At 49.7% G+C, this 70,644-nt stretch overlaps 3 protein-coding genes across 4 annotated transcripts; 2 read left to right on the top strand and 1 right to left on the bottom strand.

Annotated features, from left to right (window-relative positions):
* The first annotated feature begins 3,817 nt into the window (after nt 1–3,817).
* Nucleotides 3,818–9,566, top strand: Ficd (FIC domain protein adenylyltransferase). 2 transcript variants are annotated; one of them, XM_045133111.1, is made up of 3 exons: nt 3,818–3,897; nt 4,821–5,186; nt 6,651–9,566. In XM_045133111.1, exons 2-3 carry the CDS (start codon nt 4,886–4,888, stop codon nt 7,724–7,726), a joined length of 1,377 nt encoding a protein of 458 aa, XP_044989046.1. In that variant the 5' UTR covers nt 3,818–3,897; nt 4,821–4,885; the 3' UTR covers nt 7,727–9,566. The 2 variants fall into 2 exon arrangements, with proteins under 2 accessions (XP_044989046.1, XP_004664156.2); XM_004664099.2 differs by having other exon boundaries at nt 3,841–3,897; nt 4,831–5,186.
* A 2,922-nt stretch (nt 9,567–12,488) lies between these two features.
* Sart3 (spliceosome associated factor 3, U4/U6 recycling protein) lies at nt 12,489–50,721 on the bottom strand. Its single transcript, XM_004664100.2, is given in 20 exon segments — nt 12,489–13,400; nt 14,391–14,581; nt 15,765–15,917; nt 16,184–16,525; nt 16,527–16,639; nt 17,830–18,001; nt 19,174–19,250; nt 20,699–20,811; nt 22,546–22,655; nt 23,791–23,849; nt 23,977–24,054; nt 25,057–25,164; nt 26,157–26,295; nt 27,964–28,119; nt 32,225–32,349; nt 33,673–33,724; nt 35,557–35,741; nt 38,990–39,094; nt 41,143–41,269; nt 50,361–50,721. Coding segments are annotated over 20 exon segments (2,934 nt in total). The 5' UTR covers nt 50,712–50,721; the 3' UTR covers nt 12,489–13,222.
* A 1,393-nt stretch (nt 50,722–52,114) lies between these two features.
* Nucleotides 52,115–59,250, top strand: Iscu (iron-sulfur cluster assembly enzyme). The gene is made up of 5 exons (XM_004664101.3): nt 52,115–52,241; nt 53,855–53,968; nt 55,028–55,138; nt 57,333–57,411; nt 58,782–59,250. The coding sequence occupies exons 1-5, from the start codon at nt 52,128–52,130 to the stop codon at nt 58,865–58,867; spliced, it is 504 nt and encodes a 167-aa protein (XP_004664158.1). The 5' UTR covers nt 52,115–52,127; the 3' UTR covers nt 58,868–59,250.
* Nucleotides 59,251–70,644: the final 11,394 nt, after the last annotated feature.

Raw genomic sequence — 70,644 nt, forward strand, 5'->3', positions numbered from 1 at the left:
ACTCTGGAGCTTGTCTTGCTTCTGGGTTTCAAATGTTCTTGTGTGTCTACTGAGTGACCTATTCCATGCAGGGCAGGGAGGTGAGGGAAATGGGGGCCAGTTTGAAGATGTAAGCACGGAACCCACCAGACAACGGCAGAAGCTGATCTCTCATTTTACAATGTCCCTCCCTTGTCTTCATAACAGTATGCCTTGGCTAGAGAGGGTCACAGTGCCAGCCTGGGCCTACACACTGCATTTTGTTCTGAGACCTACCCAAGGTGCAATGGGATCTCTCCCAGGGGTTGAGCAACCTGCAACTCTGGCACGTACCCCCGTGGGTAAGGAATAAAGTAGTACAGAGTTACGGGTGGTAACCATGCAAAAGTGGAGACCTCAACACAGAGCTCCAGCACCCATATAAATATCAGCCATGGTGGTTTGTCCCTATAATCCCAGTGATCCGAAGGCAGAGGAAGGCAGACACCCCCCACAACCCCCCGGTCAAGCAGGCTAGCTAGACTAGACCAATTGGTGAGCCCGGGTTCAGTGAGAGAACTTGTCTCAAGAAATGACGTGGAGAGTGACTGAGGAAGACATCTGACATTGACCTATGTCCTCCACATGCATGAATATTTACATACACCTAAGTGTGGCCACATACATATATACATTAAAAAGAAAAAAGAAGGGCTGGAGGGATGGTTTAGCAGTTAAAGCACTTGCCTATGAAGCCAAAGGACCCATGTTCGATACCCCAGGACCCATGTAAACCAGATTCACAAGGTAGCACATGTGTCTGGAGTTCGTATGCAGTAGCTGGAGGCCCTGGCACACCCATTCTCTCTCTCTCTCTTTCTCAAATACATACATACATACATATATATATATATATATATATATATATATATATATATATAATTTTTTTTTTTTTTAAAGAAAGAGCTATAGAAATGGCTCAGCAGTTAAGGCACTTGCCTACAAAGCCTAACAACCCTGGTTCACTTCCCCAGATGCACAAGGTTGCACATGCATCTGGAGTACATTTGCAGCAGCTGGAGGCCCTGGAGCATCCATTCTTTCTATCTGTCTCTTCTTTCTCTCTGCTTGCAAATAAGTAAATAAATGGAAATATTTAAAAACAGAAGAGAAGTGATGACACAGTGTGTGTGTGTGTGTGTGTGTGTGTGTGTGTGTGTGTGTGTGTGTTTATAGCTGTGATGGCTGATACTAATACAGGAATTTGAGTGTCTTTGAGAGTCATCAAATGGAATCCACAGACCAAAGAGGGTAAAGTTTAGAAAGATTTTATTATTGTAGCTGGGCATCACGGCACACGTCTTTAATCCCAGCACTTGGGAGGCAGAGATAGGTGGATCACTGTGAGTTCAAGGCTGGTCTATGATTACAAAGTGCCTTCCAGATTAGCCTGGGCTAGAGTGAGAACCTACTTTGAAAAAATCAAAACAAGAAAAAGATTTTTATAATCAAGCTTAAGAGGAGGAAAGGCAGAGCACCTGCTGTTAAGAAGGAGGGCATTTCCAGAAATGGGAAAGCCCTCCTACTGACCTGACTGGGGTCTTTCATGGAAATTTGCTGGATGGGGGCTGAGCTGGTCATTCCAGTTGTCATACCAGATGTCCAGGTCCTGCAGGGTTTTCAGGAAAGAAAGTAATCCCACTGCATTCCTAGGAAAGGAAATTATCTTTTTAAGAAATATATTTATTTATTTATTTGCTTATTTATTTGAGAGAGAAAGGCAGATAGAGAAGAGAAAGCATAGCATGCCAGGGCCTCCAGCCACTGCAAAAATAAATAAATAAATAAACTCCAGACCCATGTACCACCTTGTGTATTTGGCTTACTTGAGTCTTCGGGATTGGAACCTAGGTCCTTAGTCTCCGTAGGCAAGCACTGTAACCGCTAAGCCATATCTCCAGACAGAGAGAATGGGCGCACCAAGGTGTCCAGCCACTGAAAACAGACTCCAGACACATGTGCCACTCTGTGTATTTGGCTTTATATGGGTATTGGGGAACTGAACCCAGGTCATCAGGCATTGTAGGTAAGCGTGTTCACCACTGAGCCATCTCTCCAGCCTCCGAAATTATCATTCTTGAAAGGGGAGGATCTTCCAGGAATCTTCTGACACTTCTGGCCTCTAGTAAGGTGGAGGCCACAAGGACTCCTATAGGGAAAGAAAAAGATAAGGAAGAATCAGGTTCCCCCTAACGGCTCAAAGACATGCCTCGCTTTTGCTTTCAGAAGGCCCTGAACCCTACATTGCCTCAATACTTATCAAGCATGCATTATATATGTCAAATGCACAAACACCAAAACCGTCCACACCTGGAGACTAAGACAAGAGAATTTTATGAATTTGAGACCAGGCTGAGCTGAATAGTGAGTTCCAGGTTAGCTTAAGCTAGTCTCAAAAATAAAATTAAGACTGTAGAGACAGCTCAGTGGTTAAAGGCACTCGCTTGCAAAACCTGAACGCCCCAGGTTTAATTCCCCAGTACCCAGGTAAAGCCAGATGCACAAAGTGGTGCATGTGTCTGGAGTTCCAGTAGCAGGAGGCCCTGGAGCATCCATTATCTATCTCTCCCTCTCTCTCTCTCTACTCTCTCTCTCTCTCTCTGCTTGTGAATATAAATTAACTAATTTATGTTGAAAGAAAAGAAAGAATGAATAAACATATCGCCCCCAGACTAATGCAAAATAACACAGATCTGCAAGATCAGATCACTGAACAGTAACTCAGTCTGCAAGTTGAGCTGGGACTTAACCCACCCAGGGCTGTGTGGCGCCAAGGGGGAGTTTATGCCACGAACTGGCAGATTTTAAAAGCAACAACCCTCCTGCAAATCCGGAACCTGAGGGCAAAAAGCAAGATAAGCTGTCTGTCCCATTCTCCAGGTGGAGTAACCTGCGACTGAGAGTAACTTGCCCCCGGGGTCACACAGTAAGGGCAAAGCCTCAGTCTGAACCAGGGTGTCTGGCTCTAGAATCTGCCCGCTGCCACCTTGATGCCTTGTATTTCTGGGGCACGTCCCTAGATGCTTGATTTCAGTATCTTCAGGTTAAGATGGAGGTTTGGGTGTCTGCGTCAAGGCAATTCCTCTCGCTGGAAACAAAAAGCCATACGGATCCTTGAGCAGGATGCAAACTTAAAAGGAGCAAAAGAAGAGACCCGAAATCGGGCGTGGTGGCGCACGCCTTTAATCCTAGCACTCTGGAGGCAGAGGTAGGAGGATCGCCGTGAGTTCGAGGCCACCCTGAGACTCCAGAGTGAATCCCAGGTCAGCCTGAGCTACAATGAGACCCTACCTCGAAAAGCAAAATAAAACGAAACAAAACAAAACAAAAACAAAAGATGAGAGCCGAGAGGACAAAAGAAGGTTCAGATCCAGCGGCATTAGTGAAGCAAAAGCAAGGGCTGTGAAGTCAAGCCTAACAGGGTGGGGAAGCGGGACGTCATCAACAGTTTTATTTTACAACCGAAGAAACTGAGGCACGCGAGGAGACCCGAGGGGAAAGCCGGCGCTCCAGGGAGATGGAGAAGGGAGTTTCGCGCCTGGCACTCAGGGATGCTACGAACACTTGCTCCTCCCACCTGTGCCCCAAGCTCCGCCCCCCGTCGTAGCTTATTGGCTGCTGCGGACACAAGACGCCACAAGCGACAACCAATGGGAGTGGCCCACGGCGCGGCTTTCCCGGGGAAGCCGATGCGGACGCGAAAACCCGGAAATGCCAGGGACGGACAAGTTGGGAGAGCCAATCGGCTGTGACGAGGGCTGGAGGCCGTCCAATGGCAGGCCTCCGAGGGCGGGGCCAAGAGACTGGCCGGTGAAGGACTACCCGGGAGCGGGAGCCGCGGGGTCTGCGAGCTCCTGGAGGGTCAAACGGCCGCGAGCGGTGAGGACGGGGCCGGGCCCCAGGGTCCTAGAGGCTGTGGCGGGCGCGCGAGCCCTGGGCGGGGGTTTGCAGAGAGCTGGCTCAGCACTGGGACCGTACAGCAGTGCCTTGGCTTCTCCGGGCCTCAGTTTCACTCCCCTTTCTGGAAAGTGAGAGATTCGCTCCTCTTAACAACATCCAACTCACAGTGCCCAGCACACCATAGTTGCCCAATAAATGCTCATAATTGGCACAATGGCACTTGCATACCTGGTCCCTCCACTCCCCTGCCAGCCCCCAAGCACATACCTCTGGTCAGGTGCAGGTCACCCACTCTGGCCCAGTGACTGGGTTCCCGTTGAGATGTTCAGTCACCTGACTTCTCAGTGAGATAGGTCAGGAAAGGAGGGCCAAAGAGGTGGACAACGCCGGACACTGACACAGCACCCGTATCATAAAAAAAAAAAAAAAATGAGGCCACCAGACGTTTGTACTTATCAGAGAACAGGCCTCAGAACTGCTGCTCAGACCAGCTGTTTTGTGTTGCGTCCCAAACGCTGGGTGTCCAGTGGTCAGAGATGTGTTGAAGTGTATCCCGGTGTACTTCAGAGCTGAAGGGTTCTGGCTGCCTCGTGCTTGCTTGGGTGACTTTAGACAAGGGACTTGCCCTCTGCGAGCCTCAGTTTCCCCATATGGAAAATGGAATGAAAGCATCAGCTCCTTGGGCTCCTGTTTAAGACTGTGGGGGGTTGATATGCGTGAGGTGTGGCCTTTCCATCCCCTGCCCTGGATGGGTTAGGGCTAAGAAGTCCTTCCAAGCTGACCCTCCCCTAGACCCTAATGAATTAGGAAGTGTGGGGAGAGTCCAAGCCCATCTCCCCATCAGAGATCACATGATATTGGAAATCCGTCCATTTCTCTGCCTCACCCTCTGCCGTTCTTAGTTGCTTGCAGATCCTTCTCTGCCTCCATAGCAGGACATGTGCTCAGTGCCTGGCCCAGAGTCCAGATGACGCTCCTACGGATGGTTTCCGTGATGGCGGTGGCTGAACCGAAATGGGTGTCGGTTTGGGGCCGATTCCTGTGGGTGACCCTGTTGAGTATGGCACTGGGGTCACTGCTGGCCCTGCTGCTGCCTCTGGGGGCCATCGAAGAACAGTGTCTGACTGTGCTGAAAGGTTTCTACCTGCTCAGAAACAAACTGGACAGGGTGCAGCACACTGTCACCAAGTGTACCAGCTCATCCACAGAGCTCAGTGTCACCTCCAAGGATGCAGGACTACTTGTGATCAGTACCAGGGCATCGCCAGGTAAGCCAGGCTGGCTGTCTCTCCTGACACTTGTCAGTTGAACAGATATATTTATAGAATACCTGCTGTGTCCTGTGTGTAGGGCACGAGAGTGTTAGGGTAAATAAAACACCCCCCAGGCTGGAGAGATGGTTTAGCCATTAAGCACTTGCCTGTGAAGCCTAAGGACCCCGGTTCAAGGCTCCATTCCCCAGAACCCACATAAGCCAGGATGCACAAGGTGGTGCATGCATCTGGAATTCATTTGCAGTGGCTAGAGGCCCTGATGTGCCCATATTCATATTCTCTCTCTCTCTCTCTCTGTCGCTCTCAAATAAATTTTAGAAAATTAAAAAATAACCCCCAAGCTCCCAGCCTAGTCAAGCTGACAGGTGACTGAGACAAGGTGTCATGGGCTGTGGCAGTGGGGAAGCACCAAGGTGAGGCTTACGCTGAGTCCCAGCTGTAAGTTCACCCGATCCAAGAAGTTTAGGAGAGAAAGAGTGCTCAGGACAGACAATGCACCTGGTGATGCTTGAGGACCTCAGAGGAGTTGGGTGTATATGCTGACCATGGGTGGCAAGATGGGGCAGGGAAAAAGGGCCCAGCCCAGAGTTGAGGACCTCCCATTCTGCCTCTACTTACCAGATGCCAGCAGCACATACCTCCTCCAGTGGTGACAGACATTGTCACCAAACATTGTCTCCAGACATGGCCAGATGTCCATCCCCCTATTGGGGGTAGGCCCACCAACCAGAATCATTATTCAACCAACCATCCACTACTGGAACTGTGGTTCTGGTAAGGGCATTTACCTAGCATGCCCAAGGCCCAGGGCTTCACCCCCAATACTGCCAGCAAACAAAACTGGGGATGGAGCCAGGTGTGGCGCACGCCTTTAATCCCAGCACTCGGGAGGCAGAGGTGGGAGGATTGCTGTGAGTTCGGGGCCACCTTGAGACTACATAGCGAATTCTAGGTCAGCCTGGACTAGAACGAGATCCTTGGGGGGGGGAGGAGAGCAGGGGACTGAGCATGGGAAGGCTCCAGAGACTAGCTGATTGGCTGCTACTAGTACCCGTAGGCCTGAAGGGGTGGGCACTGTGGGGCTGGAGGGGTGAGCTGGAAATGAGGTAGGAGGGGTCCCCTGACAGCAGCAGTGGCCACGGGGAAGGTGTGCACCCAGGACAGACCCATAGCCAGGATTGCACAGGAGCAGTAAACACCCAGACCTGTCCCAGCCAAAGGCAGGCAGCAGGAGTGCAGTTGGTGCCTCCCAGGGTGCACTGTGGCTCAGGACACATGGCAGTGACCAGTGCCCCACCTCTTGGGGCTGTGTGAGTGGTATCAGACATGTTGAATGGAACCAGCGTGACTGGAATGTGGACCAGCTGTGGTTTCTCGCAGAGACCTGCACAGGCTCAGTTCCCCTGAGCATCCCCTGTGGCCGACCCTCCTGACAAGGGCTCTCTGGCTCTCTTCCAGCGAACAAGCTGGAAGCTAAGGCAGCTCTGAACCAAGCCCTGGAGATGAAGCGCCAGGGCAAGCGGGAGAAGGCCCACAAGCTCTTCCTGCACGCCCTCAAGATGGATCCGGCCTTTGTGGATGCACTAACTGAGTTCGGCATCTTCTCTGAAGAGGACAAGGACATCATCCAGGCAGATTACCTATACACCAGGGCGCTGACCATCTCGCCCTTCCATGAGAAAGCGCTGGTTAGCCGGGACCGGACACTCCCGCTGGTGGAGGAGATCGACCAGCGCTACTTCAGCGTCATCGACAGCAAAGTGAAGAAGGTCATGTCCATCCCCAAGGGCAGCTCAGCTCTGCGCAGGGTCATGGAGGAGACCTACTACCATCACATCTACCACACTGTCGCCATCGAGGGCAACACCCTCACCCTGTCCGAGATCAGGCACATCCTGGAGACCCGCTACGCCGTGCCGGGGAAGAGCCTGGAGGAGCAAAACGAGGTGATCGGCCTGCATGCCGCCATGAAGTACATCAACACCACCCTGGTCTCCCGCATCGGGTCCGTCACCATCGGCGACATGCTGGAAATCCACAGGCGGGTGCTGGGGTACGTGGACCCGGTGGAGGCCGGCAGGTTCCGGACGACCCAGGTCCTGGTGGGCCACCACATCCCACCCCACCCCCGGGACGTGGAGAAGCAGATGGAGGAGTTCACGCAGTGGCTGAACTCTGAGGACGCCATGAGCCTGCACCCCGTGGAGTTCGCGGCCTTGGCCCACTACAAGCTGGTGTACATCCACCCTTTCGTGGACGGCAACGGGAGGACCTCCCGCCTGCTGATGAACCTCATCCTGATGCAGGCCGGCTACCCCCCCATCACCATCCGCAAGGAGCAGAGATCCGAGTACTACCACGTGCTGGAAGTCGCCAACGAGGGGGACGTGCGTCCTTTCATCCGCTTCATTGCAAAGTGCACCGAGACCACGCTGGACACCCTGCTCTTTGCCACCACCGAGTACGCGGTGGCGTTGCCAGAAGCCCAGCCCAACCACTCTGGGTTCAAGGAGACCCTTCCTGTGAGGCCCTGACCCCGCCAGCCCCCCCTGCTGACGCGGGAAGCCTGGAGGACCGGCTCAGAGAGTTGGCATTTCTTCAGACCCGAGTATCTCCGACAGCAAAGAGAGACTGCTAGACATTCTTTACCTCCAAGTTTTGTTTTTTTTTTTGTTTTTTTAGTTAAAAAGTGAGAAAAACTAAATTATTAAGCCTTGTCTCTAGGATAATTTATAGTTAAGCCAGTTATTATTTATTCTTTTGAGCAAGCTAGGAGTATCCTTTGGTGTCCCTATGGTGGTCACTCTGCAAGTGTTCATCCCAGCAATGCTCCTGTGTGACCAGAACCGAACCCACATTCTGGACAGAATTTGCACTAAGGTGAGGGAGAGAGGCCAGAGCAGTGGGACGGGGACGGGGCCACAGCTCTTTCTCTGAAATGGCTTCAAGGCCCTGTAACCCGCCGTTCCGAGAAATGGCCGTGAGCTGCGCCACCAGGAGACAGGTAGAGGCTTGTACTAGCTGAGCAGCCTTTTGAGTTTAGAAGCCAGCAGTGACATTTCCAGAAGCTGTCTTTTCACACTGGGGCAGTGTTTCTTGCTGAGGAGGGGCAGCCAGCCTGGCTCTGGTCGGTGTGTCCCTGTTCCTCTGGCATTTCATTTGCAGCAAGCCAGGCCAGAAATTTTAGTCTAAGAAGTTGCCAGGGTTTGTCAGCTCGCACCTCCCTCTCAATCTCCTGAAGGGGAAATGTTCACATGCTTGAAAAGCTGTAGAGGTGCAGCAGTAACCTTGCATGCACCGAGCCCTGGGACTCCTCCCCAGCACTGTGAAAATGAACACACCTAAGATGCTGGGCCACCCCGTTACAAGGAATTCACCCGAACATCCGTGACCGCAGCCAAGTTATGTACCTTTTGTCCTGTGGCTTTATCCACATACTGCCCCCCCTCCCCCATAAGCCATGATACTTCCCAGCATCCCCTTGGGGAAGTGAGAGATTGCCTCAGAGTGGCCTTATTTTTCTAGCAACTTGCAAAGTGGTACAACATCCTGTGAAATACAGCCAGGTTTCCCAGTTGTCACCTTCAGGAAATAGAAGAGACTTCTTTCAATCATTTAAGGTTCAAGTGCCAACCTGACTGCTGCTATTTAGAGTAAGAATGAGCTGGGCGTGGTGGCTCATGCCTTTAATCCCAGCACTCGGGAGGCAGAGGTGGGAGGACTGCCATGAGTTCGAGGCCACCCTGAGATTCCATAGTGAATTCCAGGTCAGCCTGGGCTACGGTGAGACCCTACCTCGAAAAACCAAAAAAAAAAAAAAATTCAGAACGACTGGAAATCACTGGGTTTTGTTCAAAGTGACAGAGCCACGGTGATATCCAACACTATGTACGCGCACTTTGTCACTGTTTGAATGACGGTGAGCTTACGCAAGGCATCAAATCTCCCAGAGTTAGGTGGTCCCTACTAGATGCAGCAAGAGCGTCTGAAGTTACTAGTTGGATTTTTCTGAGAAGTTAAGAAAAATTAGCCGGGTGTAGTGGTGCACACCTTTAATTTTAGCACTCGAGAAGCAGAGGTAGGAGGATTACTGAGTTCAAGGCCAGCTGGAAACTACATAGTGAATTCCAGGTCAGTCTAGGCTAGAGTGAGATCCTACCTTGGGGGGAAAAAAAAAAAAAGATTAGTGAAAAGCTGCAAGGGTGACATGTTTTCATAGAGGCTCAGCCACGAGCACCTCTGTCTTGGATTTACTCACCACGAAGCTGCACGCCGTGTCTTGCTCTGTCGTGTGGTGGGAATTTGCACTTTAGATATATGTGAAGGATGTTATTTAACAAATTACTGGTTCTAAATAAAGTATTTTATTACACAGCTGAGAGATGTTTTTGCTGCTTGTCCTGGGGCTGAATCGGGGCCTTCTGCTCTTTACCTTGTTCTGTGGGGACAGGTCCAAGACAGCCATGGCAACGGACCAAGCAAGAGCTAGAGGCACGCACTGTCTGCCAAGGATCCTAGGAATGCTTGTGCGGGGGGGGGGGGGTGTACATGCACACACGTGCGTGCTCATGTGTGTAAGTGCAGGCACACCTACCAGAGTGCCACAGGACAGCTTTGGGTGTCAGTCCTCGCCGTCCCCTCCTTGCAGGCAGTCTCTCACTCCGTGGCTCACCACTGCTGTGGTGAGGCCGGCTGGCCTGTGAGCTTCCAAGCACATCTCTGACCTCGTCTCCCTTCTAACCCTGGGTAGCCGAGACGAGTCACTAGCGCCGCGGTATTGTGTGGAACTCTCCAGAGCACACATCTTTCTGCTCACCCCAGACAGTAGACCGAAGTACTATTACACCAAAACCAGTTTTGGTGAGCAGTGAGCTCAGTGAGGTTGCTTACAGGAAGGATAGTCGTTCCTCTGTGAAGTCTTATCCCCGCATGAGTGACAGCCCCCATGGTGGCTTAGATGAGCACACTGTGCCTTAGGATCTTTTGCCCTCTCTACTCTTGCGGCTATGAGACTGCATGCGCCATTACAGCTGGCAGGGACCGCCTGATCAGGGGTGGGGTCTAGGAGAAACACGTCCCCTAGCATATGTTCGTGGAAATCCATTCTTGCAACAGTCGACATCCAGCATCTAAACCCATAAGTCCCACTGGAATATGGAAAGACTCACCCCTGTTGAAAGCATGAAACCAGGCGGGTAGCAGGCACCGGCAAGAAAACAGGGCCGCTCCTGGAAGGCAGCCCCACATAACGCTGCAGTGGGAGGAACTAATCCTGCCATGGCTCTGCCCAGCGCAGGCTGCAGAACAGCCAGTGCCACCACCACGTTAACCAGAGAGCAGTAATGCCTAGAAAAAGTGTTATTTTTTCCCCTGTAAAGGAGATGGATGGAAGACTTGAGAGAGGCTTATCACCAATAATCGTTTAAGGGAGGGAAAACTACTCATGATAGCTGCAATTTGGGTAGTGATGGCCTTTAAGGTACTACTACTGTTTCCAGGGTGATTAAAACTATAGCCTCTAATTCCCTCTTAGATACTGCTGGGATGAGCCCAAAGCTCTGCCATAGGCACACGGGAGCGTGTGGTACACTTGTTCCTTCACAGGTTTCCATTACAAAATGTTGAGCTGGGAATGGATTTCCACGAACATATGCTAGGGGACGTGTTTCTCCTAGACCCCACCCCTGATCAGGCGGTCCCTGCCAGCTGTAATGGCGCACAGTGGCATTTGCCTCACGAGCATCAGGACAGGTGTAGTCAACATTCATCATGGGGGGGGGGTGGAGAGGCTCATGCACCCCCCCCCCCCGCCCCTCCCGCAGGTGCTGCTGGCAGGTAAGGGTTGCTGCGAGCAGGGAAGGCATTTTCTCCAGTGGTATAGATACAAGCAAGTTGCCTACGTTCAGATAAATAATGCCCCGCCCCTTAGAAATCCATGCTCACACAAGAATTCCTAATTAAACCCAGTGGGTCACCACCACCAACAAAAAAGTGTCAACAACAAAAAAAGTAGAAGAGGCTCTAAGTGGAAAGGGACTCAGAGGGAATGGGGGAGGCAAATGTGTTATCTATACATGTACAAAATTGTCAAAAAAATAATTTTTGTAAGAAAAAAAGTCAGGCATAGCAGCATGCGCTTTTGATTGTAGCACTGGGGAGGTGGAGACAGATGGATCCTTAGGCCTTAATGACCAACCATTCTGCCTACTCTGTGAGGTCAAGGCCAGTGAGGCCGTCTTCCATTTATTCATTCATTCACGAGAATGAAAAGTGGATGACATTCCTGAGGACCACCACCCAAGATGTCTTCTGGACTCCATATACACATGTGCGCCCACACACATTTTTAAAAACGTTGAGCCCAGGAGATGGCTCGGCAGTTAAAAGGTGCTTGCTTGCAAAGTGTGTCAGCCAGGTTAGATTCTCTAGCACCCACAAAGAGCCAGATGCAAAGTGACCTGTGTGTGGAATGTGCCCCCCCCAATGTACATGTAAATAAATGCAAATTTTAAGCTGGAAAAACAGGGCTGGTGTGGTAGTTTGAATGGATGTCCCTCAGCAGATTCAGGAGCTTTATTCAAGCTTGTAACTTGCTATCACTGTGGGTGGATCCTGGGGTCCAGCCCTAAGGTGTGGGAAGGATCTGGAATTCCAGCCTAAAGGTACGCAGAGCAGGGGTGCTGGAGCGTGCTTGCTGACCGCGCTGGGGCTGGTGGTATTTCTCTGCGTAGACCTGTGGAAGGGGGCCAGCTTCGTCCACCATTATGGAACTTCCCCTGGATCTGTAAGCTTCAAGTAAATGCCATTCCTCCCGTAAAGTATGTCTGCTTTGGAAGTTCACTCCAGCAACGTGAAGCTGACTGCAACGGCCAAGGATGTACTCCGTGGTGGAGTGCTTGCCTAACGCATGATGGGCTCTACCCCAGCACTTAGAGGAGTAGGAAGCCTGCTTAATGTCTAGAAACTTACACTTACAGATGAGTTGGTTGCATCACAGAAAAAAAAGGATTTCCTGAACTTTTTCCCCAAAGTGCCTTTAAAAGGTAAGTTTCCCTGCTGAACTGCCAATTCTTTCAAAGCAATAAATACTGAAGGATGACAAGTTTTAAAAAAATATCTTAAAAGCTAGCGTCAAATTGCTAGAAAGTCAAGTTTACATCACTGCTGAAATCGTTTCAAACAAAATGACAATTGCATTGACTTACAAAAGTTCTATTTACATGCTACTGAATAAAGCAAGATACACTCATGTCAAAACATCCATTGTGAATGAACACACCCCCGTACACTGGAAAAGACATTTGTAAGAGAAGTTTGCTTTAATAAAGCTAAATGGGGGGGAGGGGTTGAACTTTGCACTGGGCATGGCATTTAACAAAACCAAAGGACTGAATTTCAGTGTTTTGACAAAGGGCACAATTTACTAGTCACTAGGCAAAGAAAATAGCCCATAGCAGGTGGCACATTGAGTTCCTATATGAAACAAATGTCTCAAATATCCTGCTTTTAGGAAACAGAAAACAATGGTTGATGAGTCATTCTTCCAATACATAATAGAAAACCATACAACCTCTCTGAACAAAAGCCATCAATGCTTTTTCTCCAATTTCCCATTCCATCCCTTTACTAAAATAGGCCACTCTGGTGCGCAACTAGCATCTCCACTTCATCTTTTAAAATTAAGAGTGCTGGACAGATGTATTGTGCAGAGTGAGGAAGGTGTATAAAAAGGGCCAGAGGTGGCAAAAGTGGTGAGACAGACAGGTCTCAAAACCCGCACCCTCAGTCTTCAAGATGCAGTAGCATCTTGTTGCCACCTGGGCCAGCCTATAGCGTGGTCGGCCTCCTCCTGCCCTCAATGTGAGGGAGTTATTTCTCCTCTGAACTTGGAACGTGCTTTGTCTACACAGAGTAGTCTCTGGGAGCCCAGGCGTGCACCCAGGCCTTCAGTCCTCAGGGGCTGTAGAGTGGCAGGTGGTCTGCCTGGCCAGCATTAAGTAAGGCATCTCCCATCTTCTCAAGAGTCCGGTTCACTTTCTCAGAAGCAACTTAGCAAAGTCGGCATTAGACATCTTGGGTGCCTCAGTGGCTGTGGAGGCGGCGACTGCTGGGCTCAGGGCAGGGCCGTTCTTGGCCTGAGGAGCGCCAGCATTCGGGCGCTGCAGGGCCCGGGGCAGCAGAGAGAGCTGGGTCCGTCCCTTCCCGCGCCTGGAAGAGCAGACACAGGACTCATGACCCTGACTCGGTGTGACTGTTATCCAAAGTTAAAGGACGAGGAGTGAGGAAGGAGTGGGGCTGTAGCTCAGTGGTAGAACTGAGCATAGGATGATAAGAGCATCTGCCCCTGATTCTGGCTAGTAGATAAAAACACTGAACAGGGGGAAATGGAAAACGGAATGTGAAAGGAAGGGGATGATCCCTCTGTGCAATGTACCATGACCCCTGTATCTATTTCTAAACATCTTCGTGATTACATAGCATAGAATGTTTCTTGCCTCAGTTCCCCCATGTGACCTCTGTAACCTTGTTTAACAGTATGTAATTTTGTGGTTTAACTCTGGATCCTGCTTTTACTATAAAAACATCATGTGCTTATTTCCAATAAAAGCTGACAATCCAAACAGGAAAAAAACAAATCACTCTGAACAAACTGCCTTGTTCACAATCTTGGCAATGAGCAACCTTGTGCCAACAGTCACACTTAGGGGTGATAAAAATGGCTGATGTAAGCCGGGCGTGGTGGCGCACGCCTTTAATCCCAGCACTCAGGAGGCAGAGGTTGGAGGATCGTCATGAGTTCAAGGCCACCCTGAGACTCCATAGTGAATTCCCGGCCAGCCTGGGCTAGAGTGAGACCCTACCTCGAAAAACCAAACAAAATGGCTGATGTCTCTCAGAATTTAGCGAAGGGCCTCGCTACTGTGTCACCTCGCTCCTCTCGAGCGCAGAGCACAGCCTTCACACACGGGCGAGCCACAGCTGGGGCGCGAGCACAGGTCATGCGGCTTGTTTACACACGATTAGCCAGCAAATGAGACTGCCAATGCCAGCAGCAGCCTAGGCCCACTTCCCAAGCTTGTACCCATTAGGGACTTTCTCGGCACACCCCAGCTTTTCTAACTCACTGCACCTCCAGAAACAAGCCCACCTCCCAGTACTGGCCTGGGCAGGTCTGCAGCCCAGCACGCGAACACTTACGCTCCATACATCTGCCGTGGCACCATGGGGCCTCCAAGGACTTTCTTCACTTCTGGTTTCTCCGGAACTTTCCTCTGAGGGGGGTTGCTGATTGCCACTTTGATGACGTTCTCTCTGATAGTCATACCATCCATCTTCATGACCGCCTGTGACGCCTGGGCCTCATTTTCGTACTCCACGTAGGCCAGGCCCTAGACAAGGCGGGAACCAGAGCCAGGTCAGATGCTGCTGCAACTCTCTCCCGTCAGGTGGCCAAGCAGACAGCAGCCACCTCTCCAGTGCCACCATCCTCCGCCTACAGGTTTACTCCCCAGTCCCACTGCGCTCCCCTGTGACTGTTCTGTCCGGAGCGCCAGAAAACCACTCTGGATTCAGAACACGTTGTGCCTGCCCCAAAGCAAAGGCTACTATGAATGCAGCAAGAAAACCAAGACAGTTGAATGGATACAACGGCAGCTTGGGAGGATTATCTCTGCTCCTTCAGCCCTCCATTCCCTCACATGCTCCAGCTTGCCAACATGCAGGAGGTTGGTTAAGAGGGAATCCAAACCACCGTGGGGCTGCAGAGGTGGTTCTGCAGTTAAAGGCACTTGGTTGCAAAGACTGACAGTCTGGATTCCATTCCCCAGCACCCACGTAAAAGCAGATGCTTGAAGTAGTGCATGCATCCGGAGTTCATCTGCAGTGGCAGGAGGCCCTGGTGCGCTGATACTCTCTCTGCTCTTTTTCAGTCTTTAAATAAATAAATACCACTATTCAAAACGTGTAATGGGCAATGGGTGAAGCTGCGCAGGGAGCTGGCCAGAGCATGGCAGAGACGGCTGCAGCACAGGCTGCCTGTGGTGCTCTCCACCAGACGTCCCCATAAACCCGGGCTTACAATGACTGGTCTCCAGCTGGCAGCAATTTGGTAGGCAGAGCCTTGCTGGAGGCGGTGGGCTGTTGGGGGTGGATTAGGGGTGTTATAGCCAGCTCCCCCTTGCCAGAGCTCAGCTCACTTTCACTGTTTTCCACCCGCTGTGGCAGAGGTGACGTCCAGCCTCTGCTCATGCCATGCTGTCCCCTCCGTCATGAAGCTTCCCCTCAGGATTGGAAGCCACACTAGAACCTAGTCCTTCCACCAGCTGCTTTTGGTCGGGCGCTTTGTCCCAGCAACAGGGAGGCACCTGCCACGTGCCTCTCCAGGCACTGCGCCTCTGACCACAAGGCAGCCAGCCCCACAGGTGCGGCTCACACTGGGCTTCTAAAGCCTCTGGCAATTGCTGCTCCAGAAGCTTTGTTCTTTCTTAGCACAATTAGCTACAAAAGGTTAATCTGGTTCCAAGGGGAAGTGGAGCCACGTGTGCTTACCACTCAGCAGGGCTCGACACTGACCTTGGGCTTGCCGGCCCGGTTGGTGACCAGTCTCAGGCCCTTCACAGTCCCGTGGGCCTTGCAGATGTCCTCAAGCTCTTCTTTAGAGCACGAGAAGGGCAGGCCCGAGATGAACAGCTTGTGCTTCTCCAGGGACGTGCTGTACCTGAACACCTGCGGGGAGAAGGCAGAGGCAGAGGGTGCGCGCCGGGGCCGGCAGGGCAGGATGAGAGGCGCCCCCCCCCCCCCAAGGTGGGCCACTCGCCACCCTCCCCAGCAGCCAGCGGCGCGCTTCCTGACCGGATTCCCACGGCCTGTCAGGCTGGCTTCCTCTCCGAGCTTCGCCCCTGCCAGACTCAAGGTGGGAGCACCGGACCCCCACCCATGACCCCCCCCCACGGCGAGACCCACAGGAAAAGCTCACTTTCCTTCACACGTACCTTAAAATCAGGGTTTTTGCTCTTATCCACACAGGGGGAGACAAACATCGGCCTCCCTTCCACACTCTTCCGGTCCAGCTCCAGGGCCTGCAGAGCCGACTTCTCCTCTTTAAACTCCACATAGCAGTAGCCTCGGAAGTCCCCCCGGTTACTGAAGATGGGTCGGATCTCTGCCACCTCCCCGCAGGCCTCAAAGAGGGGCCTGAGCTTCGCCTCCGGCTCCCCCATGCTGTAGGGGAGGTTGCTGACAAAGACGGTGAGGCTGTCCTTGCTGCTGTCGTGGGCCACCTTGGGCACGTCCCGCTTCAGGGAGGCCGCCTTCTCCTTCTGCTTCGAGGGGGGGGGCGACACCCACAGTTACGCTTTTCCCAGCGAGCCCGGTGTCGTCCTCCACGGCCAGAGCGGCTCCTGCGGGAGCAGCGCTGTTCTCCACCCTCCTGCGCTTGGAAGGCTGCTCTGCAGGGTTGAGAACGGGTGATGTGGGCTTTCTCTCAGCAAGCTCTGCGCGCAGGCATGCGCTTCCCACTCGAACTGTACCATGCGTGCGAAGGCACAAGCTCCAGGCTGCTGCTAAGTCTTCATGACCCTCCAGGGTGCCTAAGCCTTCTGGGCCCCAAATACATTTGAGTAAAGGGGCTATGTCAAAGAAAATAACAAATCACCCCTTTAATCCCAGCACTTGGGAGGCAGAGGTAGGAGGATCGCCATGAGTTTGAGGTCACCCTGAGACTACATAGTGAATTCCTGGTCAGGCTGAGCTAGAGTGAGACCCTACCTCGAAACCCCCCCCCAAAAAAAAATCCCTACTGCCCACTCCTAATCGAGTCCAAATTCTGGTCATCAGAGAGACCCAAGCCCCTCTCCAAAGATGCCCAGGTCAGCAAGGGGCATGGGATCTGGGCAGCCATGGAAACTTGCCCACAGCTGATGGATCACGTGCTCCATGAGCCTCTTGGAGCGCTGAGGAACAGGTCTGTTTTCTAAAACACTTACAGTACTGTTTGCTGTGCTCGAGAGATGCCGCCCTCACCAGACTCCAGCCGCTTCCAGAGCTGCTGGTGTCGCCTCACGTACACAGCCTTCCTATCGACTCACCGCAACTTCCAATGGAGCCTGAGCCCCCCTGCGGCATCCCCAAGTTCCTGGTCCAGGCCCTGCTGGCGTGACCCCGCACTAGCCTCCATCATTGACCCAGACTCAAGAAGATTGGACACAGGACAGCTACACACAGTATTCGGTCATTTTTGTTTGGTCTTGGTCGTTTCAAAGTGGTTGGGGTATCGCTCTAGCCCAGGCTGACCTGGAATTCACTGTAGTCTCAGGGTGGCTTTGAATTTACTGCAATCCTCCTACTTCTGCTTCCCAAGTGCTGGATTAAAGGCAGACACCACCCTGCCCAGCTTAATAATTCAGTTTTTTACTGGGCCTTTCTACCACGAAGAGCACTGCTAGGAGAAACGGGACAATGCGGGGTCTGAGGACTCAATGGCAAGAGCAGACAGGCGTGAGGCCTGACTTCCGTAAGGGAATGCTGCTGCAAGAGCGCTCTTGGGAGCAAGGTATACACCCCGAAAGAGCGACGGGCGTCGGGAAGGCAGACCACTCTTGAAGAGTTCAGGAAAGAACATTCCAGTCTGAAATGTTACCTTCTTCCTCCTCGCCCCACTCTTTCCCGTCCGCTTCTTCATCTGCCGGGTGTTTGTCAGCGCCTCTGGCCCTTTTCTTTTTTTTCAGAGCCTTCTTCTCGGCCCTCACCCTCTTGCGCTGTTCGGCCTTCTCTTCTTCCTGCTGCACAAGAGCTGCTTCCTTCTCCGCAGCCTAGGAGACAGACCAGAGCCCAGCACTGAAAGCCGTGATTGCAGTGGCCAGCTTGTGGAGACGGGAGACAGGGTGGGCACTCATCACCGCGGGAAAGAGCACGAAGACCAGTGGTGCAGGGGGAGGAGTTCAAGCCTGTCCCGGGCAGCATTCTCAATGTCTGGGCACCAAGAGCAAGAAAACCAGCCCAGGAACCCGGGGCCCATGCAAGCTGGGAACGCTCCTGCTCCACATGTGAGCCAACTGAGACGCCTCTTAATTCACTTTTATCTAGTTCAGTCATCTCTATATGGAAAAGTACTTATTGTTAGAAGCCAAAGCCTTAAATAAATCTAAAATGATGACACAAGCCAAGTTTAAATTGATTCAAATGTTCTAATAGGTTCTGATAAGAAATATCCATAGCAAGAGCTGAAGAGATGGCCCAGCAGTTAAAGGCAGCTGCTTGTAAAAGCTGATGGCCTGGGTTGAATCCCTCAGTGCCTGTCAAGTCAGGCAGGCATCCATTTGCAGTGGCAAGAGGCTCTGGCATGACTGTACACACACAACTAAAATTTTTAAATTTGTTTAAAAGAATCCTGGACTGAGAAGATGGTTCAGTGGTTAAAGGTACTTGCTTGCAAAGGCTACTGGCCCAAATTTGATTCCCACCTAAAGCCAGATGCACAAAGTGACATGTATCTGAAGTTCATGTGCAGCAGCAAGAGACCCTGACATACTCACACTCTCCAATAAATAAAAACATTTGGTCTGAAGAGATGGCTTAGCGGTTAAGGCACTGGCCTGCAAAGCCTAAGGACCCATGTTTGACTCTCCAGATCTGACATAAGCCAGACACACAAAGGTGAGGCAAGCATGCAAGGTCACACATGCACACAAGATGGCACACATGTCTACAGTTCAACTGCAGTGGCTGGAGGCCCTGGCACACCAATTCTCTCTCTCTCATTAAAAATAAAAGGGGGAGCCAAGCGTGGTGGCGCACACCTTTAATCCCAGCACCCGGGAGGCAGAGGTAGGAGGATTGCTTTGAGTTCAAGGCCACCCTGAGCTAGAGTGAGACCCTACCATGGAAAACCATAAAAAAAAAGAACGAAAGAAAAATTCCATAGCAGCCAGAGCCAAAAGAGAGCTGAGCATTTCCAAAGCCCGTAAGCAGGCATTGCCGTTACCTTCATCCTCTGCTCATGAACACGAGCTAACCGGGCTTCCGTTTTCTGAACAGCCACATCCCAGTCTTCCAGTGTACCTGGACAGGAAGAGAAGCAGAAGCATCACTCATTCAAGTCAGAAGGACACGAACACCATTTCCTTAGTTCCCCACACCCTCTGAAGAGGAAGCCCTTGTTACTACAGGAACTAGGGAATCGGCTCTCATTTTAACAAAATATAAGGGCTGAAGAGATGCCTCAGCAGTTAAAGCACTTGTCTGCAAAGCCTAAGTAAGGACTTATGTTCGACTCTCTGGGTCCCACATAAGTGTGATGCTAGAAGCGTGGCTAGAAGCCCTGGCGTGCCAATTCTCTCACTCTCCCACTAAAAAGGGGGGCGGCTGGAGAGATGGCTTAGTGGTTAAGCACTTGCCTGTGAAGCCTAAGGACCCCAGTTTGTGGCTCAATTCCCCAGGACCCACATTAAGCCAGATGCACAAGGTGGTGCATGCATCTGGGGTTCGTTTGCAGTGGCTGGAGGCCCTGGTGTGCCCATTTTCTCTCTCTCTCTCTGCCTCTTTTCTCTCTGTCTGCTGCTCTCAAATAAATAAAAATAAACAAAAAAATTTTAAAAAGGCAGCCAGGCATGGTGGTGCACGCCTTTAATCCCAGCACTTGGGAGGCAGAGGTAGGAGAATCACAGTGAGTTCAAGGCCACCCTGAGACTATATAGAAAATTCCAGCTCAGCTTGAGCTAGAGTGAGATCCTACCTCAAAAAAACAAAATATTTTTAAAAAGCAAAAAATGGGAGGGCTGTCTGTTGAGTTTGCCTCACACACACACAAAAAAATTCATAGAGACTTTTAGTTTAGAATTCAACTAGTCCTGGGCTGTGTTTATAGGGAAGGACCCTTCTCTTTCCAAAAAGACACTTGAAAACAAGAAGACAGCCTCTTCCAGGCTTTCAGTGGCAAAGATGATGGGGACATTTCAATGTGACAGTCACAGAACGTTTATATTGTGAGTGAGGAACTTGGACGGCTACTCTGGCGCTCACGGGCACACTGACGCCGTTCTCTCCTGCTTTACTCCTCGGCTGCAGGATCAAAGGCTCTAGAATCCAACACGGGCCCAAGAACAAGCTGAGCCACCTGCCTCTCAGAGCGCCTTCGTGGCAGACAGTGCTAGAACAGCGGTTCTCACTGGGGGTGCTCCTCACCTTCTGGACACTGGGCAAGGTCGGGGGCATGTCTGGTTAGGGTGGGGGGACATTACTGGCAGCCAATGGACAGAAGCTGGAGTGCAGCATGTGGGTCTACAGTAGGACAGCCCCCCACTAAGAACCACGAGAGGCTGCACACTGGCACTCCATCCACAGCTTGTTTTGAGTTGCTGTAGGAGGGCACTGCCACTGGCGAGTGCCACCTGACGGGGAATGGCCATGACTAGTCTGTCCTTACAGACTTGTCTGCCCAGATGCTCCCACTGGACACCACTGGCCAAAAGGCCATTATCCTCTAAGCCAGAAAGGGGTGTGGGTCCCACCTTCTGTCCTCTCCATGGTGAGCAACACTTCGCAGACGTGCTCAGGGTAGTCACTGGTACACTGGACGGCCCGATGCAGAGCTTTCCGGCAGTGCTGAGTGTCGCCATGCGCCCTGGGGCAGAGAAGAAGCAACTGCTGCCACCCGGCACAGGGGACGGCGTGGGGAGGGAGCAGCAGACCTCCGAGGCAGCGCTCTCGGGACCCGCGCTCCTGAGGGGGCCGAGCCCGGCTTTCTGCCGCGGCAGGCGTCGCCGCCTGCCACCCGCCTCTGCACGTTTCCTCAGGCAGGCAGGTGCCCCCGGCCAGCGCCTAATGCCAGGTCTTCTGCCTTCACAGCCCCTTGTGGGCAGAAGCACATTCGAGGGGCTTGTCCAGCACCTGATGCACCTTGATCAAGTTCCTGAAGGAATTCTTTGCAATCCTACCATAGGGGCCAACCACTAATCCAGGAGACGGTTAAATTTCATGACCACAGTCAGATCTTTCTGTCCTGAGATTAAGATATGCTAATCACACCAGGCAAACACATAAGTATTGTCAATGTAAGAAGCAGTGGCTCTCCAAGCATCATCCACACACTAGAGCCCTCTCTTCCCCAAGACATCTGTACGGGCGGCATGGCAGCAAGAGGCCTTCCCACACAGTGAAGCAGTGACGCCTTTTTCTTTTCCCCCTTTCTTTTTGGTTTTTTGAGATAGGGTCTCACTCTAGCCCAGGCTGACCTGGAATTCACTCTGTAGTCTCAGGGTGGCCTCGAACTCATGGTGATCCTCCTACCTCTGCCTCCCAAGTGCTGGGATTAAAGGCGCGCGCCACCGCGCCCGGCTTAGCAGTACACACCTTTGACAGTGAGTGACAAAAGGCGCACAGCACTCTGCAGACTGAAGGGCAGTGCAGCTGAAAGAAGTATGGACTGACCGGGGAGCTCAAAGACCTCGTCCCTGACGTGCTGTGCTCCTTTGACACGACACTAACACACCACAGCTACTCACACCTGCATACTGGGCAAACACCTCGGAAAGTTCCTAAGCGTGCACACCAAGAAAAACCACTGACGTCTTTTGTTGCAAGTGATAAAATCTAAGCTTCCAAGTTAAAATTAGCATTTTAAAAAATTTGCATCCACCACTGAGTTTGACACAATCCTACTTAAAAGTCCAGTGAGCATGAGTAATTTATTTGAGACGGGGTCTAGCCCAGGCTGACCACAAGCACCCTATAGCAGAGAATGGCCTTGGACTCCTGATCCCCCTGCCTCCGCCTTCTGAGTGGTAGGGTTACAAGTGGGCACCGCTAGGCTGGTTGCATGCGCTGCGGAGGATCGCGCCCAAGACTGTGCATGCTGGGCAAGCACTCCACCACCTAACGCCAACTGTGGTGCTGCCCAATGAAATGTGCCAACATGAAGAGTTGTGTGATTGAGGGAGGGAGGATGTTCCAAGCGAACAATGAACGCATCATGTCAGACTGACAGCAGCAAGCCACAGGTCTGACAGACACTCAGGTAACGGAACCAGGAAAGTTCACTGAACCGGGTCCAAGCCCACGTTCCAGCCACCTCTAAGGAACGCCCTGGCTGAGTTCTGCTGTATGACGGAGGGAGATTATCAGTCAGTCCTTTCTTGTCTAACCTCGCATCTGTGTGAGTCCAGACTCTCTTCACACTCTTCAATAAAAACTACATCACAGAGGAGTAGGTACCAGGCACAAAACCACTGGTTCTCTGGGTTTGCCCAGTTACAGGAGAGAAAAAGGAAGCAGCAGCCTGTTCTAAACAGCAAGCCTCAGCCAGGACAAGGACAGGAGGCACGCATGCCCCCTTCCCGGCCCCAGTCCAGATGGTTACCTTTCCAGGTTGTAATACTCGAGCCACATGTTGGCGTACTTGGCATTTCCTTTGGTCATGATGCTATCCCAGAGTTCTCGGGCTTTCTGCATATTATTGCACAGTCGAGCCTAAAATTCATTAGCAAGCTCAGTTAGGACAGGCCCGAAACCTTCTGGCATCAATATCCATCACCAACCTCCACAGACATACCTAAGACACCCACTGTCCCACAACCATCAGTATCACATAGATCGCAGATTGCCCTAGGCCTCTCGGACCAGCTCTTCTACCTTTCAACACTATCAAGCTCCCAAAGGCCTGCTTATGGGGATACAGTTGGGTGGCAGGGAGCTAACATGAGTGACACTGCCTCCACCTCTTGTGAACACAGAACAAGAGCCCTCGACACAACACAATGCTGTTTAACCTTGGCTTTTTTTTTTTTTTAACTTATTTATTAGAGAAAGTGAGAGTGGGTGCACCAGGGCCTCCAACAACTGCAAACCAACTCCAAACATATGCACCACCATGTGCATCTGGTTTACGTTGAATCGAACTTGGGTCTTTAGGCTTTGCAGACAAGCGCCTTAACCACCCACCATGCCACTTCTCCAGCCAGGATTTTATTATTTTTAATCAACCCTAACCATAAATGTTTAAGCTAGAACAGTGCGGAGGAAGAAAGCTGATGTAGTGCCAAATGCCAGCCCCACCATTTACAGAGTCCAGGACATGGGAAAGTAACATGTCCTGACCTCAGAGCTCAGTTTCCTCGTCCTCAAAAGTAAGGGGAGTCTACCCGGCAAATGTTATCTCCAGTGGTCTATTAGAATTTTACAGTTCTACCAGCTGACCAAGGGCAACTTCCACATCCCACTCAGTCTTTCCACTAACTGACCAAGGGTGGCTTCCGTGTCCCACTCAGCTTGGTGTCCCTGGCTCAGGAACAGCATTCGACGTTTTCTCTACTGCTCAAATCGGCCATCTTCTTGGTGCACTGAATGTCTCAGCAGGCCAAATGAGCCCCATGCACCTGGCCAAGTGCTAGCAAACAGCACACACTCGACCCTCACACAACAGGGGAGGCTGAAGAGGCAGGCGTCAGGACTGGGCACTCAGACTCCTGGCTAGCCACCAGGACAGAAACAAGCACACCAGCCCCTGGACATCCTGGGATCCTGGCCCGATTTGAATTTCGCTGAAGAGAACGCTGTCAAAGGTCCCACAAAGACAGGTAAACGTGAGAGCTGTGAAAACGCTTACCTCAATCCGAGCCCAGTACTGCATGATCACGCAGCTAGGATCTCCACTCTCGCTAAAGCCTTCAACAATGGAATTGAGACAGTTAGAAAGGTGTGCTGAAGCAAGTACCCCTTGGCTGTAAAAAAAGTTCACCATACAAGAAAGGAAATCCCAACCAGACAGACAGTAGGCCAAGGCCAGACTTACGCTCTTCGACCTCCTGTTGCAAATACTCCAGAGCTCGTGTAAACATGGACCGCAACTCTTCCAGCTCTTTACTGGAGTCTGTTGGAAAGAACAAGAAAGACTTCCTGAAGCCTCATCCATCACTTGCCTTTTTTTCCTTTCTTTTTTGCACATGAATATGTATGCATGTTTGCATGTGCGTAGGAATTTGTACATATCTGTGCACATGCTTATGGAGACCAAAAGTCAGTATTAGGTGCTCTCTACCACATTCTTTAAGACAGTTTCTTACTGAACCTAGAGTTCACCCAATCAGTCAGGCTACCTAGCCAGTGAGCCCCAGGGATCCCCCCGACCTCCCCAGTGATGTGACTGCAGATGCCCAATACCACATCCGGAATTTGGGTCAGGCCCTCAGGCTCAGATGGCAAGCACGTCACCCTGAGCCATCACCCAAGCCCCCGCCACTTTACATTTTAAGCCTACATAAAAACTGCTGGAGACCCTCGTCAATTTGGCATCAGGTGGAAGACACAGGAAGAAATGAGACCACCACCACAATGACAAAGGAGCTGTGAGCACAGCGGCTGCATGAAGTTACCCCAACACAGCACAAGTTAGGGCTTTGCTCATTGTGCTTTTGGGGTGAACAGGGGATCCTGCATAGGTTCAAAGATCTAAAAGAAACGCAGTGGGCTGGAGAGATGGCTCAGCAGGTAAGGCGCTTGCCTGCAAAGCCTAACAACCTGAGTTCTATTCCCTAGTACCCACATAAACCCAAATACACAGGTGGCGCATGCATCTGGAGTCTGTTCCCATTCTTTCTAGCCCTCTGCCTCCCCTCTCTCTCTTTCTGCTTGCAAATAAATAAATAAAAATAGTTTAACAAATACTTAAAGAAACACAGTAATCTTGTCTGAAAAAGGATTTGGGGCTTATAAAAGGGCTACAGAGGTGGGCAAGAGCCAGAGGACCATCATCATCTTCCTTGAACTCCACATCCTGACTTATTTGAGTTGGGAACTGTTAGCTGGAACTGGGACATCACCAAAGATCTGCGAACAAGCCGAGCTCTGAGGGAAACCCGTGTGCGTTATGTACCTTGTTTGAAGTCAACCCTTCTCCTCAGATAATCCAGATATGCCTGCCAGATCTCCACGTAATCAGTGGCCTGGATGAAACCGGCATTCAGAGCTTTCTCAAAGGTCACTGGAGTCAGAGAAAAAGTTAACAGCTATTACCAATCCAAAAGAAATAAAGCCCAAAATCAAGACTAACACACCACATGACTTAAAGAAAATAGATGTACAAGGCTCTAGATTCCTAACCCTAGCACCACACACGCAAAATAAAATTAACAGGATACAACTAAGTGAAATGAGCAAGAACAGAGATGTTCCTACAGCAAGACTCACTCTATTAACTGTCTGGCAATGACAGCCCCAAGGCAAATACATTTAGAGAAAGACCATAACTGCTTAGAAATTAAGAATAAAGGTCTACGAAGCCAAAAACACAAGCAGTTTCTAAGATACCAACAGCACCCCCCCCCACCTGTCACCAATATGCTATATCCCAAAGACTGCAAAATGCTGATGAAAAGGCCTCTCCACAATTCTGTTTCTCACTGGAGACAAAAAGTGTAGATACCGCAGGTGTGGTGGTGCATGCTAATAATCCCAGCACTGTGAGACAGAAGCAGGAGGACAGCAAGTTCAGTGCCAGCCAGTGCTACACACCAAGTTCCAAGGCTACATACGAAGACAGCTTCCAAACAGGGAAAAACAGAGCTGGAGAGATGGCTTAGAGGTTAAGCGCTTGCCTATGAAGCCTAAGGACCTCAGTTCGAGGCTCAATTCCCCAGGACCCACATTAGCCAGATGCTCAATGGGGCACATGCATCTGGAAGTTCATTTGCAGTGGCTGGAGACCCTGGCGCACCCATTCTCTCCCTCTTTCTCTGTCACTCTCAAATAAATAAATAAAAATTTTTTTTTAAAGGGAAAAACAAAAAAAAAAAAAAAAAATTTCTCACAAAAACATTCATACAGGGTCAAATGTTGTGGTGCATGCCTGTAATTCAAGCACTCAGGAGGCTGAGATAGGACAACTGCTGTAAGTTTAGACCAGCCTGGTCCTTTAGTTCAGCCTGAGCTAGAGTGACATACTGTCAAGACCAAAAACAAAAACAAAACCTATACCAGAAATAGTTTGATGATCAACTCCATGTCTCTCCATTGCCAAGAGGTACCGGCTCCACAGGGCAACTGTCCACGGGCAGTTTCTAACAGCTCGGCTGTGTACAGACAAAACCAAGTCCTTTACTTTCAGCTGGCGGTCCTATGATAAAGAATTCCAGGGTAAGAAGATAAAATCTTACTGTTAAAACTTCACTGGTATTATGGTTTGGTATGGCATAAAATGTCCCCACAGGCCCATATTTGAATATGACAGTCACTTGCAACTATTTAGGGGGACTGTGAAACTTTCAGAAGTGGGGCTTAGCTGGAGGAAGTGGGTCACTGGGGAGGGGGCCTTTAGACCATAGCCCAATCATTAATGATTAATGAGGCATTTGCCAACACAACCAACTGCAGAAATTTCCTTTGAAATGTCTGTCTCAGCAGTTAAAGGCTTGCAAAATCTGAAAGCCCAGGTTTGATTCCCCAGTACCCACATAAAGCCAAATACACAAAGTGGCACATGTGTCTGGAGTTCATTTGCAATGGTAGGAGCACCCCCCCCCCCATTCTCTCACTCTCTCTCCATGCAAATATATAATAAGAAAAATATTTTAAGTGCTGGAGAGATGGCTCAGCAGTTAAGGCACTTGCCTGCAAAGCCAAAGGACCCAGATTTGAGTCTCCAAGTCCCACATAAGCCAGATGCATATGGTGGCTAGAGGCTCTGGCATGCCTACTCTCCCTCCCTTCCTCTCTCTCCCTCCCCCTTCCCCCCTCTCTCTGTCTCTCATAAGTAAAAATAAATCTTAAAATTTTTCTAATATTTTAAGTGTCTCTTGTGAAGCTGGGCAAGCACAATACACACGCCCAGAATCTTAGCACTCAGTAAGCTGAGGCAATAGAATCACAAGTTCAAGGACAGCCTGGGCTATATGGCAAGACCCTGTGGCTTGGGTGATGGCTCAGGCCGACGTACATATATACATACATATATACATGTAAAATGTCCCTATGGCCTGGTTTCTTCAAGGAAGAAATCACCAGGGGAGAAAACAAGAGGGGCCAGGCAGTGGTATAAGTAGTTCTTTGGAGGCCAATCCTAATGTATGGACTTCTTCTGGATCGGCTTATACCGAAAAGGAGGTTTCATACACATACTGGAACATTACCAATGGAATATGATTTCTGGCACTGCTTCAAAACACCAGATGGGGAGAGCAGGTGAGAATGGGGAGGAAACCACACAGCCAGACAGAGCTTGTCTGCCACTGCTGAAGGCAGTTGGCGGGCAGGAGATGGGCCATTTAACTAATCTTTTGTGTTTACCTTTTTTCTGTGTTCCCCCACCTCCACTGTGGGTGGGGTCTCACTCTACTCCAGGCTGACCTGGAACTCACTCTGCAGTTCCAGGCTAGCCTTAAATTCACAGCGATCCTCCTACCTCTGCCTACAGAGTGCTGGGATCAAAAGCATGCACCACCACGCCTGGCTGGCTATACATTTTTTATATTATAATAATGTAACAGAAAACACCAACCTTTTGTAAAAACCTCAATAATAAGACTATGAGTAGCGGGCGTGGTGACTAGAATGAGACCCTACCTCAAAAAAAATTAAAAAAAAAAAAGACTATGGGTAAAATTTTTATATAGCTGCAATCGGTATAAAGTAACATCAAACATGAAGATAAATCACTAAGGGAGGTGGCAAAGACAAAAAGGAAAGACAGCAGCATTTAATTAGCTCCTGTCACTGTCAGATTTCCCTCTGAGAAGATTCTAACCTGAAACAGTAAACGTAAATAAAGCGAGAGCAGTGATCTTACTAGGTACTGACTGTAACGGATCCACAAGTCTGGGACGAGGCAGTTCTCGACCAGCGCCCGCTCGAAAATCAACTGGACGCGGGCGGGGTCACCAGTCTTCATCTCAAAGTCGATGTACGCTTGGTACTCGGCCAGCCGCGGGGCCTCGGCTCCCAGCTGAAGCACAGGAAACCCCTCAGGTTAAACAGTCATGGGTGCCATCGAAAAGTACAAGACATCTCCAAATAAAATCAACATCAGCAAAAGTGACTACGCCAAGATAGGCATCACCAAACACTCCATATCTCAGAACTAGTCCCAATCAGATCCCAAACTTGGTGAGCAGAGTGTCTCCACTTCAGGCCCCAAATGCGTCGTTTCAGCAAGTTAGAAAGGCTCAAGAACCTTTTCAAAACATGCTCTGGGACCACAGGGAATCAAATGAAAGCATCACCTGGACAATGACCACTGCTCACCATCCCACCAAGTGGAGATCCCTGAGCAGAAAGATGGCGACCAAACCAGGAGCACACAGTGCTTGAGGTCAGTGTTCCAAATGCAATGCTACAGGAGCCAGGACACCGGCCAAGACAGAGGAGGCCCAGCCGAGAGCTGACCAACCACAGGCGCAGTGAGAATCCTCTTTTCAACCTGCTTTCTCTGTAGCCACACTCTGCTGGTGGTCACAAGAAAACAGAACTGGCTGAGGACTTCCAAAAGGGGAAGGCTGTGTGCTCTATGCACAAAGAGGCCATCTTAGAGCCTTGGGATCCAGCAATGCTAAGTAGCACCTAGACATACTGTGCCACTGAAAACAAATAAAAGAGTTAGATGCTTAAAAAAAAAAAAAAAATTTAAAAAACTGGCAAAGAATCAAGTACAGAGGATAAAATCCAAGTGAGGGTAAACAGCCAAGGAAAGGTTAAGCTTTTGCTAACTTTAATATACAGTAACAGTATGATCAATTACAAGAAGGTCTCATTATAAGCCTCATTTTACATTCAGAGAATCTGAGACATGAAGAGGTTAAACATGTGCCCAGAGTTCAACAGCTAGCAAACAGTAGAGCTGGAGCTCAAAGCTGAGACAGCTGAGCTCTCAGACTGGCCTCCTACACGACAGGCCAGGAATACCAGTGAAAACAGTTAAGATGCCCAAGGAACTTCAAAGATGAAAAAGAGAAGATACCAACCCTAAGACCTATGGTAACGAAATTGCAGATTATTCAATCAACCAATAGCATCTTAAAATTAGCCAGACAAGCTGGGCATGGTGGCACATGCCTTTAATCAGGAGGTAGAGATAGGAGGATTGCTATGAGTTCAAGGCCATCCTGAGACTACATAGTGAATTCCAGGTCAACCTGGGCTACAGAGCAAGACCCAACAACAGATAGATAGATAGATAGATAGATAGATAGATAGATAGATAGACAGACAGACAGACAGACAGACAGACAGACAGACAGACAAAATAGTTAGACAAAAAAAATATGGTTACCTTCAAAGAAGCAAGAGGTTGACAGATGCATTCAGCTACTGAGAGAGCATTAAGTATCAGCAGGTAATTCTATATCCTGAGAAAATGACTTTGAAGAAGGAAAGCAAAAGCTGGGGAGATGGCTTAGTGGTTAAAGGCACCTGCTTTGCAAAGCTTGAGGAGCCTGGGTTCAATTCCCCAGTACCCACATAAATCTAGATACACAAACTACTGCATGAATTTGGAATTTGTTTGCAGTAACAGAAGGCCCTGGTACATCCATACTCACTCACTCATTTTCTCTCAACTAAACTAATTAAAAAAAAAAAACAGGAAGGAAAGCAAAGATAAGACCTTTTCAGATGGACAAATCTGTCACCAAAGACTCTCCAGCTCAGGTGAGTGTAATCAAGCCACAGAAAAGTCATTGCAGATGAAAGATCTAGGATTCAAGGGGGGCAAGGCAAAGAAAACAGAATGCACATAGTAAACTGACGCCAACTATGACTGCAAAATGAACCATTGCCAATGATGCCTGGTGGGTCAAGAAAACAAGTCTCAGGGACATGGTAAGTTCCATTTACAAATAATATTATCAACGCAAAATGTCCAGAAGACTTTCTAACTCTTATTAATAAAATAATTTACCAAGGTCAGTAAATAAAAAAATTAATATAAAACAACACTTTATATATCTGGAAGAGGTAAAATAAAATTGCTGGGCATGGTGGTGCATGCCTTTAATCCCAATACTCCAGAAGCTGAGGTAGGAGGGTTGCTGTGCCTTTGAGGCCAGCCTAGAGCTATAAGGTTCCAGGTAAGCCTGGGCTAGAGTGAGACAGACCCTACCTAAAAAAAAAAAAAAAAAAAAAAAAAAACTTAAAAAAACAAAAGTTATAAAAAGACACAAGTAAAAGTACATCAAGGGCTGAGAGATGGCTCAGCGGTTAAAGCATTTGCCTGAAAAGCCTAAGGACCCAGGTATGATTCCCTAGTACCCATGTAAGCCACATGCACAGGTGGCACAGTGTCTAGAATTTGTTTGCAGTGGCTGGAGGCCCTAGTGTGCCCATTTTCTCGTGCTCGCTCTCTCTTTCTCTCTCTCTCTCAAATAAATTAATTTTTTTAAAGTACATCAGAAAGCATTTTACCTCTAAAATATGCTATTAACACAGTGGATAAATTTGAAAAATTAATAGAGTTTTACAGACAGAAAAGGCCTAAACAGAGACCTAGACAATATTCACAGACTACAGGGTGCAATGCAGTGCTATCCAAACCTCGACAGAACTTAACAGGCTGATTCTAAGTTTGAGAGAAGCACCAGGGCCTTCTGAAAGAGGATCAAGGTGAGCACAATGCATTGGTCACTGCAGCATCGTAAAGCTACAACACTACCACAGTGTAAACAAGCCGGCAGAGAAACATCAGAATCAGGACCAGAACTGCTTCACCTTACAGGAAAATGAAAACTGGATCCTGCCTTGGGCCATATAAAAAAAAATATATATATATAGCATTTGAAAAATAAATCAGCACAAATACAGGTAACTTTTTAAAGTCACAAATCATGTCAGGGAGATGGCTTAATGATTAAGGCACTTGACTGCAAAGCCCAAGGACCCAGGTTCAATTCCCCAGAACCCACATAAGCCAGATGCATTGCATAAGGTGGTGCATGCTTCTGGAGTTCATTTGCAGTGGCTGAAAGCCCTGGCGTGCCCATTCTCTCCATCTGCCTCTCTAAGTAAATAAATAAATAAATAAAATATACTGTTTTAAATCCAGAAATCAAATTGGCAGAGCATGGGGTGGGAATACAACCCAAACCTTCTAAAGCCTTTTTTTGGTGGGGGATCAGTTTTAAGGTAGGGTCTCACTGTAGCTCAGGCTGACCTGGAATTCATTCTGTAGTCTCAGAGTAGCCTCAAAAGGTGATCCTCCTACCTCTGCTTCTCTCCCTGCATGCTGGGATTAAAGGTGTGCACCACCACACCCAGCTAAAACCAAATATTTTAATAGGCCCTTCACAGAAAGAAATCCAAAAGGCAAAGAAACACAAAAAGACATTCAGTGCCATCAGTAATCACAGGAAATACAAACAGAAGCTACATTTTCAAACAATCAGACTGGCCCAATTAAGTGTGTCAATAAGGCTGGCACAAGCAATGAGAGCCCCCATCTCTGCTGGCCAGAATGCACAGCCACAAACTGGAACAAACTTCACTACCCTATTATCCAGCAAGTTCATCTGTACGTGCAAGGAGGCGCTGAACGCTGCTCCTTCTAACACCGCGGCCCACCACCCTGCCCCAGGGGTGAGCCACCTTGACCCCAGTGAACACAGATGAGCTCAACCAACTTATCAACGTGAGTAAAATCCAAAAGCATGTCGGATGAAAGATACACAGCAGAATCCATTATAAAAAGACTCAAAAGTAAGCACAGTTAAGCAGCATATTAATTAAGAACATATTCATAGACTGTACAACTATAAAGAAAAGCAAGGGAATGATTATCACAAAAGTGAGGAAAGTGATTACCTCTCGGGAGAGGGAAGAGGAGGCAATCGGAGAGGGGCACATAGGAGACTTCTAAGGTACTGGCAATGTTCTATTTCTTAACCTGGGTGGTGGGTACATGGATGTTCACTTGATTATTAGGATGTAAACTGTATGTGCGCATGCATACACTTGATACTTCACAATCAGACAACTTTAAAGACACCATTCAGCGTGCAATAACGGATCAGGGAAGTGTCTGCAGAGGGCGGTGCAGCAGGCGAGCGGCCAGCGACCCGTACCAGGGCTTCCTCGTAGGGCTTGTACTTCTCCAGCTGCTGCAACGCCTTGTGGTAGCTCTGGACCACTGCCTCGGGGATGGGCTCCTCCGACCATTCTTCATACTCTGCAAAGGTGGCCTCCATATCTATTGAGAGAGGGATTCAGCCCATTGGCTCTTGTCACTGGCTATTAACAGTCCAAACAGGGAGAAGCCACGAGACTCAAGTGCCCTTTCCACATCTGTGGCCATGACAGCTCTTATGCTGACTCGGAGTTCTGCTGGCCCCAGATTACAGCCTCAGCTCAGCCTCAAAGCAGGCCAAGCAATACCCCTGCCAGCAGCCAGCCGGCCGGCTGAGGACACAGCAGTTCTCTCACAGCTTCCCCACACCACAGGCACCTGCTGCTGCCCTCGCCCAGCCTCATCCCTCCTGCGTCCACAAGCAAGACTCTGAACCTCACTCTGGGGCTAAAGACAAAGCAGAGGGGAAACTTGTCCGCACAGAGCACAGCAAGGCTCTGGTCCAGGCAGCAAGGTTGTCTCACATTACCCTGTGAGGTGGATCTACAAACCAGTTCAGTTCTGGCCTTTTCTACATGTTACCAACACTTTGGTTACACAGCCATCTTCCTTCCTCTTTCTTTTGTTCGGAGGTAGGACCTCCCTTTAGCCTAGGCAGACCTAGAATTGACTAAGCAGTCTCAGACTGGCCTCCAGCTCACAGCCATCCCCCTACCTCTGCCTCCCAAGTGCTAGAATTAAAGGTGTGTGCCTACACACCTGGCTAGACAGCCACTTTGTATTAATGTTAGCTGTAATCAAAATAAGCCAGAGACAAAGCAGTAACAGCTGGACTCAATGCGAGCTGCCTGCGCCTCTGAGGGTGGACATAAATAGCTGCACCAAGAGAGGCAGCTCCGACCCCTCCCCAACACACACGGAAAACTCCCTGCAGCACTCCCCACTCACGGCTCCCAGCCACAAGGGCTCACGTTGCCAAAATATGCTCATTCACAAGGGAGCGCTACCAAAGGCCCAGAACGACAGGAGCAGCAGCAACCAAATGTTTGAAACAAACCACCCCAGAGCAGCAGGCGCCCAGGTACCATCTCCACCCCGGCATGGACGAGCCCACCCTGAAGAGAGAGAGCTCACCATGGAACGCTCAGTCAGTAGTTTCCCAGAACACACGTGTCCATTTCCCAATTCCTTGAAAGGTCTTACCTCTTACTTGGTGGTCTTACTGGGTGCCAAGAAGCATGGGGTCTAGTCCTGCCTCTGACCCTTACAACCCCAACCCCACTGGCATTAACAATTCAAGTCAGGTTTTTCCCGAGGACCTTGCTCAAGGGCACCATCCAATGAGAATGAGAACAGCAGCCCTGCCTGCCTCTCATGCTGGAAAAAGACATACCCAGGAGCATCTCAAGCCAGAGGCCTGGCTACTGACGAGTCAGTGTCTCTTACCATAGAGTGGGATCGCCAGCTGTCGCCGAAAGAGACTGTGGACTTTCTCAAGCTGTGAATCAAAGGTTTGTTCCCAGTCAGAAGGGGAAAGGAAGCCAGCTATGGGCTAAAGAAGCAAATTAGTAGTAAATGACAAACTTTGGTTCTTTCTATTTACAAAAAAAAAAAAAAAAATCACTCAACAAATTTTCAATTCAATTAAAAAATCTCTGACCTCTTCTCCCTCCCACCCCCAAAGTAGGGGCTCTCCCTAGCCCATGTTAACCTGGAATTACTATGCCTAGAACCCACAGCGATCCTCCTACCTCTGCCTCCCACGTGCTGGGATTAAAAGCATGGGCCACCGTGCCTGGCTCTGACCTCTTATTATACATGAGGTATCATGCCCAATAATAGACAGGGTACAAAAGTAAATGGTATCTCTGCCTTTAAGGGCTTAGATGGAGAGAAAAGGGACAGAGATGAATCCAGAGCGCTGCAAGGTGCAGAACCCCAGCGTCACACAAGGATCACAGCGCTGCGGGGCCTGTCGCTCACATGGAGGGAGGCTCGGGAGGGATGTGCAAAAGGAGCACAGGCCCAGTGTCTATAGCTCAGTGGCTCCCAAGGAAAGGAACAATGTGAGTAAAGGCACAGTGGCGAGAAAGAGCAAGAATGCTTGGGGAGCCAGGCGTGATGACACACACGCCCGTGATCCCAGCCCTCAGGAGGCAGCGCAAAGCCCGAGGCCAGCCTGACCTACATAAAGACCCCGTGTTAAAAGCAAGAGTGGGGGAGACAGTGGGAGTGGAAGTGTCCAGCAAAGGCACTGGCTCAGTGGCCCACTCGAGGTAACAAACTTCAGGCTTGACTAGGAATATAATCAAGTTCTTCAAGCCACTCTATCAGAGACTGAGAGGGTCCACAAATGTTTTGAGTTTCAGATGTTTTAATGTTTATACACATAAGATCCCCAGGGGTGGGAGGCAAGTCTAGACAAAGAAGTCATGAGTGTCATCTGCACTTCACACACCTCGCCCGGAGGTCAACTTCTCGTTTGTTTATTTTTCAAGGCAGGGTCTCACTCCAGCCCAGGCTGACCTGGAACTCCCTCTGTACCCCCAGGTAGGTCTCAAACTCACAGTGCTCCTCCTACCTCAGCCCCTGAGTGCTGAAATTATAGGCGAGCCACTACTCTAAAGGTCATTTCATACAGTATTTTTGGAGCACGTGCATCTTGACTGTGACCCACTGTCACAAGAGATTACAGGTGGCATTTCCCAACTGGTATAATGTCTGTGCTCACAAAGCTTTGGATTTTGGATTAGGGATGCTCAATCTATAATGTGATCTGCCTATTAGAAGGCTCCACTCTTTCAACAGTAACTGCATAAGCGCAGATCTACAGCTCAGTCGGAACCTCTCCCAGTCACAGGTGACCATGATAAAAACCACATATAATGGTTTTTATATAACTACACATAAAAACATAGATACGAATGTGTGTACATATATCTGCATATAACATCTAGTGACAAGGCTCTTCTACATTCACCTAGAACCAAGTAACCAAAGCAATAGGGTTTTAAAATATCAGAAAAAAATAACAGGTACCCCCCCCCCCTTTTTTTTTGGTTTCTAAGGTAGGGTCTCACTCTAGCTCAGGCTGACCTGGAATTCACTATGTATTCTCAGGGTGGCCTTGAACTCTCGGCGATCCTCCTACCTCTGCCTCCTGAGTGCTGGGATTAAGGGCATGCACCACCATACCTGGGTCAGGCACCCATTTTTAATCAAAGCAACATTCCTACTATTCCACAAAGAGTGACTTGACTTCACTGGCCATCTGTTAACAGTACGGCAGACGCCACTGTGATGACGAGACTCACTGGGCTGGGCACTCACCCGAGCAGCTTCCACGATGGCACTTTCAAACTCTCGGTAAGCCTCCCAGATGGGCAGGCCTTTGGTCATGTGCAAGCCAACGGACGACAGAGCCCTTTCAAACACAGAGCGAACCTTCTCAAGGCCACCTTTCTGACCGATCCCACCAACAGAGTACTGGCCATACTCCAGCCAGATATTAGGACCTGAAATGAGACATGTTCTGAGTTCAGGGTGAAATATTCCCAACACCAATGCATAACAAGACATGTGAGGATTGGAGGGGGCCAGGGGCAGGAACAAAGTAAAATGGCAAATATACATGAAAATGACAAAAAGAGACATGTGCCCACCAAAAAACTGCTCATTTGTGAAAAAAAGAATATGGTCAACGTGTGTCCTGATTTGCCTATACTAATGCTGTAACCTGAAAGAACTGTACCTTAAGAATCCTAAGTATCATTGAGATGTTACTGCATAAAGAGAGATAACCAAAGCCGGGCATGGTGATGCTCACTTTTAATCCCCGCACTCGGGAGGCACAGTTAAGAGGATTGCCTTGAGTTCAAGGCCACCCTAAGACTCCATAGTGAATTCCAGGTCAGCCTGGGCTAGAGTGAGACCCTACCTTGGAATAAAAAAAAAAAAAGAGCGGGCTGGAGAGATGGCTTAGCGGTTAAGCGCTTGCCTGTGAAGCCTAAGGACCCCGGTTCGAGGCCCGGTTCCCCAGGTCCCACGTTAGCCAGATGCACAAGGGGGCGCACGCGTCTGGAGTTCGTTTGCAGTGGCTGGAAGCCCTGGCGCGCCCATTCTCTCTCTCTCCCTCTATCTGTCTTTCTCTCTGTCTGTCACTCTCAAATAAATAAATAAAAATTGAACAAAAAAAAAAAGAGCGAGCGCACATTAGTGATGCAGAAACATAGAACATAGTGTGATTATAGTTTGCTCATCAGGAGGCCGAGAACACAGCCCAGTGGTAGAGCACGTGCTTACACAAAGCCCTGGGTTCGATCCCCAGCATAGGTAACAAAGAAAATCCTGAAGGAACCGAAAGACACAGATTTCAGTAACTACAGTTATAAACCTAAGGCACTTATCAGGAAAATTTCAGAGCCTACAATTTTTTTTTTTTTTTTTTTTACTGTTGAACCCAATTCATAGTCCAGACAGTCAGGTCGAGAGGATGAAATCAAAGGACTAATCCTGATGCTCAAAATCTTTTTTTTTTCTGTTCTGTATTTTGAGACAAGGATTCAATAAGCAGCCCTGGCTGTCCTCAAACTGTTTGTAAACCAGGCTGGACTTGAACTTACAGTGATCCTTCTGCCTCTGCTTCACAGTGCCAGGAAGCTGTAGCCATGGACACTGTGATGCTTTATATGGTCAATCTGACAAGGCCTAGAATCACCTGGGAGATGAGTCTCTGGGTCCGCCTGCAAGGGGCTGTCTGGACTGGGTTGAGGAGGGAAGGCCCGCCTTAACTGCGGCCACCATTCCACTGACTCGGGTCCTGAACCGAACATGAGAGGAGGAAGAAGCAAGCTGAGCACGAGCACTCTTCACCTTCTTCCTGACTGGGGGCCCAACGTGACCAGCTGTCTCCTGCGCCTGCCACCACACCCTCCTTCCTCGCCATGATGGACTGCAGCCCCTCAAGAGGACACAGCAGAATAAACCCTTTCCTTAAGCTGTTTCTTGACAGGTGACTTGGTCACAGCAGTGAATAAAGTAACTATTTCAGACTCTATATCAGCTTAGAAATCTGTATTTACAAGCGTGTGGCGGTATATGCCTTAGTCCCAGCATTGGAGACTGAGGTAGGAAGACCACTGTGAGTTCAAGGCCACCCAGAGAGCGCAGAGTGAATTCCAGGTCAGCCTGGGCTACAGTGAGACCCTACCTTGGTAAAGAAAGAAAAAAAAAGAAAAGAAGGGGAGGGGAAGGGAAGGGAGGAGAAAGGAAGGGAAGAAAAAAGAGAGGGAGGGAGGAAAAATCCGTATTTAAATCTCTATTCTTAATGCTTAAGCAGAAAAGAGAAATGAGATGATGGCCCTGTTTCTTTCCTTTAGGCGAGTCTCATGTAGCCTAGGCTGGCCTCCAACCCACTGTGCAGAGGAGAATGACCTTGAACTTCTGGTCTTCTGCCTCTATCTCCTCCAGTATACTAGTTACTTTTCTTGTTGCTGTTACAAAATACCCCACAAAAGAAACAAATGGGGTTCCTCTGGTTGGCACCTGGAGGGCGCCGTCATCACCACAGGGCAGTCGTGGCGGCGGCGGCACGAGGCAGGGCGCAGAGAGAACTGCTGGGCCGCTCGCTCGCCCCTTCCTCAGGTCAGCCGCAGAATGGTGTCAGCCACAGAGAGTGGCTCCACCCAGCTCAACCCACCCACACACACATGCCCACAGGCTTGTCTCCAAGTGATTCGAGACCAGTCAAGTTGGCATCACTCTGGGTTTATTCATTTTCTCTTTACTCCCATGCTGGTAAGACCAAACTACTGAATTTAATTCTTTATGATGCATACAGCTGGCATATAAACATCTAAAAAAAAATGTTCAACATCCCTAATCATCAGGGAAATGCAAATTAAAACTATGTTGAGATTCCATCTCATTCCTGTCAGATTGGCTATGATCATGAAAACAAATGACCATAAATGCTGGCAAGGATGAGGAAAAAGAGGAACCCTTCTACACTGTTGGTGGGAATGCAATCTGGTCCAGCCGTTGTGGAAATCGGTGTGGAGGGTCCTGAGACAGCAATAAATAGCTCTACCATATGACCCAGCTATAGTACTCCTAGGCGTATATCCTAAGGACTCATCTCACTGACTTAGAGATACTTGCTCAACCACATGTATTGCCGCTCAATTCATAATAGCTGGGAAATGGAACCGGCCTAGATGTCCCTCAACTGATGAGTGGATAATGAAGATATGGTACATTTATACAATGGAGTTCTACTCAGCAGTAAAGAAAAACGAAGTTATGAAATTTGCAAGAAAATGGATGGATCAGGTACATTTGTTTAGTTTTGTCTTTCTGCTTAAAAGAATAGTTTATCCAGGCTTGGTAGCACACGCCTTTAATCTCAGCACTCAGCAGGCCGAGGTAGGAGTATCACTGTGAGTTCAAGGCCACCCCGAGACTACACAATAAATTCCAGGTCAACCTGTGCCACAGCGAGACCCTAACTCGAAAAGCTAAAAATTAAAAAATAAAAAATAAAGGTAAGGAAAAGAGAAAACAGACTCCTCAAGGGGCAAGGGGAAATCGCTAAGAGCAGATATTCTTTACGGAATACCAACAACCACCACTAGGGAAGTTATCTAACGTCTTTCTAGGTACGAATGTTCTTTCCTGGGTAGCAACATCTGCCAAGCTAGCTCAGAATGGCGGGGCTGACGAGGTGACCCCCAGACCCTCCATCTGGCCAGGGCTCGGAACTCACAGATGTAGTCCTCCACGGCTCTCTCGAAGAGCTCGTTGACGTGCTCGCGGTCCAGGCCGTCCACGGCCATGTTGATCTCGTCGTGCAGCCACTCCAGCCAGAGCTCTAGGAGACAACAGCAGGCCTTCCTCACATGTCAGTGCACAAATGATTGGCCTCCTCTTTAAGTATTTATTCATGTACTTATTTAGAGAGAGGCAGATAAGAGTGAGAAAATGAACTCCAGACACATGCCACCTTGTGCATGGGGCTTACATGGGTACTAGGGAATTGAACCTGGGTCTTTAGGCTTTGCAGGCAAGTGCCTTCGCTGCTAAGCCATCTTTCCAGCCCAGTTTGTCTACTTTTCATTACACACTCTGGCCCAGGTCACAGAAATCTGTCACGTGCTGTAAGACAGACTGCTGTTACTCTCCTTTCAGTGCTAGGAAATCCGAGCCTTCAGCTGTGGTCAAGATTTGCCTAAGCGCCCCCTCAGAGGTCTCGCCAGGAAGGAACCTGGTCATGTGACTTCAGAATCTACATTCCAAACCGACACTGTGGGCAGGGGAGATGGCCCACTGGAGTTCAGAACCGCAGCGATCACATTAAGGCAGATGTGCCTTCATCTGTAACCTCAATGAACCTACGGCAATGAGATGCAGAGTCAGGAGAATCCCAAAGGTCTCAGCTCTGCTACTCCGACTTTCCCAGCAGCAAACAAAAAGGGAGACCCCGTCTCAAATGAGATGGGAGGCAAGAACCAACACCTTCAGATTGTATTCTGACCTCACATGTTCACATAGCATGCGCATACCCATACACACATGCCAAACACATAATTTTAAAATATTTTTTTTATTTACTGGACAGAAATAGAGGGAGACAGGGAGAGAGAACAGGCATACCGGGGGCTCCGGCCACTGCAGATGAACTCCAGACATGTGCACCACCTTGTACATCTGGCTTATGTGAGTTCTGGGGAACTGAACCTGAGTCGTTAGGCTTCACAAGCAAGTGCCTTAACTGCTAAGCCATCTCTCCAGCTCCATTTTAAAAAAATAAAAATAAAAGCTACACTTTGCAGGAGAGAGGCAGGGTCAGCACTGGATCTAAAATCAGGTTTTATGACACCTGCAGAAAAGGTCACTTTTGAATATTCATGAAGACTCAAGTACCAAGTTTCTCGATGTAATTGTTTTCGATAAGCAAATATGTAGAAATAAACTAAATGAGTACTACACAAAAACTAATGCATAAAACATTGCATTAAAATTATAAAAGGGGGGGCTAGAGAGATGGTTTAACAGTTAAGGATCTTGCCTGCAAAACCTATGGACCTATGTTCGACTCTCCAGATCCCATGTAAGTCAGACACACAAGCATGCAAAGTCACATGTGCATTGTGGCACATGCCTTTAATCCCAGCACTCAGGGGGCAGAGGTAGGAGGATCACTGAGTTTGAGGCCAGCCTGAGACTACATCGTGAATTCCAGGTCAGCCTGGGCTAGAGTGAGACCCTACCTCAAAAAAAAAAAAAACTATAAAGGGGGCTGGGAAGAAGGCTCAACAGGTTAAGAGCACTTGCCAAGCAAGCATGAGGGTTAGAGAGGGCCTGAGGCACCCTGGGTTCGATTCCCAGCACCCATGTAGAAAGCTGAACATGGCCGTACATGTCTGTAGCCCAGTCCTGTGGGGAGTAAAAACCAGGGACGCTCTTGGGCTCGCTGCTCGATCTGATCGATAACAACAGCTGTGGGTTCGGTGAGACTGTCTCAGGAAACCAGGATGAGCAACAGAGGACACCGGACACTCCACACACGCATGTGTGGAGCACACATCTGCATACGCATGTGCATACACCACACACACGATAGTGGAACACAGAAAAAACACTATGAACATTGATTATATTTACAATTTTACGGAATGGGTAAAGTTCAATTCTGCTCAGAAATGCTGTCTTAGTACCAGGGTCGAGACACCAGGAAGCAGAACGGGCTTCTGGACCGCATGCTCACATGACCGGCCAAAAGCTGTAAGGTAACGACATAGTCGGCGGGCTTCCTTCTTCCTACTATGCTCTCTGTGCCAGTCTTTCTTTAAGGAGTGTACCCCATTTTCAGCACACACTCTCCGAACCTCTAAAAGCACCCAGTGGCAGAAGTGGTACCTTCGGTCAGGGGGAAGATCTCGCTCATCTTCTGGCGGGCCACCCTCACTTTGGTGAGCTCCCCTTCGAGCCGCAGCAGCCTGATCAGGTCCACGTGACAGTTGTAGTCATAGACGTTGATAGACAGCTAAAAGGAAAAGTGACCAAAGTGAACCTCAAAATAACAGCTTTTGTCGCACATCTTGGCCAATAACAAAATTAATATGCCAGCTGGGTATGGTAGTTTGAATGTGCAACATACCCACAAACTCACTGTTTGTGATTGAACCTCGTACTTAATTCCCAGCTTGTTTTAGAAGGAGGGGCCTTGACGGGAGGTGTGTCGCTGGGGGTGGCCTTGGGATTTTGCAGTCGAGACGCCCTCTTGCCAGCCAGCTAGTTCACTCAGAGGGCTTCCCGCTCGGGCCGGCCATGCTCCCCTCCAGCCCCACCCAACAAAGCTTCCCCTTGAAACGGTTAGCCGAAAACAAGCCCTTTCCTTCCCTAAGATGCTTCTAGTCACCTGTTTTGTCCCAGCAAGGGAAAGGTAAACTCTACTGGGAGAGCCACTGGACCCAAAAGAAGAAAACAAAACAAGGAGAGGTGTTTTGTTTTATTTTTGTTTGGCTTGATTTTTCAAAGTAGGGTCTCACTCTAGCCCAAGTTGTCCTGGAATTCACTATGTAGTCTCAAGGTGGCCTCGAACTCATGGCCATCGGCGATCCTCCTACTTCTGCCTCTCAGTGCTGGGATTAAAGGCATGCGCCACCATGCCCAGGTAAGGAGGAGTTTTTACGAAAAGGAAACTGGCTCCTTTACAATTCCTATGAGAAGACACTTGGATCCCCTCTGAAATAAAAAAGGCAGTCTAATTTAAAAAAAAAAAAAAATGAGTATGTGGTGCTGGGGAGATGGCCCAGTAGTTAAAGGTGCTGGCTTGCAAGGCCTGGATTAGCCCAGGTTCGACTCCCCAGTACCCACATAAAGCCAGATGCACAAAGTGCCACATAGGTCTGGAGTTCATTTGTAGTGGCAAGAGGCCCTGGTGTACTCTTTCTTTCTTTCTTTCCTTCTGTTTGCAAATAAATACTTTTTAAATAAATAAAAATTAAAATATATTTATAAATAAATGTGTGTAGGCAAGTGTTATTCCCTTAGCCTCCACATCCTTATCTATAAAATGTGAATGCTGCTAATTTCTAGTTTGTAATGCTTGTGAGGATTTTAAAATGGCAGATGCATTATGAAAGCTTTTTTATTTTACTCAGCAAAATATGTGAAAATCCCTATGAGAGAAATACAAATGGCAACAGGTTGATGTAGGGATCCAGAATGACATGACTCTAACCATCTTACCCATAACCACCACTTTGACCACAAATGCCACTTATTAGGTGACCCTGGCACACATGCCAAGTGCTACACAAAACCAGCCACATTCAATGTGTCAGGCAGACAACTGCACTGTTTCTTATCTGATTCTGGCCATATTAATAGTTCTTGAGAAACGTCAGGTGCACCCTGCCTTGGGCGGCAGGGGTCTACCTGTCTTGCTACTACCCAAGACGTGCTCTGTCCGTAAGCTCCCAATAAGCTGCACTCTCTGCACTCCTGGGTCTGCCTGCCTCAAAGCCCCTCTGCCTTTAGCAGCTAGCTGTCATACAACGGGACAGGGTTTTTCCAAACCCGTTCACATCTACTGAAGCCAAGTGACGTGTACACAAAGGCTTACTTTTACATTTGAAGCCTTTCAAACAAAAATCTGGAGAATCTTTGTTTAGTATGCGTGCAGGCTATGTATGTGTGTGTACACGCAGAAGCAGAGACCAGAGGACAGTACTGAACTTCCTCCTATCCCTGTTCTACCTGATTCCCTGAGACAGGGCCTCTGACTAAACCGGACCTCACGCTGTCTTCTGGACCCTCAGTGCTGGGGTTACAGGGGCACACAGACATGCCCAGCTTGTGATGTCGTTCCTGGGACTTCAACTCACGTCCTCATGCTTGAACAGCGAGCCCTCTGACCCACTGAGACATCTCCCTAGCTCCTTAATTGTTTTTTTTTTTTTTTGGTTTTTGAAGATAGGGTCTTGCTCTAGTGCAGACTGACCTGGAATTAACTATGAGGTCTCAGGGTGGCCTTGAATTCATGGCCTCCTAACTCAGCCTCCTGAGTGCTAAGATAAAAGGCCTGCACCATCACACCTGGCTTCAGTATTTTTGAAAAAATATTTATTTATTTGCAAACAGAGAAAGACACACAGAGAGAGAATGGGTGTGCAAGGGCCACTGTTCTCTGTAAAACTCCAGACGCATATACCACTTTGTGCATCTGGCTTTATGTGGGTACTAGGGAATCAAACCTGGGTCCTTGGCCTTTACAGGCAGGCACCTTAACTGCTGAGTCATTCTCTCTGGACCATTTTAATGGATTTTTAAAAAATATTTTACTTATTTATTTATATTAGAGAGAGAAAAAGGCAGAGAGAGAGAATGGGCACACTAGGGCCTCCAGCCACTACAAATGAACTCCAGACGCATGCATCACCTTGTGTATCAGGCTTATGTGGGTGCCGGGGAATCGAACTTGGGTCCTTAGGTTTCGCAGACTAAGCCATCTCTCCTACCTTTTTTTGTTGTTGTTGTTGTTATTTTTTGAAGCTATCATACATCTTAAACTAAGAAAAACTGAAAGAATGTCATTTGCAGACCTCCCCTCAACAGCCCAAAGAAAGTTTTAGAGATAGAATGCTACAGAGGGCTCTGGAGCTCACCAGGAAGAAAGAACAAGAACAGAAATGCAGTGAAAGAGATGACTGTCTCTTCAGGATTTTGAAAGCACAGGCGAGGAAGAAACAAGTATTTTTAAGACCACCTGATGCTCAAGACATGATGCTTAAGGTGGAGACAGAAGTAAAAGTGGAAGCTATCTACATTTCTCTCAAATTGTGAAGATTGATACCATGAAATACCTAGCATTCAGAACACGTAAGTTTATGGGGTACACCTGGATCAAACTACCACACCAGGCCTGGTCAAAGGGAAGGAACCCACAAAACACAAGACCAATGAGTCACAGAGCAATCATGCCGAGCCTTCACAGGAACAAACATTCACACTATAATCTCAAAGGCAGTTTTGCAGAAAAGCCCTTCCTGTAATTTTCCACACTAGATGAAGGGGAAACAGTGATCTCATTGCAGAAAAGGTATTTGATGAAAACGTCTAATCATGATTAAAAAATGTTCACTAGTGTGCCAGGAATGGTTCCTCCTTAACATATAAGCATAACTCCTGAAAGAGAAATACTAGGAGAAATCCTTTTAAAAACAATAGTTTTAACTGGGCATGATGGTACACACCTTTCATCCCAGCACTCAGGAGGCAGAGGTAGGAGGATCGCCATGAGTTCAAGGCCATTCTGAGACTACATAGTGAATACCTTGAAAATCACCTTCTGTCAACTATGTACTTGAGTTTGAGGCTGGAAGAGCCAAGGAGATGAGAAGGACCCACATGTTATGACTGTATAGCAAGCCAAACTTAACCTGCAAAACCTTTACAAACAACACGACTAGCAAGGAGATCCGCAACAAGAGTAACATGCACAATAAACCGCACGTCTTCAATATGAGGCATTTATTTATTTATTTATTTATTTGACAGAGAGAGGGAGGGAAGGTGGGAGAGAATGCGCATGCCAGGGCCTCTAGACACTGCAAACAAATTCCAGACACATGCACCATCTCAAGCATATGGCTTACCTGGGTACTGGGGAATCAAACCTGGGTCCTTAGGCTTTGCATGCAAGCAACTTAACTGCTAAGCCATCTCTCCGGCCCTGTATTTAAAAATTTTAAGGTGGCAAGTTTTATAGATTTACCATTAAAAAAAATCATTTATAAAATGAAACCCTACCTTGAAAAACCAAAGGGGGAAAAAAATCATAACTACCTACACAGTATTTGCATCACTGCAGGCCTCAAAAATCATCTAGGTGCTGGGGAAACAGCTCGGTGGGTATGAGCACTTGCTGCACATGAATGAGGACCTGAGTTCAATCCTCACTGCCCACATAAAGTTAGACATGGGGCTAGAGAGATGGCTTAGCAATTAAGACTCTTGCTTGCAAAGCCGAAAGACCCAGGCTTGATGCACAAGGTGGCGCATGTATCTGGAGTTCAGTTGTAGTCTCTGGAGGCCCTGGTGTGCCCATATCCATTCATATTCTCCTCTCTCTCTCTCAAGTAAATAAACAAAAATAATATATAGAGATATAGATATATATATTTAAGAAAAGGAGCCGGGCGTGGTGGCGCACGCCTTTAATCCCAGCACTCAGGAGGCAGAGGTAGGAGGATTGCCTTGAGTTCTAGGCCACCCTGAGACTACATAGGGAATTCCAGGTCAGCCTGGGCTAGAGCGAGACCCTACCTCAAACCCCCCCCAAAAATATTTTTTTTTTAAGAAAAGAATTAAATACGCTAAGGATATTGATTCTAACCTACATAATCCATAAGCTTAATGCAATTCCAATCAAGCCCCACCACACTCTGCAGGCGTCAGGGCACCTCAAGTCGGGAGGATGAGCAAGAGCACCGCTGGGGAGCTCCCGACCAGCCCGACCTCTCTCTCAGAGACAGACAGACAAAAACAAACAGACCTTGAAAAAGCAATTCTAAAATGTACATAGAGGAAAAAAAAAACTTCAAGAAAAATAATCAGGAGGCTTTGTTTTAGCAGAGAACAAACATCAGCAGTAAGAGCTAGACTGGGGAACCAGCACAGGACAGACAGACTGACGTGTGGGTGGACGAACGCAGCAAAGCACGTGCGGAACTAACTCTATGACCCTGACTACGCATGTGGGAGCAGCTTTACAGCAAATCATGCAAAAGCTGTCAGTGAAGATCATCAGTAATTTGTGAGGAAATTCGTATGCAACTCCATTACTCAAGAGGACGAGGCAGGAAGATCAAGAGTTTGAGGGCAGCCTGTGCTAGGGTTCAAGGCCAGCTTGGGCAATGCAGTGACAAGCTTTTTCCAAAAAGAAAAACCTTAAGACTCTTGGCAAGGTTCTCCTGCTCATGATTTTCAAAGCACAACAAGCCAAACCAGCCCATGATCTCTGAGGAGTTCAAAGCACTGGCTCGAGTCAGTGAACAAGAGATCAAATCCCCTGCTGGCCTCTGGTTCTCAAGTAAGTGAGCAGGACACTGATATTTCGCAGTGGACTCTCAAGTGTGACTCACGAAGTTCCAACAGTTCAAGCAAGGTAAACAAGGACAGTCAGGGTTCTCCCGTGGGGCCGACTCCAACGTGCACAGGGTGGGAAAGTCCTTGCTGTCCCTGTTAGGAATGTCGAACATATGTAAAGCAGAGAAGAAAAAGCCATAAAGTCACTGAAGTAGAGAAACTGCCTCTACTGTAGTTACTGATCTCAACTTCTGACCTTCAAGCCAAACAAGATGGCTACATGGAACAGGAAAAAGCACTCTGGAAATGTTGTGGGGATGTGCTCTGACCTGCCCGCACTCGGGGCATTTCCACGTCCTACACACGCTGGTCTACGCTAGGCTCAGACGGTCTTCACTGACGAACGGCGTTTTAAAAAAGACGAGGCTCCAGAGAACTGATCTGCTGCTTTCCAGGTCCCTAGCAGTGTGAAAAGGAGACCACGTGCACGTGCACCTGGAGAGGGGGTGCAATACCAGACAAGCAGATGGTGCAACTGGGGAGGCAACGAAGGCAGGGCTGGAAAAGCTTCTCTTCAAGGGGCTGATGAGTGTGGCACCAAAATCGCACAATTGTCCTGGGAGGGAGAAGGTGTTCTGACATTCCCTTTACCAACTGGGGGCACCAGGCTTGGACCGAATAACTTGCACAGGCTTTCTTCTACTCCCGCAGACTAACTTATGACCAAAGCGCTGGTCTTTGCCCTGCATGGGGGCGTGAAAAATCTGCAGAAGGCCCTTACATGCCCGCTCAGTTTAAGCACACCACCACCAATCCTGAAAACATGCTGCTCTTACCACGTCAACAACAGACACCACCTTTTGCCAAGTACATTCAGGGGTGAGAACTGGGGATGCAAACAAGGGAGGGCCAAGTTCTTCTCCCCAGGCCAGCAGGGAAATGACCCGGCATTGTGCTCCAGTAGGAGGGCACCTACAGCAGGAAGGAGGCAGAGGGGTTAAGACTGAGAACATGGGGAATTGGGAAAGTCCACTTCCAGACCCCAGGACCCAGGGTGAAGCTGGAAGCTCTTCAGGTCGACTCCTTTCCAAGTGCTATGCTGTGTGGTCACGTTCTCTGCTCCACCCCACCCTCAGGACCTGGGGAAGACACTTGCAGCCAGGACATATCTGCTCTGATCCATCTGTCCCCCGGTAAGCCAAGTACCCCATCAAGGACTTAGCTTCCCTCACCCTAACATTCCCTTCCTTCTAGAACAAGTGATTCAACTCTCGTAGATGAGTAAGCGAGCTCAGTGGAAGGCCTAGGCTACAGCCTAATAGGCAGAAATTACTTCATTAAAGGACAGAGACACAGCCAGCCTGGCACTCTGTCACACTGTATATGCTGAATGATTGGGCTTAATAGAACAAATAGGACCAGACATGCTGAAACATGCCTATAACCTTAGGAGGCTGAGGTAGGAAGACTGCCACAAGTTCAAGACCAGCCTGAACTACAGAGTGAGTTCTGAACCAGTCTGGGCTAGAGAACCCTGCATCAGTAAAGCAGCCAAGTAAATAACCTTGGTACACTTAGGTAGAAAAAGAGAACTAGTAAACCCTGCCTGCTCCAACAGGTTCTTGTGACAAAAATCAGATGTGATGACAATCAGGATAAATGATGACAATAGGTCCTCTTATTATCCTGTAACTTAAAAAACATTAGTACCAGAAAGAGCATTAGAGACCCTGACACCCAGGCAAGGTCAAGTGTGCACCCTGGGTTCATCACAACTCCGCATCCACTCGAATCCACTTGAGTGACCACACATCCAGTGTGACATTTGGCTCACAGATAACCTTTAACAGTTCAAATCCCATTTGAGTGACTTAGAACAAATCATCCCATCGTTTTTTCTGAGACTCGTTTCCTCATCAGCACAATGAGAATGTGCTCAACCTCTCTGGGGTCCCACAGCTCCAATCCACTCCACTCCCTCCTCCTGGGTCCCAGGTGATTGACCACAATGGGCTTCCTGGCTCTCTGGCTTCCACGAAGGTTTGCCCAGCAGGGGGCACTAGTAAAGGGAAGCAGGTCTGGGTGTTTCTCCTTCAGCCCAATAGCAGAGGTCCCAGCAGCCCTCAGCTCTCCACTCACCTGTCCTGGGAACTCACAGATCTCTTCACCCCTCCAGGCCAAAAGGAAGTCAGCAGGCCCTGCCATTCCTAGCTGTGGGTAAAAAACCTGAACTCCAGGTTCCCCAGCGCACACTTTTACAGAGGGTCTCATTATTGATCTCTTCACAAATTACTCTAATTAGAATTTGCTCACAGTGCCTGACACTACCTACACAAGACCATCATAATAGGAGGAAAAGATCATGACATCAAAATAAAAAACAGACTGATTGAGAGGAGGGGATATGGTGGAGAATGGAGCTTCAAAGGGTAAAGTGGGGGAAGGGAGGGCATTACCACGGGATATTGTTTATAATCATGGAAGTTGTTAATAAAAATTAAAAAAAAATAAAGATCATGACATCAAAATAAAAGAGAGACTGATTGAGAAAGGGCGGGGATATGATGGTGAGTGGAGTTTCAAAGGGGAAAGTGGAAGGAAGGAAGGACTTCCCATGGATATTGTTTACAATCATGGAAGTTGTCAACAAAAAAATAAATTAAATTAAATTAAATAATTTGCCACTTATGGGCTGAAGAGATGGTTTAATGGTTAAGCTGCTTGCCTGCAAAGCCAAAGGACCTAGGTTCAATTCCCCAGGACCCCTATAAGCCAAATGAACACAGTGGCGCATACAGCTGGAGTTTGTTTGCAGCAGCTGGAGGCCCTAGTGTACCCATTCTCTCTCTATCTGCCCCTCCCTCCCTCTCTCTCTATCTATATAATATTTTTAAAAAAGAATTTTCCACTTATTTCCTGTCAGCACACTGAATTCTGCAAGAGACACTACTACCACTTAATGTTATACCTCAGAAATCATCTGGTGCCAGGCATTGGGTTGTAATTACTATGACAATTACAATATACAGGAATTGTTCCTTAATCTACACAGGAAGTCAAGGAATTTGGACCTTAGCTTTAGGACACAGACACCTCGACCTTTCCACTTCTATTAACATCTCGGTCAATTTTTTTTCCCTCCTACATCCCTTTTTACCATCACCTTTATCCCTACAGGAAAATAAATGTTATTTCAATTTCAGTTCTCAAAATTAGTTAAATTGTCTTGTTAATTAGTGCAACTCCTGGGCTGCAGTTAAAAGCACTTGATTTCAAAGACTGAAGGCCTGGATTCTATTCCCGAGTGCCCAAGTAAAGCCAGAAGCACATAGTGGTGCTGCATCTGGAGTTCATTTGCAGTGGCAGAAGGCCCTGGCACGCCCATACCGCCCCCCATAAATAAATTAATTAAAAAAATAAAAAAAAAGTACGAAGCCAGGGGCAGTGGCGCACCCCTTTAATTCCAGCACTGGGGAGGCAGAGATAGGAAAATCGCTGTGAGTTCGAGGCCAGCCTGAGACTACATGGTGAATTCCAGGTCAGTGTGGGCTAGAGCGAGACCCTACCTTGAAAAGTCAAAAAAAAGGGGGGGAGGAGGGTTGGGGGAAGTTGAATGCGAGTCCTGGGCTGGATAAGACTACTCAATGGTTAAAGGTGCTTGTTTATGCAAGTCTGAGGGGCCCGGGATCGTTTTTCCCCAGTACCCACGAAAAGCCTGATGCAGGAAGTAGTGGCATGCGGAGTTCGTTTGCAGAGGCAGGAGGCCTCCGCAAGCGTTCCCTTGAAACAAGAGGCTCCTCCAACCCGCCTCCGTTTCTAAGACAACTTCCTTGCCCGGGTCTTGGCGAGGACTCAATGGGATCTGTCCAGCACAGCACGGGGCGCGCACAAGCCGCTGGCAACGCCGGCAGCTCCGTCGCTTCGCCCGCGGGATTCCAGTCGGCGGAGAACCAGGGAGGCGGGCCAGGGCCCGGGAGGTGGCGGGCCAGGGGACCCGAGGGAAGGAGCCGCCGCTGCCCACCCACCCCCAACCCCCGGCCCACCTGCTCCTCCAGACGCTCGATCTCCAGCTGGTTCTTCTCCTCCTCCTCGTCGTACTCCCACTCGTAGTCCTCGGGGGAGCTGTCGGCCGACGAGGCCGCGGCGAGCTCCTCATCTTCTTCATCCTCATCCTCCTCCTCCTCTCCATCCGCATCCGCGTCGCTCTCGCCTTCCTCTTGCTGCTCCCATCCGGGCCCCGGGACCTTGGACGCGGAGTCGGCCACAGTCCGAGACAACACCTTCCTCCTCGTCCTGGCCGACTTAATTCCATCCTCGGCTCCCTCAGCCTGGGGCTGAGCCTGGGCTTCGGCCTCGGGCTCCGAGGCGCAGCTCGCGGCGGCCGCCGTGGACATCTTGCGCAGGCCAGCCGACTCTCGGGGTCCTCGCCGGGCCCGCCGAAGACGCGCCGCAGCCGGGCTACCCCTGGCGTTCGCCTGATCCAAATGCCGCTTTCTCGTCGCCGGAAGGGGAACTGGGAGCCCCGGGTGACCGGAAAACCGTGAATCTGCCGCAATGCATAATATTTTTATGTTACTTCTACCAGCTGCCGTCGGAAAGGGAGGTCGTTAACAAGGCATGCGTTCCGGCACAACCTCGGACAGAAGTTGGGGAGGAGGGGTCTTTGAACAGGAAGTGGCGGCCATAGAGGAAGTCGTGGAGTGAGAGTGGTGTCTGTGGTGACGGGTTTGACGCCATCTTGAGAAGGTCAGCGAGCGTCTCGGAACAAGCGTCCTATTCAGAGCCTAGTCCTCCGGGAAATCTAGTTCAGTTTTCTCAGCAACCAATTCCCCCCAACCAGCCTTCTATGCAGGAGGGGTGGGAATCGAATGCCTCATCCACTACATAAATCTATTTCCTGGAGAACGTCCTCCCTTTTTTATGTAATACCTAGCATGTGGAGATGGCCATGTCCATTTCCCGGCTCTGTTAAGAGTCGTATTCTGAAAGTCGGTATTAGCAACGGGTTTACAGTAATAAACAATGCTCAAGGGCGTGCACTTCCATAAAGACCGCGTCTGCTGTTTTGTGCAGAAGTTGATGTGAAGGTTTCCTGAAATCCGCATCGTGTTCTTGAGTTTCAGATCATTTGAGTAGGAAATCACCGGTTAAGTTCTCTGCCTTCATCGCGTCTCTCCCTCTTTAGTAAGGTTGACCAGGCAGGAATTGTGTGTTTGGCTTTCCACAGAAGGCAAGCCCGGGATCCAGCAGCAGCGCTTTGACAACCTAGCGAGTTGAGTTCTCAACATGTATTTGCCCCGTGGATTAAAAAGAACGGCGACTGCTTTAGTACAAAGAAGACCCAGACCTAGCGAGCCACACACACACATAGCCAAGAACCAGGGGTCTCAGTGAGTGTCAGCCAAGTTCAAATCCCAAGTATGCCTAAGTGTGAGCAACCTTGGGCAAGTTACTAAGTCACTCCGAACTTCAGCTTTCTTCCCTGAAAACTGAGGCTAGGCAAAAAGCGATCCCGACTGCGCCACACTGCAGCGGCGGGTCCCCGGAACGCGAGCTCGGCTTCCACACTCGGACAACCCGAGAGCTAACGAAATCAAAGCCCGCGCTCGGCCCGACCACGCCCCTTTCCAGGCCAAAATGCAGAAACAACGGCGCACGGAACAGGAGAGCGCAGGCGCACAGCCCGGAGTGGGGGGGGGGGGGCGGGAGAGGAACGTGAGAGCGACTGGCGCGCGCGTGCGCGTGAGCGTGCGTCCACAGGCCCCGCCCCTCGGCGTCGCTCCCGGTCGGCGCAGGCGCCAGCCGGCAAGATGGCGGCGTCTGGAGCTGGCCGTCTGCGGCGGGCGGCGTCGGCGCTGCTGCTCCGGAGTCCGCGCCTGCCCGCCCGGGAGCTGTCAGCCCCAGCCCGGCTCTATCATAAGAAGGTATGGGCGGGCGAGGGGGATGCGCCGGCGCCGGCGCCGAGGGCGTGCAGGCGGCGGGTTCCAGCCCGGTGTCCGGGCCGGCAGAGGAGGTTGTGTCCCTGGACTTGTTTTCACCTGCTGCGCAGGGATATGACCGCTGCGGTCCACTGACCACAGCGACCGACGATTACAATCCCAGGGGTCCCTGACCTCGTGGGCCCCAGCTTTAAAACCTGTCGACAGCCCAGGGAGGAGGGTCCTAGAAAATGGCATGGAGTCCAGGGACGCGCGCGCACACATGTGTGCACACACAGAGGTGGATGCACATACTTAGATGCACACACAGGGATTGACGCACACATTTAGATGCACACACACAAATACACACACGCCAGCGATCTACGGACCACAGCGACTAACGACCCCACTTCCAGGGGGTCCCGTGACTTCGTGGCTCCCAGCTTTAAAACTTGTCCACAGCCCAGGAGGGAGGGTCCCAGAACTTGGCATTAAGCCCATGGACGCACACACAGATTTGCACACACAGCAGCATGACCGTCAGCTGGGTCACTGCTAAGTGACCTTGGGCAAGTCTCGGCCCCTCGCTGACCCTGCTTCTCCCAGTGTGAAAAGAGGCCCTGGGCACAGTACCTGGCACATAAGCCCAACCTATGGGAACCATTTAGGGTAATGCTATCATTTTAGAAGGACGCAGCTTCCGAGGCAAGCCAGGCACCTAACCAACAAAGTCTTGGTTTTCTTTTGTTTGTTTGTTTGTTTGTTTGTCTGTTTGTTTGTTTGTTTGTTTTGGGCATGGAGGGCAAAAGGAGATAGATGGGTACTTTGCTGTCCCCTGACTTCTGGAGGCATAATGTCCCCTTGACATAGATTCACTCAAGAAACAGTGGTCGACAAGAAACAGAAAGTCTAGAGTGCATACAGTCAAGGGTGGCCGGGGAGGAATGGGAAGGGGTCACAACTAGAAAATCAAGGTGCTTATGAACAACTGGTCAACAAACCTCAGGGCTGTCAGAGGCTGGCATGTGCCAGTTTAGTGGCTGTGGACTCTGTTTTGGTTCCCAAAGGCTTCACTCTTCTCCCTCCCCACCCCCACACTCATGGAGGGCGTTTTGTTGACATTAGTAGCTGCAGGGAGTTGGGCTAGCAGGCTCTTAGCACCAGGGGGCGCTGCTACACCAGAGTGGCTCCAGGGCCCTGAACTACATCAGTGACACTGTTAAAAAGAGAGACTCGCTTATAGCAAGTCCTCTTCTGTTAAGTGTCACCGTGAAACTTCCAAGAAGGCCATCCCAAATCTATTAGAATTTTCAAGCAAGCATTCTCCTTTGAGGATGGGTTTTATTTGTAAATGGCACGGTTGGTGCTTAAACCCCAATCTGGTGATGTCAGTGTGTAGAAGTCATGTGACTGCGGTTTTGAAAAACCCTAAAGTCATGAGTGCTGCGGCTGTCACAGCCATTCCACAATTCCCGGAGAGAAGGTGCCGCTTGGGCCACTTGGTTCTCTGATCAGTAAGTCAGGCAGTCCTTGGCATCGTGCCAGGCTCACGTTGCTGGTAGGGAGAGAGACTGTGACTGGTAACAGGATCATGGTATTTGTCCCTGTCACCTCAGGTTGTGGATCACTATGAGAACCCCAGGAACGTCGGGTCTCTTGACAAGACATCTAAAAACGTTGGAACCGGGTTGGTGGGTGCACCTGCGTGTGGCGATGTCATGAAATTACAGGTACGGGCTGGTTTGTGTTTAATGGCGACAACAGTAGCCCCTTTGCCAAACAGTGCTTCACAGCCTACGGAGCATGGACACTCAGAGCATTTCATTCCGCCTCTGTCTTTATCCCTGTGAGATGGGATGAGTTGCTGTGTTACGGATGGTGAGAAAGGGATTCAGGCTCTGTCCTGCTGAACCATCCTGAAACAGGACACCAGTCTCACTTTCCTAATCATTGCCTCAGCTTAAATCCCACCTTCAGTAAGTGAAAGGTATTTTTGTTTGTTTTGGTTTCGTTTGGTTTGGTTTTTGTCAAGGTAGGGTCTCACTCTAGCCCGGGCTGACCTGGAATTCACTCACTATGTAGTCTCAGGCTGAACTCAAAACTCACAGTGATCCTCCTTCCGGCCTCTGCCTCCAGAGTGCTGGGATCAAAGGCGTGTGCCACCACACCCAACTAACAAGTGAAAGGCTTTGTGAGTCTTGTTGACCAAAGAGAAATTCCAAGGATCTAGCACTCCTCAGTGAGACAAGGGATACCAGCACCAAACCTCGCCCCACATTAGAATGGTGGGTTACCCTGGGTAAACTGTTAACTGTCTGCAGTGTCCTTGTTCATGGTGAGTGGGTAGCTTGCCAGCAGTCTCCGTACCTATCTTGGTAAGCAGAAAGAAGGGAGGAGGTGCCCAAGAGAAAAGAATTAACTGAAGACGTTGGTCGCAGATTCCCCCATGTCTAAGGAGGCAGATGGCCCCAGCAGCTGTGGGCAAAACGTCCCCAATTAGGAATTCAAAGAAAGCCACATAGCAAACTAGGGTTGCAAACAAAATGGAAGTGACCTAAAAGGCATCATTTCCCTGCTTATCTTTACCAGATCGGTCTGTGTAGTTGTTTTAAGTTCATCACAGAACTCTTTGAAACAAAGCCGAGGGAGTAATTAACAACAGCTTGATGTCGGGTGTGGACAGTCAGCGCAGACCAGAGCCAGTGAGGAAGGCTCCCCTGGAGTGGCAGCCTCCTGCATTCTAGAGGACAGGCCAAAACAATCACACTCCACGCTTGTCTCTCTTCTAGATTCAAGTGGATGAAAAGGGGAAGATTGTGGATGCAAGGTTTAAGACATTCGGCTGTGGGTCTGCAATTGCCTCCAGCTCCCTAGCCACGGAGTGGGTGAAAGGGAAGACGGTAAGGTTGCTCCCAAGTTTTGCAGAATTAAATCATGTTCTCTGCAACCCGGACTCTTAAAAGTCTAGGGAGTCACAGGAAAAAGAAAAGTAAAGAAAATCTAACACAAGGAGCTCATGAGTTCAAAGCTGGCCTGGTAACCTAATTGGTGAGCGATCCTGTTTCAAAAAGAAACGGAAGCCATAGCTGATGATGACACCTGAGTTTCTCCTCTACCCTCCATGCGCACGCACCCCCCCACACACGAACATGCGTGCATCCTGTGTGTTCCATAATTTTAAAAAACTGGCCTGAGCTACTCATTGAGACTGCTCAAAAAGAAAAGGTAACATGTCTTCAAAATGCTCAAAAATGTTCATTTCTTCTTAACCCAAATGTTAAATACATTCCATACATTAGAACTTTTTTTATTTTTTTGGTTTTCCAAGGGTGTCCTTGAACTCACAGTATCCTCCTACCTCTGCCTTCCAAGTACTGAGATTAAAAGCAGGCACCACCATGCCCAGCTCAAACATTGGAACTTATGGACCATTTTGTTAGCTGTTCCTTGAGGTTTTTGGTTATTAGTCATTTTTGTTTAAGGGGTTATCACTTAAATAGGAAAAAGATCTCCCTTGTCCTAACAGAACTGAAAAGGAATCTTGGGGTTTTCTCTAAAGTTTCCGATGTTCTTGAAGTTTTTGAAGAGTCTTAAGTCCCATCAGAGGTGTGCTGTGTAGTAGTTATTTTCTTACCTACTTTCTCTCATCCTCTATTAAGGATTTCAGACAACTCATATTAAGGGGGGGAGAAAAACACCTTTGGTGCCAGGCATGGTGGTGCTTAAACCCAGCACTTGGGAGGCAGAGGTAGGAGCATCACTGTGAGTTAAAGGCCAGCTTAAGACTACATAGTGAATTCCAGATCAGCTTGGACTAGAGTGAGACCCTACCACCTTACCTGAAAGAAAAAGGAAAAAAAAAAAGACAAGGAAGATGGGTCATTGGTTAAAAAAGGTGCTTGCTTGCAGAGCCTGGCAACACTGGTTCAGTTTCCAAGCCACCCGTGTAAACCAAACCCAAAAAGTGGCACAAGCATCTGGAGTTCGTTTATAATTCACATACGTTCAACTTTTTTCTTTTTTTAGTTCTGTAAAGCCCACAATGTTCAACATTGTAATCTTTGTACAACCTGGTGTGGGAGCTTCATCATAGAGAGATGTGCTTGTGGTGCCAGCCAGCTCCCCAGCACAGCCCTGTGCCAGCCACTGTTCCCTGCATCTCAAGCCTCCTCTGTCCTGGCAGGAAGTGGCTCTGAGGCAGTTGGTTAAGAACTGTCTTTGGGGAAAGGGGAAGTGAAATGGTGCACGTGCGTACCCAGAACCTGGCCTTTAGATGGCACAGGGTTGTGATCATAAAGTGGGGAGAAGCTGGGTGTGGTGGCTCACACCTGACACCCCAGCACTTGGGAGCTGAGGTAGGAGGATCACCCTGAGTTCCAGGCCAGCCTGAGCGACAGGATGAGTCCAAGTCACCGTGGGCTAGAGAGGCCTTACCTCAAACCATCCAGCCTTGAGATCTAGCCTGTGAGATGACCTTCCTCAGTGCCAGCTCTCTGTTCCACATGGGCAAGGCCGTGGCTGTCGCACGTCATCCCACAGGACTCTCACCCAGGCACAAGGCATCCTTGGGCAGAGAGGTGACTATCCAGAGCTCAGCCTGGCCACAGAGGCCTAGGCGGCCCCTACCGCCAGAGACTCCTGCTGCTGGCCTGAGCAGATGTGTGTCCTGCGCCTGCTTCTGTTAGTGAGAGGGGCTTGATGCTGTCACTCAGCCAGCCGTCGGGACAAGTGTGGGTACCCTCTGGAGGTCGCAGCCTCAGCCCTGGTGCACTTTGGGAGTCCCAAGAAGACCTGAGTCCTTTGGCCCTTTATTTTGAGTTGTTAAACAGAAGACATCCCCACCAGGCTGTCCTGAAAGTCACTCTGGCCTTCCCCTTTTCTGTGTGACCCTAGCCGGATAAAACTTCTTTAAAGCTGCTCCTCGGGGGCTGGAGAAGTGGCTGTGCGGTTAGGGCGCTTGCCTGTGAGACCTGCATTTGATTCCCCAGGGCCCTCGTAAGCCAGCTGCACACGGCCGTGCATGCTTCTGCAGTTCACTTACAGCGGCTGGAGCGCCCATTCTTTCTCTGTCCTTCTTTCTCTCATGGCCCTCAGGTGGAGGAAGCCTTGACCATCAAAAACACAGACATCGCCAAGGAGCTCTGCCTTCCGCCCGTGAAACTGCACTGCTCCAGTGAGTCTGCTCCAAATGCCAGGTGGCTGGGATGGCTGGCAATCACATCACCTCACATGATGGCAGAATTCGTTTAGGTCGTAGAGCCTGTCCATATGACTGTCAGAGAATTACTGTTCATGGCATCTGCCCTTACAGCCTCAGAGGAGTAGTGTCTGTGGTGCCTCAGCCAGGGCTCTAGCGTTGTGCGGGGAGGTAATGTGCACCACAGACCACACCGAGCACTCAGAGACACCCCAAGTCCCAGTAGACAGTGGAGCGGGACTCAGGTGAGGGCACCCCATCTCTCAGCTAATAGGAGGGAGAGCCAGCTGTAAGCTCCACGCTGATCCGAGTCTGCTGCTTCCACCACACAGTAGCTAGTCAGGCAGAGCCAAGGAGAAATGGCCAGCATTCTGCTCATTGTGTGTTTCCCACTTCCGGTCTAGACACTTCCCCTGCCAGGGTCGGCATCTGTCTGTGGAGTGGCTGACCCACATGTGACACGCACTATCTACTGTCCTACGAGAATGCCCACACACCTCAGGACTAGTTAGTGCTTCCATCCTGCCAGCCGCGTCAGGGAAAGAGAGTGAACTTCACCCAGTACATTAGTTACAAGTCAGAGCAGAGCCTCTGCCTGGGGAAACTCAAGAGAAAAGCTGGAGTGGACTAGGGACACCCTGACATGTCTTCGGGACGCCTGCCGGGACAGAGTTCTGTCCACTTGAGCTGGAATGTTAAGGACCGTGAGGAAAGGCCACAGTTTGTAAACATTCTCTCACGGTTCCAGGAAGATGTCAGCCTTGGCTGCCTGTCCCGGTGTGGGATCTTCAGCTAGTGCTCTTGCCACTCCCTGCCGACCCCCCTCCCAGCCCCTCCCGCTTAAGCCCTCCCTGTGGCCTCCCTCTTCATGCAACTCCTAAGAAAGCCCTCAGGCTCAGGCTCACGAGAGAGCTGTGGCAGACCTGTCCCCTCAGCAGCTGGCATGGCTTAGAACAGGCCAGCAAGCTTCACCAGCATCTGCCACACTTGGTCCAGACTTCAAGAACTGACATCTGCTGTGTCCCTACTAAGGGCCAGACACTTTCTGGACACCCCTTCACTGTCGTGGCCAAAAAGACATGCACATCCCAGCTTTACACAGGAACGAGGGACTTGCTTCCAGGGAGCTAAGCAACTAGCCCAGAAAACCAGGTGTTTAGAGCTCAGTCTGTCCCCAAAGCCACCCATAGGAGTGGTCGGGCTCAGGAAGCAATCCCAGGACAGGACCGAGTCCTTCATTAGGCCTCACAGCCTGGGCGCCTTCCTGCTTAGCTAGCTCTGCTTCCCTAAGACCGCCTCTCCAGTGCCTAGAAAACTTAGCATGTGTGTGTCTCCGTGCCTTCCAGTGCTTGCGGAAGATGCCATCAAGGCCGCCCTGGCAGATTACAAACTGAAGCAAGAGCCGAAGAAGGAAGACACAGAGAAGCAGTGAGCCGTGTGCGCGGCTCCGGTCCCCAGTCACCGCAGGGCTTGCCCGCCGTGTGCACGCTTCGGCGCCCAGCCTCCCCCGCACTACGACAGCTCCAAGACCCACACCGTGTTCACCAATCCTGAAATATACCCTTTCTTCCCAACCTCTGGTTTCTTCCAGCTCACTTTCGCTGCCTTAATGCAGTTAATATGTATTTTGGCCTCAGAGCTAAAGTCAGACTGCAGTGCTGAGTTCTGAAGCCCACTGAGTGCGTGAAGGCGTGCAGTTACCTAAGTCTGGTCTGGGGAGGAGCACTGGTGGAATGCCTTGGTTTGCTTATTTGATAGACTAATTGTACATAAAAGAGATATGCACATATATTATAATAAAAGAATGTAAGACAATGGCTTTCTCTTTTGGATCCCTCACTTATCCCGAAGTGCTGGCCAGAGCCCCCCGGGGTTCCCAAAGGCTAGCATGACCCAGCCAAGCGTGTCCAGAGCCGTGACACCTGCGAGATGAGAGGGTCATTGTTCTTTGTAAAGTAAGCAAAGTGAATCAAAGTAATTTTTTTTTTCTTTTTGGTTTTTCGAGGTAGGGTCTCACTCTTGCCCAGGCTGACCTGGGATTCACTATGCACTCTCAGGGTGGCCTTGACTCACAGCGATCCTACCTCTGCCTCCCGAGTGCCGGGATTAAAGGCGTGCGCCACCATGCCCAGCTTTCGAAGTAATTTTTGTAACTTCACTAGTTTGTGAGCAGTGTTAGCTGAGGGGTCACCCTAACTGTGAAGGCCCCTGGAGAATAAGCTTTAAGTGGTAGATGTCTAGGTCCAGGGCCTGAGTCTGAGCAGGTGGTCTGTGTCCCACACCCTACCCTTGAGGGGCCACCTGGATTTCATGCGGTGGCCTATGAGCTGAGCTACAGGGAGGAAACTTGTTAGTTCTGTGTCCTGTGTAGGTGTGACATTCACGTGGCACACTTTGAACCATCTACACTTGCACAGTAATCGTAAATGTGTTTTAAAAGAGTCGTCCCCCTGGTCATGGTGGCGTGTGCCTGTAACGCCAGCACTTGCAAGGCTGAGGGTCGCAGGTTCCAGGCTGGCTTGGACGACATAGTGAGACTTACCTCAGGACACACATGGGCACGTATGCAAGCGCAGAGCCTGACTTGGGAGTGGGTAACAGCCACTCTAGTCTTGCCCCGGCTGCCCAGTGCCACCCGCCGTCGCGTATGGGTAAAAGGCCTTATTGTGGAAAGTGCCTCATTTAACTTCAAAAGTAAGGCGTGTTTATTCCTACTGGAGCTTTTTGGTTCGGGCACAAGCACACTGCCTCTTCTTCACCCCTCCTTTGTTTAAGATGGCTCCAGTGTGCTGGGTTCCGCAGGGAGGACGAACTTCAAAGGCCGCTCCCTCCAGGGCCTGGAGGAGACCGCAGTGAAGCCTCATCAGAATCTCAAATTAGAACCCTGGGTGGAACCATGTCAAATTGTCCTGTGGGCGTGTCCTGGGGTGTAATTCACAGTCCCTCCAGGCTGAAGGGCTGTCCTTTTCATTCTTTACATGTGGTGACACCACAGCTCCCCACCTCTGCTCCTAGTGATTTTTAAATGAGACATTGCTGTCCCAGCGAACATCCTCCAATTGGCACATCAGAAGCCACCCATCCAAACCACACAGTCTCATCAGCATGGCCCAAACCCCACAAAAGAGTGGCACAGCTAAAAACCACTGCTGTTAGCCAGGCATCGTGGCACACGCCTTTAGTCCCAGCACTCGGGAGGCAGAGGGAGGATTGCCTTGAGTTTGAGGCCACCCTGAATTCCAGGTCAGCCTGGGCTAGAGTGAGACCCTATCTCTAAAAACTAAAAATAAAATTAAAAATTGGTGTATTTTTTCCTTTTTTTATTTTTGTTCTTTGGTTTTTGTTGTTGTTTTGTTTTGTTTTTTGAGGTAGGGTCTCACTCTAGCCCAGGCTGACCTGGAATTCACTATATAGTTTCAGAGCAGCCTTGAACTCACAACAATCCTCCCACCTCTGCATCCCAAGTTCTGGGGTTAAAGGCGTGCACCGCCATGCCTGGCATTTTTTTTTTTTGTTCATTTTTTATTTATTTATTTGAGAGCGACAGACACAGAGAGAAAGACAGAGAGAGAGAGGGAATGGGCGCGCCAGGGCTTCCAGCCTCTGCAAACGAACTCCAGACGCGTGCGCCCCCTTGTGCATCTGGCTAACGTGGGACCTGGGGAACCGAGCCTCAAACTGGGGTCCTTAGGCTTCACAGGCAAGCACTTAACCGCTAAGCCATCTCTCCAGCCCGCCTGGCATTTTTTTTTTTACAATTTTTTTTCTATTATTTATGAGAGAGAGAGAATGGGTACGCCAGGGCACCCAGCCACTGCAAACGAATTCCAGACCCACGCACCACCATGTGCATCTGGTTTCTGGAATTCACTATGTAAGCTCTCAGGCTAGCTTCAAGCTAACAGTGATCCTCCTACGTCTGCCTCCTGAGTGCTGGGATTAAAGGTGTGTACCACCAAATCTTGTTAAAAAAGAAAGAAGGAAAGAAAAGAAAACTGTATTTTTATTAATTTATTGTAATGCTTCTTTCCCCAGACATACCTGCTTTTGGCCACACAAGGGCCACATGTGCCCTTTACCGAGCTTAAGTGAGGACAGTTGCAGTGGCCCAGAGCTCTCGACCCTTTGAAGTAACTCTTGGCACAGACGCTCAAATGCAATCCTGCCTCAGCCTTCCAGGTGCTGGGATTACAGGCACGGGTGGCTTGCCCAACAGGTCCTCACAGATGAGGTGGTTCACCAAGGTCTCTCTCACATTTGTGAACTGATCTCCTACCTCTCATGACAAGCCTCTGAGGAGAGTGGACCACTTGCTTTTGTTTGTTTTGTTTTATTTTGACATAGAGAATGGGCAAGCCAGGACCTTCTACCTCAGCAAACGCACTCCAGACACATGCCCTCTTTTTTTTCTTTTTTTCCAAGGTAAGATCGCACTCTAGCTCAGGCTGACCTGGAATTCACTACATAGTCTCAGGCTGGCCTCGAACTCACAGCAATCCCCCTACCTGTGCACATGCCACTTTGGAAAAAATATTTTTTTATTTATTTGAGGGGAGAAAGAAAGAGAGAGAGGGGCAGATAGAATGGGCACACCAAGGTCTCCAGCCACTGAAAATGAATTCCAGACGTGTGTGCCACCTTGTGCATCTGGCTTATGTGGGTACTAGGGAATCCAACCTGATTCCTTAGGTTTCACAAGCAACCACCTTAACCACTAAGCCATCTCTCCAGCCCACGTGCCACTTTTTTGTATATGGCTTTACAATAGGTACTGGGCACTAGAGCCTGGGCTGTCAGGCTTTGCAAGCAAGTGTCTTTAACCACTGAGCCATCTTCCCAGTTCCAAAAACTGACCTTTAAACAAGGCCAACTGACTGAGCCAGCTGGCCTCGGCTGAGCGACCCAGACTCCAAACCCTCCTGGCAGAACAGCGCAGCTCTGAAGACATCAGAGTTGCCCATGCCCTGGACATTCACCTGAAGAAAGACCGTGGCCCTTGCCTTGGCCACAATTTGGTCATGCAGGAGCCCAAGCAAATGGGCTGCTCTGGAGGTGGGTGTGGTGGGTTGATGGACAGGGTGAATGGATAAGAAACAGGCCCATGGGCTGGAGAGATGGCTTAGCCATTAAGGCATTTGCCTGCAAAGCCAAAGGACCTCAGTTCGATTCCCCGGGACCCATGTAAGCCAAATGCACAAGGGGGCGCATGCTTCTGGAGTTCGTTTGCAGTGGCTGGAGGCCCTGGTGAGCCCATTCTCTCTCTGCCTCTTTCTCTTTCTCTCTCCATCTCTCAAATAAATAAATAAAAATAAAGTTAAAAGAAAGAAAGAAGGGGAAGGAAGGGAGGGAGGGAGAGAGGGAGAGGTGCAGAGATGTGAAGTGACTTGCCTGGGGCACATAGCAGGAGGTAAAATAAAGCTCCAAGTGAGGCCACCCGGCCTTCCCAATGTGAACCCCCCCCCCCAGAACATGTTGCTCATTTAACCCTTCTGAATGGTAACTCCTGGACTTGGGTCACTGGGAACCCCCATCGTATGTGCTTGTGGAGTGTCACACTAAGCAGTGTTCCATAAGAGCCCCCTGTCTTCACGATGCATTTTCCTAAACAGCCAAGCAAACAAGGGGCACCTCTCGACGACCCTTTCAGGCCCTTGAACTTGACGCCAGAGTGCAGATGCTGGGTCCAGATTTACAGCCTCACTTCCCAGTCTCACTCAGTGCGAGCCGTCAGAGGAACTCCAGCCCACCGGCAAGAAGATGAGGGGGTGGGGGGCTCCTGCCTCACCAGCGGCTGTTGGTGGCCTGTACCCACTTCCCCACCTTCCAAAATGGTACCAGCCAAACCTCGGTGACCACCGCAGGGCTGGGCACATGGCTCAGTGGATAAAGCCGTGCCACACAAGCATGAGGACCTAAGTTCAGATCCCCAGGACCCTCGGAAAAGCCAGGCACTGTGGGAGTGTATGTGTAACCCCAGGACACCTTCCTATGTATGACCAGAGGGAGGTGGAGGCAGGAGAATTGCCTGCAAGCTCATAGCCAGCTAGCCTAGCCATCACAACACCATGAAAACTAGAGACCCTGCCTCGAGCAAGATAGAAGATGAAGCCGGGCGTGGTGGCGCACGCCTTTAACCCCAGCACTCAGGAGGATCGCCGTGAATTCGAGGCCACCCTGAGACTACATAGTGAATTCCAGGTCAGCCTGGGCTAGAGTGAAACCCTACCTCAAAAAGCCAAAAAGGAAAAAAAGAAAAGATGGAAGGTGAGAATTGACACTCGAAATTAACCTGTGACCTCCACTACACACGTGCCCGTACTTCCACACATATGGATACACACACAGACACACACATGCACACAAGCACAAAAGTCCTTCCCAGAGAAAACCATCTCCACACCAGGGGGCAACGGCTTAGCAGAGTACAGGAAGCTTGGAGTGCTGGATCAAATGCTAGCTACCACTGTGACCTTGAACAAACGACTCAACGTCCCAAGCCTCGGTGTATTCATCTGACAAAAAGGAATGATGGGGCTGGAGAGATGGCTCAGCATTTAAGGCACTTGCCTGCGAAGCCTAAGGACCCGGGTTCGATTCCCCAATACACGCATAAGGCCAGACAAGGTGGCGGTTGTGTCTGGAGTTCATTTGCAGTGACTGGAAGCCCTGGCATGTTCATTATCTATATCTCTTTCTCTCTCAAAAATAAATGAATAGGGATTTTCCAGCTCTGCAGTTCCTTCCTCCAGGAGGAGTCTGTTCTCTGCTGTCTTTACCTCTTCCTTTGAAATAAACTTTATTCTTTTGAAAATAAATGAATGAATGAATAGGGGCTGGAGAGATGTCTTAGTGTTTAAGGCACATACCTGTGAAGCCTAAGGTTTGGTTCTCCAGCTCCCACGTAAGGCAGATGCACATGGTGGCACATGCGTCTGGAGCTCGTTTGCAGTGGCTAGAGGCCCCGGCATACCCATTCGCTCCCTCTCTCTCCCCACTTTCTCTGTCTCTAATAAATAAATAAAATAAAAATATTTTTAAGAGCTGGGCATGGTGGTGCACGCCTTTAATCCCAGCACTTGGGAGGCAGAGGTGGGAGGATTGTGAGTTCGAGGCCACCCTGAGACTCCATAGTGAATTCCAGGTCAGCCTGGGCTACAGTGAGACCCTACCTCGAAAAACCAAAAAAAAAAAAAAATTAAATAAACAGGGATGATAATTGTACCTACCTGGCATGGCAGAGTTGGCTGTTAAATGAGATCATGCATGTAGCACATGGCACATAGGGCATTTACTTGGCACAGTGGTGGTTGCCCTTATGGGTGGTGCCTCAGCCCTAAGTGCCAGGCAGTGTTGCCAGGTACTCTGTGTTGACCAGACCATTAACTCTTCACAAAAATCTGAAGTAAATAGCTCATTTTCCAGACAAGGAAAGGAAGAGGCACAGTGGTATGCCCAGGGTCAAGATCGTCCCGTCAGGGAGTTGGGGTGCAGCTCAGGTGGTAGAGTGCCCACTTAGCACACACGAATCCCTAGCGCCACATGAAGTGGGCATAGTGGCACATGCCTGTAATCCCAGCACTGCAGAGGCAGGGGCAGGAGGATCCCAGTCTGGGGGACATGAGATGTTATCTCAAAAACAAAGGAAAAAGAGGCTGGAGAGATGGCTTAGCGGTTAAGCACTTGCCTGTGAAGCCTAAGGACCCCAGTTCGAGGCCCAATTCCCCAGGACCCATGTCAGCCAGATGCACAAGGGGGCGCACGCGTCTGGAGTTCGTTTGCAGTGGCTGGAAGCCCTGGTGCGCCCATTCTCTCTCTCTCTCTCTCTCTCTCTCTCTCTCTCTCTCTCTCTCTCTCTCTCTGCCTCATTCTCTCTCTGTCTGTCCCTCTCAAATAAATAAATAAAACAGAAAAAAAAAAGAAAGAGAGAGAGAGGAAAGGAGGGAGGAAGGGAGGGAGGGAAGGGGAGGGAAGGGAAGGAGGGAAGGGGAGGGGAAGAGGGAAGGGAGGGAGAGGGAAGGAAGGAAAGGGAGGGAGGGAGGAGAGGGGAGGAGGGAAAGAAAGGAAGGGAAGGAGGGAGGAGGGGAAGGAAGGAAGGAAGGGAGAGAGAGAGAGACAGAACGTCAGCCTGGCAGGACTCTGCAGGCAGGACTGTGCCCAGGGTTGTCTGAGGCCCCAAGCTCCGCCTGCAGCTGCTCCGCGGTCTTGCTGCTGCTGCGCGTCACTAAGAGCGCTGGAGTTCCTGTTGCCAGTACCCGCGGTCAGCTGTGGGGCCATGACTACCATGGTCGATACTGCACTTACTGTTTTCCTAAATAGTTTTATTTATTTGAGAGAGGTAGAGAGAAAGAGGCAGGTAGGGGCTGTCGAGGCGGCTTAGCCATTTAAGGTGCTTGCAAGCAAAGCCAAAGGACTGGGGTTCAATTCCCCGGTACCCACATAAAGCCAGATGTATGAGGTGGCAACAAGTGTCTGGATTTCATTTGTAGTGACTAGAGGCCCAGGCCCCGGTGTGCCCATTCTCTCTCTCTCCCTCTCCATATATATACATATATATATATATATATATATATATATATATATATATACATATATATATATATGAATATATATATATATGAATATATATATATATATCAATTTTTTTTTAAAGAAAAGAGGCAGACAGATAGTTGGGTATGGTGGGGCATGCCTTTAATCACAGCATTCAGGAGATCTCAGAGGTAGGAGGATCGCTGTGAGTTCAAGGCCAGCCTGAGACTACATAGTGAATTCTAGGTCAGCCTGGACTAGAGTGAGACCGTATCTCAAAAAAAAAAAAAGGGCTGGAGAGGTGGCTTGGTGGTTAAGCACTTGCCTGTGAAGTCTAAGGACCCCGGTTCCCCAGCACCCACATTAGCCAGATGCACAAGGGGGCGCACACATCTGGAGTTCATTTGCAGTGGCTGGAGGCCACTGGCATGCCCATTCTCTCTCTTTCTCTGCCTCTTTCTCTCTCTGTCACTCTCAAATAAATAAATAAAAATAAACAAACAAAAAGGCAGACAGAAAGAGAATGATTATGGGTAGCCCAGGGCCCTACTGCCATTGCAAGTGAACTCCACATGTACACGCCACCTTGTGCATCTGGCCTACATGGGTATCAGGGAATCGAGCCTGGGACCTTTGGCTTTGCAGGCAAGCACCTCAACTTCTAAGCCCATCTCTCTAGCCCACTACTGTTTTTAAATACTATAATCTGAAGTTTCCAACCTCAGGTGTCTTTAGCATGGAACCAGTGCCCACAGTGTGGCCTCCAAATATATGCAAAACCTCTGCCTGGTTACACCCATGCAGGAGACACACCAGTGACTTCTGCCACATGTGATTTGATAGGCAGGCTTGCTCCATTGCACTTGGCCAACTGTGGGGCACAGACATTGTACAAGCTTGGTGTGTGTGTGTGTGTGTGTGTGTGTGTGTGTGTGTGTGTGTGTGTGTGTGTTTTCAGGCTTGGTTTTGAATGCTACCACTGCCTCCACCACCACCCAGCTATCTGTGGAAATGTCATGTTAGACACCTCAGCCCCTGACTTCACTCCTCAGAAACATATTCCCAGAAGAACTGCAAGAGTCCCCCCCCCCCAGAACAACCATTGGTAGCCTGGAGCTGCTGGAGTTTTCAAGCATCTCCCATCCTTTCCTGGGGTTTCAGGTCAATGGGTCAGAGGAGGCCCTACTGGAGAAACCGGACTGGACCCCCTCTGCCCAGTCACAAGCTTGCTCTATAGTCCTCTGCCACTGGGCCCTTCCAGCAAGGCCATAGGATTTTAGGAAAACTCTGGAGGAGAAGCTAGGTGCTTAACTCTGATCTCAGCTCTGTCGCAGTCTGTCCCAGCAGATATGTAGGCAGGAGCTTAACCTCTCCGAACCTTGGGTCCCCTATGTAAAACCAGGACAATACTGACTCCCAAGCCACAGGATTAAATTAATTAGACCATGTACAGTGAGAGAAGCACAGTACCAAGCATCCAGTAAGTGTTCAGTAACCATTGCCTATTACCACCACCATCTTCACCTTCATCATCTCCATCACCAACACCACTGAGGTTTTCACTGTTGTCATCCGTCACTGCTGTGTGCTCCCTGTGACTTCTATGATGCATCCCTCTCAGTGCTACCATACTTGGAGGTAGGATCTTTAGGTGGCAAAGAATAAATGAAGTCATAAAAGCTGGGTGGCACATGCCTTTAATCTCAGCACTCAGCAGCCAGAGGTAGGAAGATCGCCATGAGTTCAAGGCCAGCCTCAGGCTACATTGTACATTCCAGGTCAGCCTGGGCTGGTGTGAGACCCTACCTGGGAAAACCAAAAAGAAAAGAAAAAGAAAAGAAAAAATGAGCATATAATCCAACAGGACTGGTGGCCTTACAAGAAGGAGTCTCTGTATACTCAAAGGAAAGGCTAAATGAGGACAAATATCAGAGTCTTCATCAGAACAACCCAGAGGCACTTGACCTTGGACTTCCCAGCCTGCCTAACTGTTAGCAGTGAAGTTCTATTGTAGGAGCCACATAGACTGTGGTATTTTGTTATGACAGCCAAACACTAATGCAATTAACACCCTCCCACCATCACCATCCTCACCATCAACACCACCATCCTTACCATCATCATGACACCAACATATCAATACCACCATCATCATCACCATCACCACCATCACCACCACCATCACCACCACCATCACCATCACCATCACCATCACCACCATCACCACCACCACCATCACCACCATCACCACCACCACCATCACCACCACCACCATCACCACCACCACCATCACCATCACCACCACCATCACCACCACCACCATCACCACCACCACCATCACCATCACCACCATCACCACCATCACCACCATCACCACCACCACCACCACCATCACCACCATCACCACCATCACCACCATCACCACCACCATCACCATCACCATCATCACCACCATCACCACCATCACCACCACCATCACCACCATCATCACCACCACCATCACCACCATCATCATCACCATCACCACCACTGTCATCATCACCATCACCACCACTGTCATCATCACCATCACCACCATCATCACCACCATCACCACCATCATCACCACCACCATCACCACCATCACCACCATCATCACCATCATCACCACCATCATCATCACCATCATCACCACCGTCATCATCACCATCATCACCACTGTCATCATCACCATCACCCATCACCATTGTCACCGTCACCAACAGTCATCTTACTGTAATCTGTCATATCGGCGCCATCACGACCACCATTGACACAGGATGGATTCCCCTAGGAAGCTCCCTGAGATGGAGATCAGCAGGCATGTGGCACTGCTCCCAGGAGCCACACCTGTGGAAGGAGCTGACAAAAGCCAAATCGTGCAGCAGGGGGAAACAGGCAACAAAGCAGATCTACAGAGGTCTCAATCCACCTGATAGGGAGCTCCAAGCCTGACACTCCTTCATCTTGATCTGCGCTGGGACATCTGTCCCTTACAATCTATAAACCCATCACACCGCTGGGTCTAGAACGTTCTCTTCACACTCCTACTGCCAAGATGACTTGCAATTTAGAGGCAGAGGCACTAAGGCGACACTGTCCACCAATGAGTCAACCATGCAGCCTGTGGTCCGGGACATCCTCTTCTCAATCCTGATCCCAAGATGACTTGCAGTTTACATGCAGAGAGAGGTGCTGAGGCCACGCTGTCCACCAATGAGTCAACCAGAATCCCAGGCATTTGTGTAGCTTGCGTTCTGGAAGCAAAGGGCTTGGTGGGAGCGCCTCACACTGCCCCACTGCCCTTCAGCCCTGAATCCTGCTCACTTTCCCACAATAACAGAGCCCTGGGGACCATCCTTTATCAGGGGAGTTCTTCTCCACCCCGGCCCCCCTCCCCGCCCCCGCCAAAAGGCCCATACGGCACATCTCAGCTTCCTGCCAAGTCCAGCGTAGGCAGCCACGAGATCTGAGCATCCTCCAGGCCTTTCCCGCTGTCTTCACAGGGCATGAAGAGAGGACGGTCTGCCAGCAAGGCCAGTCCTATTCTGGTCTAGCTAGCTGAGCTGAGGGTCCCCACGGGCACTAGGTGGCATAAGTTACCCTGGGCCTCTCTCATTTGGACAACCTGAGAGGGGTTGTTTGCAGGATTGAGTGAAGTCACATGGAGAAAGTGCCCACTACAAAAGAGTACACCGTAGGTGCTTACTAAATGCTCAGTCCTCTACAGGACAGGACAGGGGAAGGAGTAAGGAAGATGTTGATTCATTTCTCATAAAGCAACAGCTCCCAGCCAATCTCTCCATGGATTCTAGGGTGCGATCTGACCCAGGCCTTGCCCACCTCTGTCCCACCAGCATCTCTCTAGCTCCCTACCTTAAAAGTCATTCAATTCATTCCCACCTCGGGTTCCCACTTCTTAGAACTTATCCAGAGCTTCATAAGGCCATCTCCTTCAATTGAGTCTCACCTAAATGCCATCTCCCAACGTGTTCCTCACCACTATAGCTAGGGTGTCACTACTTCATGTCACTGCATGGCCTCTAGCTCATGTCACTCTGGCTCTCTGCCTCGGGGACAGCACACCTCTGAGGCGTCCCCACCACGTCACAGAAGCCTGGAATATGAAGGCACCGGATATCGGCAATAGGTGCAGCTGTGCTTAAGGCTTCCCAGCCACGGTCAAGGGCCCTGGAAAAGCAAGGTCCCTAAGTCCTAAGGACTCTCCCTCTTTTCACTTGCAGTCACTCTGTCTGCAAAATGAAGGGATTGGATCCCATGAACCAGATTCCCTTCCAGCTCCAACAAACAGATTCCAGACTTGGATAATTTCTCATTTTCCCAATAACCAGCGCATGCCAGAATATGATTCATCTCTGCCGGTTCTGCCTAGCAACCAGCCCTTCAGTCACCCCAACCAACCCCAGGAAAATTCCTCCCCTAGCCTCTTCTGCATGGGGGAGGGCGCATGGGGGGGCCAATGTCAAGATCCCCTCCTGCCTCTCCACCACCAGCATTTTTACCCAACCTCAGAATGTCTCCGGCTCTGTCTGGAACAGCTGGGGGCAGCCGGCTGCCCCTGGGATCAGTTCCGGAAGCGGCTGCAGGCAAAGCGCTGACCCAGCAAGAGAGCAGGAGATGCCGTTTCGCCGATGCCTGTCT

Source organism: Jaculus jaculus, chromosome 13, assembly GCF_020740685.1.
Source record: "Jaculus jaculus isolate mJacJac1 chromosome 13, mJacJac1.mat.Y.cur, whole genome shotgun sequence".
NCBI classification, from domain to species: domain Eukaryota; kingdom Metazoa; phylum Chordata; class Mammalia; order Rodentia; family Dipodidae; genus Jaculus; species Jaculus jaculus.

Coding starts and splice junctions, on each gene's coding strand:
- Ficd (XM_045133111.1), top strand. CDS start 4,886: ATGACGCTCCTACGGATGGTTTCCGTGATGGCGGTGGCTGAACCGAAA. Junction 5,187..6,650: donor CAGTACCAGGGCATCGCCAG/GTAAGCCAGGCT, acceptor GCTCTCTTCCAG/CGAACAAGCTGGAAGCTAAG.
- Iscu (XM_004664101.3), top strand. CDS start 52,128: ATGGCGGCGTCTGGAGCTGGCCGTCTGCGGCGGGCGGCGTCGGCGCTG. Junction 53,969..55,027: donor GCGATGTCATGAAATTACAG/GTACGGGCTGGT, acceptor TCTCTCTTCTAG/ATTCAAGTGGATGAAAAGGG. Junction 57,412..58,781: donor CGTGAAACTGCACTGCTCCA/GTGAGTCTGCTC, acceptor CGTGCCTTCCAG/TGCTTGCGGAAGATGCCATC.